The sequence below is a fragment of the Notechis scutatus genome, chromosome 1, assembly GCF_049901735.1.
Source record: "Notechis scutatus isolate UNSWTSFEM ecotype Mainland chromosome 1, rNotScu1.2, whole genome shotgun sequence".
NCBI lineage: Eukaryota > Metazoa > Chordata > Lepidosauria > Squamata > Elapidae > Notechis > Notechis scutatus.
In genome coordinates, this window is record NC_142009.1 from 34,871,363 (window position 1) to 34,943,451 (window position 72,089).

Here is a 72,089-nt window from a genome sequence, read left to right on the forward strand (position 1 = left end):
TTTTAAAATGTAATAAATATACACATCGATATAGATAGTTCTCCATTTACAATAAGGACCAGAACTTCTGTTGCTAAGCAAGGCAGTTGTTGAGTCATTCCAATTTTATGACCTTTTGATCTGGTCATTAAGTAAATCAGGCTTCCTCTTGACATGGATTGTCAGGAGCCCATTAGAAAGGTCACAAATGACAATCATGGTTTGCCAAGAGCCTGAATTTTGATCATGTAACCCAGAGGTGGTATTCAGCAGGTTCTGACCAGTTCTGGAGAACCAGTAGCATGTGAATTTAAGCTTCCTTCTTATAAAATTCATTCAGAAAACAAAGGAGCGGATATGATTTAATTCTGCTTCAGTCCAGATTGCTGCGAGAGAAAGTAGTTTAAAAGTATTATTTAATTGACTAGTTCATTGGCTTCCCAGCATTTCTTGTAGCACTGAATAGCTGCTTGCATTTTAAAATCCAGCTCTGAAGCCCAAGAGTGCTGGATTTCAAAATAAAAGCCAAGGAGCTCAGTGCTACAAGGAGAAGTTCCAGGAAATGTTGTTGGAGCTGAACCGGGCTTTGAAGCATTTTAAAGTAGCCTGGAGCAAGTATCCCTTGGGTGGGGGGGGAATTTAATATCTTTAAAGCTGTGTCCTTGTGATGAAAGGGCAGTTTATATTACATTTTATAGATTAATCCACCAGTAGAAAATAGGTAACATCCATTTGAGGTCAATCCATGCATTTAGTGAGGAGGCAATATTAAATCAGAGCCTTGGTACAAGGGGCAATCCAGTAAAAGTGCCTTGATGGTTCTGTCCAAGCAGAGACAGGAGCGTGGTAAGCATGGGATCTTACTAAATCAATTCAGACAGAGATACAATGCTCAGTATCTTTAAAGTTGGTAATTCTTTCATGTTACTGACTTGGGAGTAATCAAATGATCAGGTCTCATGCTGCCTGGGGAATTCTGGGAATTGAAGTCCACATGTCTTAAAGTTTCTAAGCTTGAAAACACGCAGAAGTGCAACTTCTTGTGAGCCTGGGTTATTTTCCTGCATTTTGGGAATAAGAAAATTATCCTATGTGCTTGGTGCAGAGATGCAGCTGAAATTTAGTTAGATGCTAATTGGAAGGTTAAAGGCGCAGATACAGATAGTCTTTGACTTACAACTATTTATTTAGCCTCCATTTAAAGTTACAACAGTACTGAAAAAAGTGACATATTTCCTTCCCCATGGGACGGACAGAGAGAGAAACAGAGGGAGGAAGGGAAAGAGAGAGACAAGAGACACATACAGATAGAAAGAAAAAAAGAGAGGGAGGGAGGGAAAGAGAGAGAAAAGACACACAGAGAGAGAAGACAGAAAGAGAGAGAGACAGGGAGGGAGGGAAAGAGAAAGAGAGACAAGAGACAGAGAGATGAAAGAGAGAGAAAGAAAGAAAAAGGGAGAAAGAAAAAGAGATGAAAAAGAGAGAGAGAGAGAGAAAGAGAGAGAGAGAGAGAGAGAGAGACCTGTTTAAAAGAAAATAGAAAAATGGCTCTTTGAGTGTTTAAGGTTGAGACCCTGGGTTAGGCAAACACCATGGTCATTAAGTGAACCTTGTGGTCATTAAGCAAACACTGTGGTTGTTAAACAAGTCCATTTTCCCCAATGGGCATTTTTAACCGGAAACCAGAAGGAATTGTTGGAAACTGGCAAAACTAGAAAAAATAGAAAACCTCAGTCACAAGACTGTGTAGGATGTTGTAACTGATCATAAGTGTGTGTGTGCATGCATGTGCGCATGGCTGTCAAAACACCAAAAACAGGTCAAGTAGCTCCAGGGAAGTCAGTCGTAAATTAGAACACTTGCTAAGCAACTGGCGATTAAGCGTACCCCAGTCACATGACCAATAAGCCACACCCACAAATTAGGCCATGCCCACAGAACCAATTGTTAAGAAATTTGAATCCCACCCCTGTGTAAGTCTAAGTGCTATTGCTATTGCTATTGCTATGGTAGAGTGCTAGGTGAAATAGTAGCTAAATGATGAATTAGAATCATGGAATTCTAGGTCCAAGTTTACTGACAGCCATAGGTGACTTTGGCCTAGTTTCTTTGCCTAACCTACCCCACAGAGTAGTTTGTTAAAGAGAAAGATTGAAGGAGTGCTAGGTAAAACACCTTAAACTGATTGAAGATAGGAATGAAACAAAACAAAACTTTGTGGGAAGGGGCAGGTCTGTAGAATTCTGTGCAGGTAGACTTTGGCATCTTACCACATCCATCCTGGAATCTCTCTGGAAAACCAGGCCATCTAGAATGAAATCTCATGTAAATAACAACATAGGCATTGCTATATTTCTTCAAACAGATACAAAAACACAAGCCACACCCCCGACAAGAATAGCAAGAATGTTCAAGAATAAATCTGAAAAATGCTGGAAATGTCATCAGATACCTGGCTCATATTACCATATGTGGTGGACTTGTGAGGACGCTAGAAAATATTGGACTAAAATTCACATGTGGTTGGAAAAAATGATAAAGAAACACATAGACTTGAAACCAGAGATTTTTTTATTGGGAATCTTACCTGATACATATAGTAAAGATTTGAAATACCTGATTGTAAATGTATTAACAGAAGCTAGGATTGTATTTGCTAAAAATTGAAAAAATGAGAAAATACCATCGCAGGAAGAAATCATTAAGAAAATATTGGAATGTGCTGAAATGAGTAGATTGACATTTGAAATTAGAGAACAAGAGGATAAACAATTTTATAAAATTTGGGACCTTTTCTATCAATGGTTAGATAATAAAACACAATAATAGAATATCTAGAATTCCAGAAAATAATGAATATATAAAGATATATTTCTTTTTTTTTTTTTTTTTATATCATATCTATAAAATGTTTTTAGGATAGATTTGGTAGGATTATATGAATTGTTATAAAATAAACTAAGTAAATTATACTTATCTCACAAAGTACGAATGAATAAAATTATAGTCAAATGATTGTTTAATAGTGATACTAGGGTATTTAATCTTTGATTGATAATATGAGTTATTATGTAATGTAACTGTAATTGAGACTACGAAATGGATGCACAAAAAATTGGTAAACCAACCGACACACTGCTTGTATATTTATGAAAGAAAGCTGGATGTTTTTATGTTTTGTTTGTTCTGTTTGTCTTTAAAAACCAATAAAATTGTTTTCAAAAAAAAAAAAAAAAAACAACAAGCCACGGTCATCCCCATCTTCAAAAAGGGAGACCCCAGCCTAGTTGAAAATTACAGACCAATCTCTTTATGCTGCATCACCTGTAAAGTCATGGAATCAATTATTAACCAATCAATCCATCATCCTCCACTTAGAAACAAACAACCTACTCTCTAATAAACAATTTGGTTTTAGGAAAAAACTATCATGTAATCTGCAACTCTTACACTGCAAAAACATATGGACTACACAACTCAACCAGGGCAAAGCAATAGACTACATAGACTTCTTACAGTATCTCTGGACACCTGCATTACTGGATAGAAGCATTCCTGTCAAACAGACAACAAATGGTCAAAACTGGGAGCGTCCTATCAAATTCTGTACCTGTCAATAGTGGTGTCCCCCAAGGCAATGTTCTAGGACCAACTCTTTTCATACTCTACATAAATGACCTCTGTAATCATACAAAGAGCAACTGCGTTCTCTTCACTGATGATGTAAAGCTATTCAACACCACAGACAATACTGCTACCCTTCAAAAAGACCTTGACTATGTATCAGAATGGTCAAACAAATGGCAACTTCAAATCTCAACAAATAAATACTCTGTCCTACATATTGGCAAAAAAATCAGAAAATAAAATACAGGCTGAATAATCAAAACCTTTTTGATGATCCAAACTCTGTCAAGCATCTTGGAGTACTCATCTCAGATGACCGAAGTGCTAGAGCCCACTGTAACTACATAGCCAAAAAGACATTAAGAGTTGTTAACCCAATCTTACGTAGCTTGTTCTCTGGTAATATTACACTAATAACTAGAGCATACAAAACATTTGCTAGACCAGTACTTGAATATAGCTCATCAGTCTGGAACCCACATTATGTAGCTGATATTAACACAGTTGAGAAAGTCCAGAAATATTTCACAAGAAATATTCTCCACTCCTCTACTCATTGCAGAATACCTTATGCCACCAGTCTCAAAATTCTAGACCTAGAAAACCTACAACTACGCTGCCAAATCATACATTGCAATGTCCTACCTGTCAATGAATACTTCAGCTTCAACCATAACAACACAAGAGCAAACAATAGATACAAACTCAAGGTTAATCACACCAAACTTGATTGCAGGAAATACGACTTCAGCAACAGAGTGGCCAATGTCTGGAATACTTTACCTGACTCTAAAGTTTTTCCCCCAAAAACTTTAACCTTAGACTGTCTACTATTGACCTCACCCCTTTCCTAAAAGGTCTGTAGGGGGCGTGCATAAGCACACCAATGTGCCTACCGTCCCTGTCCTATTGTTTCTTTTATATATTTTTTATTTTTCTTATATGTATCCATGTATTCAATGTTAGGGATAACATTGATTACCCTAACTGGTTTGGGTAAAAATAATAAATAAGGTATCATGGTTTGTTGGTTAAAGTGTGTGTAACTTTAACTGCAAGAATGTAATTAAGGGTGTGGTTGTAAAAGCACTATATAAGAAGCAAGGCAATAGCAGCTCGCTCTCTCTGGCTTACTGATCCCTAATTACTGGATGGATTGATGACTGCGTTCTTGCTGGAACGGGGAGAGAAAAAGGAGTGTTGATTTTCTCAACGGAGAGAAGATAAAGATTGGACTGATTTATTGTAAGTGTACTGACATTGGCTATTCAACACGAACTTTGCAAATAGAGTATCCCTGACAAGACTTGACTGAAATTGATATATGACTAATGGACCGTTTATTATGACTATGCTATAATTCTTAAATGGAATAAACAATATTTTTGATAGCACAAGCGTATCTGTATTTTACTGCGTGTTAACTAGAAAAACTTATCTCACACATTTACCTGTCTTCCTATCTGACTTCGCTGCACGTTCTGTTTAGTTTGTTTTCCTTAACACCCGTTGGGGAATCCAGGCTCAACATTCATAACTATGTTTTTACTTATACCTATTATCTTGTAAGCAATTGACAAATAAAAAATAAATAAAAATAAAAATAAATACAACTAAATTGTACACTGTTAAAGGAACATATTGCAGTTCCTTTTCATACAAAAAGTTCAAATTTCAGTCCTTGCCATTGCTTCTTTAAAAAAAGTAATGTAGGACATAAAGCAAAAAATAACTGCTTAAGATCCTTGGCTGCTTCTGATCACAATAGATAGTGATGGTTTTGCTGAGCTATCAGATTGATCTGGAATAAGACAACTGTCCACCATTTTTAGAGCTTATCAAAAGCAATTGCAATTGAATAGCCATGTTCTGAGTTACTTTAATTATGCAGGAGGGAGGATGTGCTATCTTTGTATCAATGTTATGAAATATATGGAAGAAATAAAAAAGATATTTGCATAACTTAATAGTTCAGTAAAATCCAGCATGGATTTATGAGAATAATTATTACTGAAGATCTCCCAGGTACTGGAAATCAAAATTCAGTCCAAGGGTATCTATATAAAATTTGCAAGATATTTCTCCTTCATCTTTTACAGAATGGACAGGGATGAATAATTTGCTGTAAAGATACTCAGTGGGAAAACCATTAACCCTTTATAAGGATGAATTATAAATGCACATTTCAAATAGAGATAATTTAATATTAGTGCAGGAGTCCACTCATCAAATTAGCCAGAAAATGGTTTTTTTAATGTGCTTTTTCATCCAACACCCATGAATCAGATTATGATAGAATATAGCCAGTAAAATAATTCTGTTTAATAAAAGGTTAGACAAATAACACCGAGGCGGGACATATTTAGTAAATCATGTCATTTGTCAAATAAGGCCATTTTATGACCAACTACAATTGCTGTTAATAATAGGAAAGGGAGATACCAGATACCATGTAGTTTCTTGGGAGTCAATTGATACTGGCTGCTACTTGGGAGCTAAATCTAATGCGTGAGAAAGATAATCTGCTACATTAGTTTATTTAGATGAACAATGTCCAAATTTAAATGTACAATAACTACCATTATTCCTAAGTATATAATTTAGTTCTGTTTTGGGCACTGCCCTAGGTCAATTTAAAGAAATGCCAACAAAAATATCCAGACCCCAATATTCTAATTTCTCTGGACATTATTTAAAAATGCAAGTCATAACATAATGGAGGAGAAATGCTTTCTTTTTTAATTGTACTAATACAAACTATATATCTTGAATTTATATCTAAACTAGAGTATACTTGGGCATCTGCCTTTTCAGAATTTTGTCAAGTAATTTGTGTCTTTGTCACTGAGAAAATCTATCTATGTGGTTACTAGGTGTCAACAGTGACTTGCTGGCACATAATCCATCATTTGTGACTGAAAAGCATAACAACAACCACAACCAGGAGTGCCAGGACTGCAATCGTTAAGCAACTATGCTCAATTGTGTTCATAAATTGAGAGTTACCCTCACACACACACTGCACCACCCTCACTATTTGGAGGAATCATAAGTGTTTATGATCTTAGATGCCCCATAAGTATTCAAACTTCATAAACAGCAATCTATATGAAAAGGCAAAAAAAAAAAAAACATTATTCCAGACCAGTGTTTCATGAAAAATGGCAATAATGGTGTTCTATACCATTGGGTTACTTGAAAGCAAAAACCCAAGCCTCCTGCATAATGCTTTCTCTAAATTGGCATGCCATCACATCTACCTTAACACTTCATTTGGTCATATCATACTTTCAAACACAGTTGTGGATTCCTTGTATGTCATATAATCTTATTCTTTTTTAGAAAGAGAAGGGGTTTCTTTAATATACATGGAACATATTTCCCGAAATCACAGTTTCATTTTTGACATCACTAGAAGCCTTAATATATATTTGGCAATCTATGGTGTTATTTGAAAGGTTTGTGATAGATTTGTATGACAGAGCCATTGGATTGTACAAAATTAATGAGACAAAACAGCATCTGTTTATAAAAAAGAAATCATTAATATGTTCTACCAGATGGTTCTCAAATAATAAATCTTCCATGTAATATATCAAGGGAGCTGTATATCAAAAGGTATTACAAGACAATCCAAAGTGTCCACATCAAGAGTGGGAGAGAAAGATATTCTAATACAGGGGTGTCAAACTCAAGGCCCATGGGGTGCTTAGATCTGGCCCACAGGGCCACCCTGGAAACAATGAAGGATCAGCCCATAGTGCCTCTGCCAGCAAAAATGGAGCTTGGGAGGGCAACCCTCATGAGCTCCATTTTTGCTGACAGGTTACAGGAGGCTGTCACAGATGAAAACGGAGCTTGGGAGCCCATTTTCTCTGGTAGAGCCCTTGGTCCACCACAGGCGCCCCTGACATGAGTGACATCATGTTGGCATTGTCATCCTGGCCATGCCCATCCCAGCCCCCCCCCCCCCAAAGATCAAACACAACCCTGGTGTGGCCCTCAATGAAATTGAGTTTGACACCCTGTTCTAATAGCAGTTTTGACCAAAAAATTATATGAATTGATACACTGGATTAAAAATATAACAAGTGATACAAGGGGTGGAGGATATAAATATTGTAATCCCATCCTTAAATGAACTAATTTTGTGGCATAAAGCCCTGATTCATTTGTTTAAAGTTAATCCTTCCTTCAGACATGCTTCAGACCTTGAGCAAAATGCTAATATACCATCTCTCTGCTATTCTTTTAATGCACCTGGCCTTGCACAGCCCTAATAGAGGTGCAATGTGAAAGAGATCAAAATACTTTTTTTAAAAGCCACTTGGTGTGCTGGTCATCATAGTCATGTCCTATTTTTTAAACTGTCTTCTAAATCAGGCAGGTAAATTTTCTGTCAGCTAAAGCATCAGATCAGATGTTGATAGTCTGTTGAAAGCAACTGTCGCAAAATGTACCACAAGAGGGTATAAAAAGTATTAGGATTTTGAGAGCTGAAAGTTTATCTTAAGCAACTGGTGAAGCATCAGGCATCATTCTGCCTCTCAGATTTGCAAAAATGGGCTTGCTCCAATGTAAACAATGAGTATACTCCCACTGTAAAGCAATGAGTATTTCATTTTGAGAAACAAAATTTTCCTCTACACCTAATATGAAATGTCTGTCAGGATGATCTATTTTTAGATGTGCAATGTACTATATAAATACAATAGTCTGAATTAGTTCTTTATAAAGTATGGAGACTTTCAGTGAAATAACGCTTATTTGTTCAATAGAAGAAAAAATATGATTTATTTTCTGGTTTCCTTTAACAGCCAGTTTTTCCAAAGGTAACTTTTATTCTGAGAACTTGATGTCGCAGGTACAAGCCCTTCTTCTTGATCATTGCTCAGGATTATGTTTTAGTACATTCTAGAAAGGTCTATGTCCATGGGCTCTTAAGTCCTTGTCCCTTGTTAGGTCATAAAGGTTGGGAACAAATGTTTCATTATGTTTGCAAAACTCAACTGATCATGGCATATAAGATAGCACATATTTCCTTAGTGGCTAAGTCAGGCCATATGAAGTCAGCTGTTGCTATGGTAACATGAAAATCAGGGAGAAAAATATGGCTGAATGAGAAAAATTGATCGCAGGTAGATTAGCTGCTATCTGTTTAGAAGATGATGGGGTGTGCTTTCTTGGGGAGATAAAACACTTGGATTCTACTGCAAAATAATGTGTTAATATACACAAGAAAAATTCATTAACAGTGAACATTTCTTCGGACAAATGCAACTTAGAGTGGCTTTAAAAAATTTGCTCCCCTGTTGCCCATAAGGTGGTTCTGGACAGAAGAAATATGCCTCATTATGTATTCATACAGGTGGAATATACAGCATGTGATTCCTGAGATATATTGCCATGAACTGTTTATTTGTTATTCAAATAGCTGGTTTTCTCCATTCAAGAATGCCTTGAGTGGCTTATAATAAAAAATAAAATGTTAGGAATATAAGCCATAAGTACAAAACAAAAGCAAAATCTGAGGACCAGCATACAATCTAAACAAAAAAGCAAACTTAAAACACTAGATCTAAAATATATATTTAAAAAGGTAAACTTTAAATAAAACAACATTGTAGTATCTGGCTCCCCAGAGAAGGTACCCTAAAGTGAACTCATTGTCTAAAGGGAAGGCCATATTGCTAGTCACTAACTACAGACATAAGCACTAGCGCAATAAAAGGATATTGTGGTAGACCTGAATGCATGGCCAGATTCAAGTCCCAAATCTCACTTGGTAGAGCTCACTTGGATTGTCAGTTCAAATCACCTTACTTCATAAGCTTGTTGGGGTATAAAATGATGGGATCCACATCATGTACACAGCTTTGATCTGCTAAAAAGAAGGCAGGATGTAAATAGAAAATAGTGGCTGGGGGATGATAAAAATCACATTTGATACCTAGACTTTTTGAAACTTTACAGATTAATTTAATTCAAATTCCTAACCACTGGGAAACTCAATGGGGTGTCCAACTCCTGAAGATCAAAAGAAAGAGTAAATGTCTGACAGCAAGTTTTTAGCAGAATATCTTCCAAAATCTTTCAACTCTATTTCAAAATCTTTAAGGAGTGTGGAGCTCAACTCCAACAATCCTCAGCCAGATTTGAAATCCATACATTTTAAAGTTGTCAAGACTAAGAAACACTGACTTAGAATACCATAGGCCATAGAGTTTACAAACAAAAATTGAGGGAAGGCATTTATATTTTGCCATTCTGTAAATAATAAATGTTGTTCAGTCCCAATATTCTTCTGCTTGAGAAATTTTTTAATTATTTTCTCGCTTTTCACCTCATGAGAATGGCACTGAAAAATCAGATAGGCAGCCCTTATTAATATTTTAATTGTGCCTGGAAGTGAATCATAAAACAGTAGCATATGTCCCATTCACTCAGTCCCAGTTAGTTTTCTCTTACATTTTTGAAACAATTGTAGTTTTTCTAGCAGTATGCCAAACAGCCAAGCAATATTTAAATTTAAAAAAAAGAGGTGGGGTTTTTTTTTTAATTGTAATCATACTTTTTTTTTATTTCTTCCAGGGCTAAACAGATGATTCCACTAGCCTTCCAAAGAAATGACAATCATAGACATGCCAAAACATAAGAGGACAAATATCTTAGTCTCTTTGCAATTATGTACTAATGTACATGATCTAAGCAGATGTTACCAGATATTATTTAACAAGATCTGCAGGTAGCATGAAAATGATGGCTTTACCCATGGAAGCTGCATAGACAGATTGAACTTCATCCCTAATTTATCTGTGACCATATAAAGTGCAATGCCTGTGCATTAAAAAATACACAGAGAAATAAGAAAATATAAATTACTAGACCAAAACTGATTCTATGTTAGGCACAAAAAACAGGTGCACATACAAAGGGTTCAAAATTACTGATTTATTGCTCAAGCCTATTGAACAGAATCTTTTCAAACTAATTGTTTGCACTTAGAACAAGCTAGCTAAGATTCAAGGGCATTCAAAGGGGATTGGACTTCATTCTTTTGTGACTGTGTAGAAGCTAAACTGATTCCTCTCTTGAGACTTCCTCCCTGTCTCTGCCAATGACTCTTCTACATCATAGGAAGGAGATGCATGAGTCCATTATTGCCAGCCTCGAAACAAAATGTATCTATGAATCAATCAACAGTGTCCTCTGGGATTACCCAAATATAACAAGCTATGTTTTGGGCCACTCCCAGAGTACAAGTTTCTCTTTTGCTTCAGCAAGTGGCAGTACCTTCCTAATCTTGTCTAGACTGATTGAGGGGAGAAGATTCAATCTAGTTAATGCTTGGATTGGAGTGGACTAGGAATCATAAAAACATCTCAGAGAAAGCAATGGTAAACAATTTTTATCCTGTTGCTATAGAAATTATGACTATACCCTTTAGTTCCCAAGATTCAAGCTCAACTCAATGGTGTCCTTACTTTTACCCTTGTGTGCCAGCATTCATGAGTGCCTGATTCAGTCTAAGGAACTAATAAGCATAGTTTTTTGTATTTCAGTGTAGCAGAGAAAACTCAGTTTTCATTATATATGATACTAACAAATACAAAATTACAAATTTATGAGAGCAATTATATCAGCATGTATTATTGTAGTAAATCTTATACACACTTAATAAATGATGTGAGCTAAAATGTAAGGCAAAGTAAGGTTTTAATTGAACAAATATGATAGGGATTCTCAGACAATGTTCATATTGAGTTTATTTATAGGTGACATTCTGCTTGTTCATAACCGCAAGTGTCTATACAGAGTTAGTCTCAGCCTGGTGATTCCATTGCTGGTTGGAAATGGTGGTAGTTATACTTCAACATACCTGATGTATTCCAAGTTGGAATGGCAGCAAAAGGCAATAACACTATATAAATCAAATATTGGAATCCAACATTTGAATTTCAGTGTGGATATTTAACTTCAACTTCTGGATGCTATTTGAAAAGGATATTTCCCAATTGTTTGAATAAATAAGAATGAAGTTATCCACAAAATTGAATAATGATTATTTTTCCAATTTCGTTGTCAGATATTGGGTTTTTGTCATTTGTCAAAGACTTGTCATGCAAACAGATATCAATTAGTCCTGAAAAATCAGTAGATATAAATGTGAATATTAAAATCAATCTATGCTGCCTATCACATAACAGGCTTTCCAAAACCATCTCTTTTGAACATTTAAATGAACATTTAAATGATTAGAAATATAGAAGAAATAGATTTTTAGTTTGACACAATAGGGTTTCCTTTGTAGCTGAATATTCAAAATGTTACAGAATATTTGTTTACAGAATTTGAAGAGAAGAATTTGGGGAAGAGAAATCCATTTCTACCCTAAAGTTACATCAATGTAATCACTGTTTCTTTCATGTTACCAGCCTTAAAGCCTAGATTTGTCTAGCTCCCAGTCATCTCTTTTGGGGCTTTCTAAAAGGTTTCAAACACTTTTGACTAAAAATCACAGGAAAGAATTGAACTTAAGACCTACTTTATGCAGAGCATGAGCTCCCCCGCTCCTCAGATCCTCTGCATTTAGGATTAGGTTGCTGATGGAAACTGATTAGCTGACATCTCCCCGACAGGATAATGTAGTATGTGGCATGGCCTACTTGGTGAGGAACTAATTGAATTTCTTTCCAATTCCTCAACTTTCCATGGCCAAATTGTGGTTCACCTTATCACTTACAAAATGATTAACAAACTAAAGATTTATTACTGTACTTGGACCACTTTACAACTTGGAAAGAATGCCTGTACCTTGTTCCGGAAACCTTCTTTTCTTATTTATTGCAGCTACCTCATAAATATTGTGCATTAATCTTATTTGGAACTGTCAGGTGACAGTTAGCTTTTTCCCCATCTCAGTTTGTGTGACTGTAATTAGGTTCCAGGAACAGCTGATAATGGAAGGAGAAATGCTATTAATTGTAGGCTATTTTCTTTCTGCCAGAGAGATGGTCATAGGAGGTTAGGTAACTTTATCACCTTTCAGTCCTAGTTAGGATCAATAAATAATTATTACAGTCAGTAGGCAGCTGTAATGTACTGAGATGTTAAAGCCTTACAATAATGCATACATGCATCAAGATACTATTTCAATTAATAAAAATGCAATTATTTTTCTATAATCATAACCTATTGCTTAAGCTTTATTTAATTCTTATTCCCCAATATGAAATATGGGATTGTACTTAAGAAGCTATTTCCTGTGACATACCATTAAAATGTATGGCCATTGGGATAATCAAAGTGCAATAAGTTCACAAAACAACTATCGGTTGACAAAATAAGCATGTGCATTGTTTATGCATCTATAACATTTCAGAATGAAATTCAATTAATCCATCCTTCTTTCATTATTTTTATGGTTGGTTGCACAATTAGCCAGATATTTAGACAGGACTTGGCATTTTTAAAGATGCCCACTTTTGTATTGCTACATTCAAAAGCTGACAAGGATAGCAATTGAATCATACTGGCCATAGGTCAGTATCTTATTCTACATTTCTGAACAGTAGATGTTCTTGAGAAATATAAGAGAGACTGTGTTGTTCTAATTCCTTTAGGAGGCCTGCCTGATTCTTTCTAATGGTGGACTGATATATCTTGGGTTCTATCTTCTAATGGAAGATATCTATACCTATCTATGTTAGTAACCACTCTGAAGGCCAATCAATATTGAACGGGACTACCCTCCCCATTCTTTCTTTCTCTTTTCTTTCTTTTTCTTTTTCTTTTTTGCTGTGAATCAGTAACTATTCTTTGAACAGCTCCTAGCAAGAGAATCGGTGCTTGGAACAAAGAATGCAGTTAGTGCCAAAGTACAATAGCATAAAATAATAAATGTCAGAACTTCACAGAACCCATTGTGAAATTTTGAAATGTTACAACTCCTTTGCTGTCTATGAAACACTTCATTTTCTTTGCCTTCTAAAACATCATTATGTTTCAGTAGAGCATTGCAGACCTGAAAGTAATGAAATTAGAACCACATTGATGTTTTTTTCAGCCAAGCTGTTTTTAGTTTTGAGAAATTAATATAAGTTTAAGGGGATGTTTTGCTTTGCTTTGCTTTGCTTTGCTTTGCTTTGCTTTGCTTTGCTTTGCTTTGCTTTGCTTTGCTTTGCTTTGCTTTGCTTTGTTTTTAATGAAAAACTGCTTTAAGTGTTCATCTTGCGATTACATATAATTTTACATTTAATACTATACCCTCATTTTTCTATGCTCTGATCATTTAATTGTTCCTGTATCCCTTCTTCTGACCTTCAGACTGCTTATTTACCATTCTCACCCATACACAAATATTTCTCTCCAGAATGTTATCATTCATTTATCTTTGTGCCTACATTCTTTTTAAATTACAGCTGTTCCAATAAATCCTTGAACAGTTCCAATAACTATTATGTACCTATCAATCTAGCTTTTAAATTATTTTGAGATCTGGAGTGCTTATAGAATCCATCCCACCCTAAAAAGACCTAACAGTAAAGACTGTAATGATGAAACCATTAAAGCCAATCTCTTTAACACATTCTTCGGCTCAGTGTTTGTAAACAGCAATGGCTCATGCCCAATATTTCATAGTAAACAGCAGACAATTACAACAATCTTATACATGTTGATTTTTCAGAAGAAAATGTCAAAAAAGCACAATGCAGTCTAAAACCATCTCTATCTATTGGCCCTGATGGATTATGTGCCTTCTTCTTAAAAAAGCTTTCCACTGCCATAGTTGAACCACTAAGCACAATCTATGAGATATCTTTTAGAATCAGCTCTTTGCCCAACCTATGGTCACTAGCCACGGTCATTCCCATCTTCAAAAAGTGAGGCCCCACCCTAGTTGAAAATTACAGATCAATCACTTTATGTTGCATCACCTGCAAAGTCATGGAATCAATTATTAACCGATCCATTACCCTCTACTTAAAGACAAACAACCTACTTTCTAACAAACAATTTGGTTTCAGGAAAAAAAAAATCCTGTAATCTGCAAAACACTGCAAAAACATATGGACTACACAACTCGATCAGGACAAAGCAATAGATGCTATTTACATAGACTTCTGTACAGCCTTTGATTCAGTGATACACGACAAACTACTTCTAAAATTAAAATCTTATGGCATCTCCAGATACCTGCATAATTGGATAGCTGCATTCCTGTCAAAAAGGCAACAAATGGTCAAAATAGGGAGCACCCTATCAAGTCCCATACCTGTCAACAGCAGTGTCCCCAAGGCAACGTTCTAGGACCTACTCTCTTTATACTTTACCCAAATGAGCTTTGTGATCATATTAAAATGCATTCTTTTCTCTGATGATGTAAAACTTTTCAACACCACTGACAATACTACTTTCCTACAAAAAGACCTTGACTATGTGTTAGAATGGTCAAACAAGGGGCAACTTCAAATCTCAACAAACAAATGCTCTGTCTTACATTTTGGCAAAAAAAAAAATCAGAAAATAAAATACAAGCTGAACCTTGTAGATGACCCCCACTCTGTCAAGGACCTCTGGAGTACTCATCTCTAATGATTTAAGTACTAGAGCTCATTGTAACAACATAGACAAAAAAGCATTAAGAGTTGTAAACCTAATCCTGCATAGCTTTTTCTCTGGTAATATTGTACTACTAACTAGAGCATACAAAACATTTGCTAGACCAATTCTTGAATACAGCTCATCTGTCTGGAACCCACATTGCATATCGGACATTAACACAATCGAGAGAGTCCAGAGATATTTCACGAGAAGAGTCCTCCACTCCTCTACTCGTAACAGAATACAAATCACCAGACTTGAAATTTTAGGCTTAGACAACTTAGAACTATGCCGACTTCGGTCCGACCTAAGTGTAATACACAAAATTATCCATTGCAATGTCCTACCCATCAATGACTACTTCAACTTCAACCACAACAATACAAGAGCACATAATAGATACAAACTCAAGGTAAACCACACCAAACTCAATTGCAGGAAATACGACTTCAGCAACAGAGTGTTCCATGCCTGGAATACTGTATCTGATACACCTCCTAAGAGGTCTTTAAAGGGCGTGCATAAGTCCATCAACATGTCTACTGTCCCTGTCCTCATTCTCCCTTTTATTCTTCTCAATTTCATGTATTAATAATCATATTAATACTTACATCTATTATCTAATATATGCTTGAAAAATAAATAAATAAATAAATAAAACAAATATATTCTGTTTGGAGTTAGGCTTGGTCCCAATGACCTAATTATCAAAAAGCATTTAAACTGATTTCTGAAATGTTAATATTATTTTTGATATTTTAATTTTTACATGTGGTTCTAGTATTGTATGCTAATTCTCTTTTCAGTTTAATCTGTCATTTTTTTGTACTGCATTTTTCATTAACAAAAATATTTTAATATCCTTTATTAGTAGCTGCCTTGGAAATTTTATTTTTGTGGAAAGTTAGATATAAATATAATGATGATGATAATGATGATGATGATGGTGGTGATGATGTAATACAGTCCCAATGTCCAAAACCAGTAGATTCAAAGATCTTTTCAAATATATGATTGATAACTGCTAAATTGTAAGCCCATTTCTCATGGGAAAGAAAAAAACGGTATGATAAGTTCATATTCCAAAAGACTGTAAAAAGAACTGTGGAAAAGAGTAGGAAATGAAGGATGAGACCATATTTGTGATTTTTTTTCAAGTTCTTACCCTTTGGGTGATAGTAAAATAATTTTATTATTCACACTAGTGAATGAGCAAGCAAATTCCCACCTCACATTCACTGACAGCCAGCAGCTTCAATACACATTCAGGCTAAATGAGATATGGTTGGAGATCAGAAACACCTCTGGGTTACTTTAGAAACCCTCCATTTTTACAAGAGACAAAAGCTATTTTTCTTTTTAAAATAAAGAGTCAAAAATTGAGATTTAAATTTAGGAGAGAAGTCTTAAAATTAACTAAACTCTTCAGTGATCTGGAGGAGAAGTCCTGGATAAACTGACACAAAGGAAATCTATTCTAGAAAAATGGATTCAAAAATGTTTAGCTAGAAACAATCAGTAATATTAATTTTATCTAGTTTTTCTATATTTAAAGTCTAATATTTTGTCTCTAATATTTACATTTTGTATACAAAATTACAAGTGCTATTTTTTCTTGAAATTTCTTTTCAGCCAGCTGGCCTCTTTATTAAAAAACAACATCATCTCACTGTCTACCCAGAATGATATATGTTCCTTAACATTTTTCAATGGGACATGTTTTTACTTTGTGGCCTGTAATTTTAACAAGTCTATATTCTAGCCCAATGTGTCACTGAATGCTTTTCTTGTGACTATTTAAAACAGGGTTTACATCCCCCCAAAAAGGGAAGAGGAGGAAGCAACTGTTTTTCTTAGCCAGATACGTCTATAGAATAAGAGATGGTGTTATAGAGTTTAATTCATTCTCTATCTTTCACTCCGCTCACCTAAATAAATTAATGTAGCAGATTATCTTTCTCACGCATTAGATTTAGCTGGGAAGATGCCAGGTAAAGCACCTGTTAGGTAGTAGGTAGTATCAGCAGTAATTACCAAGTCACATCTCTAAGGCAAAAGACAGATCTTGACTATGTGAACTCAGGAGACATTTGGAAAGGATATTAATTACATTATTGCTACTATGATGCCAGTGGTAAAATAAAGTGGGCATCAGGGCAACCCAGGGCAATAAGAAATTGTATTTCTGTTAGAGAAGAAAATTCAAAGGCATGATGTTTGTTATATATGAAAGACTATTCAGGATGGAGAAATGATCATTATCTCCAGTACCTCTTCTTCACCTTAATTTTTTTTAACAGAGACAGAAAGTCCTTCAAACACAAAGTTTTGGGTTCCACAAGATAGCTAGATTTTTGCAAAGTCAGTACTCTCCTGAAGAAAATATTTCAGGGAACAACAGAGATTGAGCCCAAGGCCAGGGCAACCAGTGCAATGGGATCAATTGCCTCACTTGACTTAAAGGGAAATTCAAGTCAAATAAAGAGTTTAAAAGAATGGAGATGGAAACTCAGAAATAGAAGAGAAAGGGGGAACTGGAGCAAATGGAAAGAGTAAAAATGTAGAGCTGGAGAAAAAAGTAAACAGTCACAGCTGGAAAAAGAACAAAAGCAACTTACTTCTCAGGAAATAAAAAGCTGAAAACTGAATGGGTTTTACTGCAAGCAATCCAACACTCCCAGCCACTGTTGTAGACAAGTAGACATTTCTAGAATACAAGAAAGGGGGAAACTCTGAGGGGGAAATTCTTGGACAAGTTATGAAAGAAATTGCCACACCTACAAAATGGTGGGGGGGAGTAGTTTCAGAAGCCACATTTAACAATTTCCTTTTTGTCCTTGGTCTAAACAATGGCTCAGAGTGAAACGGACTGCTATGCATATTCAAGGTCCTGATGAAATTCAGGCTTGGACAAACATCTGAAAGTGCCTCAGAATTCTAAGGCACCAGAATCATATAAGAAGTCAACACAAAACAAAACAAAAGATATTTGATGTGAAAATTTTATGATACCCAATCTCATTAGGTAAAGTAGGAATCATAATGAAGACATTGATCAGTCTATTTATTCAGTCTGCTTATTTTAATGTTTCCTAATGTTTCACCAAAATATACTTATTTGCCTTTCCATTCACTAGTTTCATCTAGAGCATTGACAAACTAGGTATATGAGAACCATTCAGTAATTCAATGCAGATATATATCTTCATTTTCTCTCATTATGAAGATTCTTGCAACGCATACAATGTGGATCAGAGCAATAAGTTATTATCAGGATAAATTTCATACTATCTAGAACAGTATCATCTGTGATGTACCAGTGTGCATTTCAATGATTTTGTTAAACTGAAAACTGTATGACAAAATTACAAATGTATGAAAACCAAGGTTAATTGTAGTCCTCCATATATTGAATTGGGAAATTAGTATCAGGTACTGATACTAAAAAACAAAATTCTCAAGCATCATTTCTTGTATCAAAGAATATGAAAATCACATTTGAACACAACTCACTGTGTGTTTCCATTGTAGTTTGAACATGAACCTGAAGCTACATAAGCAGGACAAGTCAGTGATGAAGAGACTTTGCATCAGGGATTTCTCTATCCATCTTCTATCCACCTTCAGGTATCATAGAGCACTTTCCCCAGATTTGCAAATCTCTATTATATTCACTGTTTTCCATATGTATTAGGAGCGAAAAATTACTCTCACAGATATTTAAGATGTTTACTTTCAGATTGTGCATATGTAAGCAATTTTGCTTGATGCTTAGTATCCAAAGATCTTTCTTGTGATCATGCTTTGTATCTCATCCCTGTATATTAAAAAAGTGCTGAATATGCTATTAAATAGACCTAAGCAGAACAACTTACAAAAGGAAGGAATGGAAAGCTAAAGCAAAAATATAGAGAACACCCAGCTATTATGAATTAAGTATGTACAATCAGAATAAGTACAACATAGAATCTTGAAGACATTTACAGATATCATCTCAGAACTCATTTCTGTGATTTTTGAGAAAGTATGGAGCACAAACATAACACTAGAGTGTGGAGAAGGAAAAATGAAAATGAAACATCTTAACTATAGGCCAGTTGGGTTGACATTGTTACTAGGCAAAACACTGGAACAACTTATTAAACAATTGGTACTTAGAAAAGAAAGCATTTTTGGCAGGAAGCAACACGTTCATTAAAAAATAAACCCAGTTAAATCAACCTGAATTTTTTTTTTTTTTTTGGTAGCATAGTCAGTTTAATTGACCATAGGAATGTGGTGGACTTCTTGATTTCAACAAAGTGGTTGACAGTGCTGCTGCGATTTGTACAGAATGTGGGGGAGATTATAATACCATTAGATAAAAATAGATTTAATTGAACAATCATTTTCAATGTACATCAATGCTTTCAAATCAAGCTGCAGTGAAGTGTTGAATGGCAACCACAAAGGTCCATTGTAGATTCTGTTCTGTATTTATAAATGATTTGGATGAGAAAAGATAAGAAAATATGGTTATAAAATTTGAAAAATGACAAAGGACAATAGCAAACATCTTAGAAAATGGTATTAAGATTGAGGAGATTTTTGACAAGCCGGAATAATGAGCAGAAATTAACAATATTTCAACAAGCGTATATACAAAGAATTGCAACTGCATAAGAAAAATAGAAGGAATGAATATTGGTTTATCATTGGGATAGTAGAGATCATATATGTGAAGAAGATATAAGTGTCTTATTGGATCATTAATTAGATGTACCTTACAGATGCAAAAAAAGCAATCGTGGGATTTATAAACAAAAGTATAATATCAGGATAAGGGAAGCCATCATTTCTCTCTATTCTGCATTGATCACAGTGAACTGAAAATATTGTATTCAGTTCTAGCTATTGCATTTAGGAAAGACTGATACATATCCACAAAAGAACAACCAAGTTTGTTTGATTGATTGATTGGCTGCCCAACTTACCTCAAAGTAACTCTGAGTGGCTTAGAGTCATAAAAGATAAAAACTCTATAAATTAAAAACATAAATAAGTTAATACAAAATCTAAACACTATGGCCCAATTAAAAGATGGAGAAAGTGGAAACAGGAACAGGGGGAAGTGGGATTTGTTATTAATCAATCAACCATCTCCACTATGATACTCTGCCATTGCAGTCCCAACTGGAAGAACCAGGTCTTTAGGCTCGTACAAAAGGTCAGGAGGATTGGATGGACCCAATCTCACACCTGGGGGCAACATGTTCCACTGGATAGGTGCAATGGCAGAGAAGACCCTTCGCCTGGACCCCGCCAGCCAGAATAATTGGGATAATGAAGCCCATAGCATGTCTCCTCTGCCAGCACGGGTGAAGTGGGCCAATCCAAGATGATTGGAATCCATGGTTGGTTGCATATGAAGAACAGTTAGATATTTTTGGGGATTAGACTAGATGATTTCCAACATTCCTTTTGCGATGCTGCAATTCAATGGTTCTAATTTTACTGAACATTTTAAAAAATACAAAGGAATTACAACTGTATTGAAATCTGAGCTAAAACTCATGGTGTCCAAAGGGAAAGATAGAAGCATTTCTGGAGTAGGCTCAGAATATGCTGCTTTCTAGTAGTTTGTGGGATACAAACATCCAAAACCAAGCCTTCTTCGCCAGGAGAGGAATTTGTAGTCATGTAAAATTTGATTATAGAGTTCTAATATATCTCAAAATATATATTAATTTACTTACAATGCTTTCAGTATCATGGCTGGATAATGTTTTCTGCCACCTTTCTTTCAGGATTCATATCTTGATGATATTCTCAAATAAGTCATTTTTGCTCCGGACACACTGGTAATCAAAACATTGACTTAATGTAAATCTTTATATCTATTAGGGTCCTTTGGATTCATTTCTTCCCTACAAAGAAAAGGAAAAATGGTAAAATAATAAAAAAGATGTTTTTTATTGGGCATTTTCAAATAACCATTCAAATGCTTATTGACAGATTAGATTTTATGTTAAAAAGGATACTATTTCTAATGAAATGCCAGCTGCAGAAATAATTGTGATTCCAGCCTTTTCTATGTTAACAATACAGTTAATTCATAAAGTGCCAAGGAGCTGAGAGGTTCAGTGCCAACTGAAAAAGCAACAGCTGCAACAATCAAATGCTGCCTTGTCCACTAAATGGTGACGTTAATAAAGAGTGTACATGTTTCCAGGTTGCCTTAAAGGACGGAAAGCCCTCCAAATCCTTGTGGGCCTAAGTATAGTAAAATGATTTTTGGTTTATTCTCCAAATTCCCATGTGAATATCAAACAAACTGTTCTATCAAGAGAAAAGGCATGATAACACTTCTACGTTAAGCCAAGGCAAGCATATATGAGGAATATTTTAGCTAACTATATATTCACTAAATTTATTCAACTTAATTTATGCCCATGTAGAAGAAATAAATTTTGCATAATCAAGTGAAGAAGTACCTATTACATGGTGACATGGTGAATAAAGTATGATTATGCCTCAGTTCCCACAAATGGTGAGACATGATATCGAACAGTAATGAAGTATGTCTCCAAGCAATTGCCATAATCTCAGAGTCAGCATACTACATTTGTGAATCTTGGTTCAGAGTTATTTGTATGCCACTCTTAAACAGAAGGCAGGAATCAGAAGTCGACTCTCAAGTTAGAACCATACAAAAGTATCCAAATAATAGGCCAATAATTAATAAGGACTATTAAAACCCAAGTAAAATCTCAGACTGGAAGAGAAGCCTTTGCTGTCCAACCTCTTGGAAGCTACTGTAGTAGCAATTCTGTTTAGGTAGCTTTTAACATGATAGTTTGGTACTTGGCATTCTTAGAGTTTTCTTTTCTTCTTAGAGATGATTCACTACTAGGCTAAGTAACATAATCAATGCAAGGGAAGTAACGTTTGCTTGATGTTTTTATGGTAGCTTGTCCATTTATCCTTGACTGGATCATTATTTCTTCCTCAATTGCCCTTTGAATGGGTTTTGGCTTCTTCCTTGATTATTCCTTCTTCATCATAAGCCTATTAACCAACACCCAGGAAAGTAAGAACCAGAACTAGATAAACAAGAATAATTAAGGCCTGGAAAACAAACTACCATAAATTGTATAATCCGCAAGCAATGAACTTATAAACAATTGTATATGAATATTATGCACTGTTGATGTTATCCAGCTTCTTATGGAAATGTCTGCAAAAAAAGAAGCAAGCTCAGGGACAAGAATCCAACAAGTCAATCCTGAGCTACATATATTCCCCACTTTAAGAAGATCAGATGTTCCAAGAATCAAATGGTGTTCTGAAATTATAATTGTGGTCTAAGAGCTCCTGTAGAAATTTATGCAGGGAGCAGTATCTTGATGAGGTGTTATGAATCACACTTTGTGTATAATCGATTTATTTGTAAATATATGCAAACATTATAAAGTGTCATTAATTTCCAGTGATTACATTAAACACTCTGAGTGAACACTTGTACATCTAAATGAAAACTTTTCAAAGAATTCCCAGCTGCTCAGAGGATATAATTCTACATATAAGAAAGGGAAGGGACCTATAAATTAATTTTCTATCATATTGTTTTAAATAGTTTTGCCTGCTCCAATATCAGCCTGCTGTGTATTTAGATCATCTGCCTTCTCCAGATGCCCCTTCTATTTGAAAAGTAGTTGTACAAACTAGCTCAAATATATGCATTCTGTATTGTATAACATGATTACAGATACAGATTACAGAAAATTTCTAGAACCCCTGTCTTCCAAAAATGCTATCACTTTCAGATTTAGCTCCTATTTGTCTTCAGTGGGAGATAATAAACAGTGGGAGTCTTTTTCAGTAGAGAGCTGAAGCTGTTTTGAAAGATCTTAATGTTTTTGATTCCATATCTAACATTTAATTGTATAGGAAATATTTATATGTAAGAATGAAAATCCACATTTAAAAAAAATCAAACAGAAGCAAACCTGAGATAAGAGAATGAGAGAATAACATGATGAACAAGCAATTTATTTAGCTCACAACTATTTCCTGAAAATGTTTCACAACTCCTTGTGATGAAAAGCAGTTTCATATTATGCATCTAGTTTTCCAGGTTCCTCAGACTCTACATTCAGATGTGAATATTAAGTTTATTACATCATTTTCAGCATCCATGGAAACAGCACATGATTATTTGAAAGCTTAATCAATGAACAAGGCATACCTCCATAACTAGCAAGAGTTTAAAATTGTATTATTCCTACTGAAGCTTATTCATACTTCAGATCATTTTCATTTTTCATTTTTTCCTTCTATCCTGATCTATCTTTCAGATGGAGGAGATAAGCAAAACAACTCAATTAATATATAGTATCTGACTTTAGAAAACCATAGACCAGAATACATGAAAAACAAATAGCAAGATATTTCAAAGAAATTCGGATAATAGATCTAATCACTTTATAAACATTAAGAACAATATGAATCCTTCTTCTGACCTGCATGTTTCAATATGTCCTCCTTCTGGAGCTTGAGCCTGCCTTCTAAATTGTTAGCTAGTCCATTCAGCTTGTGTTGTCTGCAAATTTGATGAGTTCCGTTTCTATCCACTCATCTAAATATTTTATGTAGGTGTTGAAGAATACTGGACCTAAGACTTGCATTTTGCAAGCCAGTTACAGATCCATTTGGTGGTGATGGAGCAGGCATAAGCACAGCCAACATTTCTGGATTGTTTCTCCTTTCAAAGCATCAATATTATCAAACTTTTTACAAAGGTCCTTGTATAAACTATTTATTTACCCAAACTTTGTCTAAAAATTTGATATTATGACAGAATCATACCATTCATATCATATAGCCCTCTATTGCTTTCTTTGCAAAATTCAATACTGGTTTACAGAAATGCTCCAGGATTTACAATAGAAGTTTCTCCCAATCCTGCCTAGAAGTTTTCCTATTTGAATTGCTTGGCAATATAAAGTCACTTTTTTCACAGAAGCAGGTTAGGAAAAATGGCTGAATAACACTTACTACACATTCCTGTCCACTCCTATCATATGTTAATTGCAATAACATTTTTTAGAAAACTTATAGCAAAGTGAAAATGAGTTAGAAAGGTGTGTTTTACAAGAGATAGAGAAAGGGGGTATTAAATTCAATTTTATGGACCAGATCCCTCAAAATGGGATACTATTATAGTACTAATATAATAATCAGTTATTATATATATGTGGTGGCTCAATAGCTAAGACGCTGAGCTTGTCGATCAGAAAGGTTGGCAGTTCGGCGGTTCAAATCCCTAGCACTGCATAACAGAGTGAGCTCCTGTTACTCAGAAGTTGTCCCAGCTTCTGCCAACCTAGCAGTTCGGAAGCATGTAAAAATTCAAGTAGAAAAATAGGGACCACTTTGGTGGGAAGATAACAGCATTCTGTGACCCTTCAGCATTTAGTCATGACAGCCACATGACCACGGAGATACGTTCAGATAGCTGGCTCTTTGGCTTTGTAATGGAGACGAGCACCACCCCCTAGAGCCGGAAACAACTAGAACATATGTGGCAAGGGGAACCTTTACCTTATATATTTTCTCTTTGAACTATCATACATCTCTTATGAACAAACAAAACAGCTCTTCTCTAGCCATGATGACTCCTTAGCTATACAACTGCTTTAATATCAACAATACTGCCAAATGCATATTCTGCCATATTAATAGCAATAGCACTTAGACTTATATACCACTTCACAGTGCTTTACAGCCCTCTCTAAGCCAGTGAGACAGTGAGACCCAAACTGCCAAACTGCTGGCAGCCAGTATCAACAATAGTAGCCTGAAGTACTGCATTCTAACCACTGAACCACTGAGGCTCTAATGAGTGGTTGGAAATTCCCAAACATGTGTGATGAGTTCTTGTGACACATGATAAAATGATAAGATAAAATATGAAAAATATACTTTTAACATATTCACTGTTTGGGGAAATAGAAGAAATTTTGCAGGAAGTGCATTGAATCAATACAATTTTGTCAGAGTATATTCATGCACTGAAACAGAGCTTGGTAACAAAGACAGCCAATGAGGACTGTTTTGGAAACTGAAACTAGAATTAGTCTAGGCTGGAAACTGAAACGAGAAGTAGCCTAGGCGTGGCTCTATATTAAGCTCTGCAACTGTGCAGCTATGTTAAGCTCTGCAACTATGTTGCAGCTCTGAGTTTGTCTATTGAAGATGAAACTGCTTCTCTCCTCTGCTGTGTATAATGCTTGCCTGCTGAACTAAAGTGAAACTGATGTATGTTCTGAGCTGCTGAAGTTTATTTTATTTATTTTTATTTATTTATTTGATTTACCAATTGTTTACAAGATAATAAGTATAAGTGTATACATAGTTGTGAATACATGAAATGGGTACATATAAGAAAAATAAAAGAATAAGAGAAACAATAGGACAGGGACGGTAGGCACGTTGGTGCGCTTATGCACGCCCCCTACAGACCTCTTAGGAAAGGGGTGAGGTCAATAGTAGACAGTCTAAGGTTAAAGTTTTTGGGGTTTGGGGAAGAGACTACAGAGTCGGGTAGAGTATTCCAGACATTGACCACTCTATTGCTGAAGTCGTATTTCCTGCAATCAAGTTTGGTGCGGTTTACTTTGAGTTTGTATCTATTGTGTGGTCTTGTGTTGTTATGGTTGAAGCTGAAGTATTCATTGACAGGTAGGACATTGCAATGTATGATTTTATATACCATGCTTAAGTCAGACCGAAGACGGCGTAATTCAAGGTTTTTCTAGTTCAAGAATTTCAAGTCTGGTGGCATAAGGTATTCTACAACGAGTAGAAGAGTGGAGAACTCTTCTTGTGAAATATTTCTGGACTTTCTCAATTGTGTTAATATCAGATACGTAATGAGGGTTCCAGACTGATGAACTGTATTCGAGTATTGGTCTAGCAAATGTTTTGTATGCTCTGGTTAGTAGTGTGATATTACCAGAGAAAAAGCTACGTAGGATTAGGTTAACAACTCTTAATGCCTTTTTGGCTATGTAGTTGCAGTGGGCTCTAGCACTTAGATCATTAGAGGTGAGTATTCCAAGGTCCTTTACAGAGCTTGGGTCATCAACAAGATCTTGGCTATTCAGCTTGTATTTTATTTTCTGATTTTTTTTTTGCCAATATGTAGGACAGAGCATTTATTTGTTGAGATTTGAAGAGATTTGAAGTTGCTGCTGAAGCTCTGAACTTGTAACATGGCTACTTCTGTCTGAGTTTGCTCCATGTTGGAGAAATCTACAACTGCTTTGTAAAATCTACTTATTATGTTTATAAAGATGTTAAATGAAGCATCAGCCATCTGTGTTTATTTTTCAGGTGCTGAATTAACGCTGAAAAATTCTGAATAAATTTATGCATGAGAATTTCAATTTGCAACAAATGCAAGGAGACAGATGTTATGTCAAAGGCTATATTATTTGCTGTACCACAAATATTAGTGAGCAATAGAAGTAGTGGGAAACAATGATACTGCAGTTCCAGTAAAGTTCCAGTTTTGCATTTCAGAAGTTCTGCATTCATTTCCCAGGATCTTCAGAGCAAAGCTGGCACCCTATAAAACCATTGTTGATCAAAACCAGATACATTAGTACTGACCTTAATGAATGAGTCAACAGAAGAACATGCCAAAAATAATTCACACATGATGAGGAGATCACATCATGAACGTTCCCAGTTATTCATTTTTTAAAAAAAAAAATGTCCATAATTATCCAGTGAGAAGATTTATCCAGTATCATTCTTCCATTTTATTTTCCTAGATACAACTGTTTTCTGAGAAAGGGGAAACCCAAATTCAAATCTACAATTTGAAATGCTATGCAGAAATAATGTTACCCCTTTAAAAAATTTAGATCAGGTTTAATGTTCACATATAGCATACTTCTCTAACCTCAGAAGTTTCCATAGTGTAAATTTGTCCATGTGACTGTGATTCATTACTAGAACACAGAAGAAAAATAACAAATTTATTCATTGCTTCTTAAGCCAATCTATAACATACTAAGCAATTCCTTTTTTTTTAATAGGATAGGACGATTTTATTATATATTACTCAGGAGAAAAAAACTGGGTTTTGTCCTAAAGATGGCATTATATTTATGCTTAACAGGTGCAGTTTTCCTTTTAAGTACATTTTAAATATCAAATATATAGTGTGAAATGGCCAATACAAAAAAAATTAGATGGGAAAGGACATCATGCACTCTTCCTGATGAACTATTATTCTTTTTTGACAGTCATCATGGATATTACCAATAAAGGAAGTAAAATGTTTTATTAACAGAATAAGAGAGTTGAAGGAATCTTAGAGGTCTTCTAGTCCCACCCCCTGCTCAAGCAGGACTCTCTATACTATTTCAGACAAATGGCTCTAATCTCTTCTTTAAAACTTCTAGTGATGGGCACCTACAACGTCTAAAGGCAAGCCATTAATTGTTCCCACTGTCAGGAAATTTCTCCTTATTTCCATTCTATTTCATAAATCATTACTCTGGCTCTCCAATATTCTTTAACTTACAGTTTTCCTCAAAACTATTAAGATAGATCAAGGTGTGCATATATACTCAACATGTGTAATTTCAGCTTACCATTAAATTATTATTTAAATTAAGCCACCCAGTCCTCATAGAATTTCAGATAATAATATTTTAAATGGAAAAGAGTCAAGATATTTCTAATCTATTTTATTTTCTTTCTCTTCTCTCATTGACATTTATATTGACACGCAAGATAATAGAGTCATTAATTATTATAATTTCCATGAAATCCATTATTGAGACGTTGCGGTACAGATTTTATATTCTTCCCCATGATATTATTTTGGTACCAATCTTAGAATAAAAACATTATTCTTTTTTTTTTTTTTTAATTTTAAAACATGTGTCTAAATTGCAATCCATACACTACTTTCCCTTAATAAAATAGATGAGCTGCAAAGATGTCATTCCAGTAACTGAAATCTATGTGAAAAATGCTTGAATATTCAAGTTGGTCTGTCTTTACCACTTTGGCTGAAATGACATTTTCAGAAATGTTATCAGGAATCCTATGACTTGTACTTTTGTGTAAAGAAGAACAAATAATGTAGCACTGAAAGCAGGAAGGGACTGTAATTCAATTTAAACAATGAAATACTTTCTCTTTGTGGTGGACAGATTAAAACTATATGTCCTGCTTACAAATGCATTTCTTACTGCAGCTTAGAAAACATTTTTGAAGATAGCTGTTAAGTTATAAATAAGTGATTGCTGGTGGATGAGTCATCCCATTTAGCTGACTTATGGATTTTATTGACCCATTTATTTCATTTCAATTTTTAAATTATCCAATCACAAACTGCTAGAGAATAGTGAAAGCCAAGGGGGCTTTAAAATCATGATCTATTAAATTAATCAACTGAAATTTTCCTTTAAATTATCAGTAAGATCAGGGTATTATTAAATGCTTCTCAGCTATGGCTATATCAGAATAAAGAAAAATATCCATTAGTACCAATAGGAATTTGTTTCTCTGTATTCGAAGCACATTGTAGAAGAACACATTTTGACTTAAGCCTCTTAGTCATATATGCTGCTCTTGTGATAAGCAACCTTTCCCACCATATGCCCACTTATAATTTAGTTAATCAAAATGGGATGTGCACACTATGTTTTATTATTAAATCTACTTTGCCCCACAAATTCTGCTCTAAAAGCCCTAAATAAGAATTAAGAATGGTCCAATTTTAATTTGCTATTTGAAGATGTTTAGATTGGGTTTATGCATAATAAGTTAAGTCGTTATGGATGGAAACATGAGGAGATCAAACATTGTGATACACGAATCATACTTTCTTTTGTTACTTGCCTTTCTTTATTTTTATATGCATTCTCTGCATCTTGTTTCCTCGTTGTATCTTGTTTTTATTTCCTATAAAATAAAAAATAAGTCTTGAAAATAGTACTGTAACTTGTTTGAAAAATATGTTTTAATATATTATATTTTTAAAGCAAACATTGGATTCAATATTCAGATTTGCAAAATTCTATGTTTCAAATCCACACATTATTCCAAGAGGCTGTCTATTCAGTTATTATGTAACCAAAGTGACAAGGTGGAATCTCTCAAACATCTAAACTGCATTATTCCTTTGTCCAATGTACTATTTCCTGTCCTAAAGTTGCCAGAATAAGAACTGTAATAAACTGCATTCAAAATCAGCCATCTCTCTGATTTGTCTTTATATTGACATCATATGATGTGATTGTAAAGACAGCTAAGAGTAAAAACAGGTCTCACTCAATGTCATCACTGAGGTTTTTTTCCAATAATCAGATAAGTTGATGTGCAACATCTGTTTCACTTCCAGTTCCAGATCCTAACAGTTCAGCAATGAACTTTAACACCACAATTTTCTTTCCAAGACTTATAATAGACAGATAATGAGGCGCATGCCCTTAACTTTTTCCTATGATTAAAAAGTGGACTATCCCTAAAACAATGACTCATAATAATGAACTATTTTATTCCTAATCTTGTTGAAGTGTTTCTCTTACTTTTATTTGAAGAAATATTCTATAGATAGACATCAAATTTATGTTCATTGATTTAAATAAAATTACAATGGTGTTAAACCAGAGATAGTTTTAAATATCAAAATTCATAATAATGCCATTTTGAATATAACTGCATTATATACCAACCAAATACACTGGAATATGGCTACTGATGGCTGATTGTAACATACAGTAAATTGTCACACAATCATATGGCAGCAAATCAAGGTTAGGGATAAGCAGTATATATATATATATTTTTTTAAAACAAATTTTTATTGATTTTAAAAACAAACAAAACATAAGACATCAAAGTATAAAACCTCCTTTCTCAAAAATTACTTATAAGTTTTAACAAGGCAAATAAAGCATTATTTTTTAAAGCATAGTTCCACATTATCACATTTCCATTTAAACACATATATATCTTTTCCAAATTTCTCATTGTTTCTCCCTTCACTTTTATTCAATTATATTTCTTTCTATCAAGGTTTTATTAATTCTCCATCAAGCATAAACACACAAAATACAGAACATAAAACAAAACATAAAAAGATAAAACCTTCTTAATTATTATTTATACATGTCTTTTCCAAATTTCTCTCCCTTTAGTTTTATTCCTCCAAGGTTTTATTAATTCACAATCAAAACATAGCTAACCAAAACACAAAACATAAAACATAAAACTTCTTTTGAAAAGTGGCTTAGCCCCAGGTTACATCTTTTTTACAGACCTAAATCAAGTTCATGCTCACCTTATATACCATTCATATCTTATTAACCACTCTATATTTTCTATGTAACTTCTCCCTTCTTTTCACTCTCTTAATTATATTTTGTTTATTTCATCTTATTTCAAAATCATTATGTTTGTATCTTTTGTCCGTTCTTTTCCAATCATCTATTTATCTCTTCTCTTTAGCAAAGAATTTCCCTGTAATCACTTTTAAGGTGTGACGCCTTTCCCTAAAGTAACACTTAAAATAATACGTAATTTCTATCCTGATTCTGCTTAGTACATTCTACATGTTGCATTTTGGGGAAAAAGAATAATAAACTTATAATATAGTTAAGTATATAATTTCCATTCTAATTCTAATTCTATTTAATAGTATAACTAAGCATTAATCATTTTATACATTCTCTTTAATATTTTATTAAATATTGAAATCTATCATTATAAAACATTTTAATATTTTAATATTTTGTTAAATCTTATAGTATTCAATAGACTATTTCAAATGCAAATACTACAATACTATCTTATGTACTCTTGCAGAATCTTTCTTAAATTATACACTATTCTTTATCCTTTATCTATAAAAAGGATATCTTGTTTCAGACCGTGGCTTTTTTTCCCTTTTTCCCTCCCTTTCTTCTCCAGTCTGATCCTTTTGCCCCCACTCTTCTAACCTCCACCTTTTAGCTTCCCCTCTCTGTTGTATTCCTCTTTTCAATTGCTTTCTAACATTGTACCTTTTTTTTCACCTTATTTTTCTTTTTCACGGTTATTTTATTGAATCTTAAATTCTCATTTTTCCTTCCTCTCTTCCTATTTTCTTTCTTAATCAAACTTTTTTGTCCATTAAAAATGGCTTCCTTTTCTTCTTCTTCTTCTTCTTCTTCTTCTTCTTCTTCTTCTTCTTCTTCTTCTTCTTCTTCTTCTTCTTCTTCTTCTTCTTCTTCTTCTTCTTCTTCTTCTTCTTCTAGTATTTGCTGGTAAGTAGAAACCACCATTTCTAAAAAGTGGAAGACAGCTCCCAATGAATTCTTGCCATTTTGTTCTCTTAATTTTTCATATTCCATTTTTAGTTGATCCACAGGTGGTGCCGTTGTAAATTTTTAAGAACAACCCAGATGTTTTTAGTCTTAAAGTAATTTGCAAATGTCAAAGTTATCAAACAATCCAAACAGCCAGAGATTATTTCCTCTTCTTCTCTTTGCAACTTTTCCTCCTGGGGCAAAATCCCAAATATATTTTAAAGCCGTATTGCAATTAGTTGTTGGTCTTATAATCTTCAAAGCGTCTCCTCCACTCAGTTTTTAAAGATTTTTTTTTTAGTCTTCTCCTTCCCACTTATAACAAAGAGCTTGTTTTTACCTCAAAGCAGCAGGTTTTTCTGTGCTCATTTGCTTTCTCCGTAAGGAAGGGGGGTGAACTTTCCTTCAGCACTTTCGCCACTGTAGCAACTTCTTTTGGAAACAAATGTATCAATCCAAACGTCAGGTTTCCAGGGTGTTTTAAAAGTAACTTAATGTCCCGGTTCAGCCAAGAAAACTTCTCCTTCTGTCTTCCTCCTTCACAGTCTTATCCGGTTGAAGATTCCTTTATGGCTGCCATTTCTGACAGCCGCTCCACCGCCTCAGGAAAAAGGAGTCTAGCCGGCTGGGGAAGAGGGGTGCGGTATCCCCAGACCCCTGCCCAGATCTCCTCTGTCTTCCGCTGCCTCTTTGGGGCAGCGACAACCCCCAAATCCAGTTGGATCGGGGGTACCTCAGCGGTGAGCGCAGCGGATTCCTGCCGCCGCCGAAGCCTTGCAACCGGAAGTCCAGCAGTATATTTTTTAAAGGATTAAATATGAGAACTTTGAGTTTGCGAGCATTGTTCATTAAATCAAAAAGCCATACCATTTTGGTGCTACTTTTGAACCATAGCAGCAAAAATTAGACAATTAAATATATTCTGAGTAGGAACTGAGTGATTAGGCTAATGAATTAATAGAAACTCTGTATTAAGCTTGCTTTTCTCCACTAGAATCTAGTATCTAAAATATGGTAACTCTCTACATAGGTCAACAAGATAGAGATTTTCTGCCAGAAAAACTAGCATTTTGAGAAAATATGTATATAAGGCTAGACTTTTAGCATTCAATGTGAATACTATGGTTTCCTATTATATTGTGAAGCAGCAGGACTATTTCCTTTGTAATTATGTGAACATCAAAGTGATTGACAGGGGAAACCGGCTGAGCTTTGTGGCAGCACACCTGCCTGCTTGGTCTTCTGTAGAATGAAGATCTGTCACCAGGTGGACACTGGTTCTCAATCCTTAACTCTCTAAAAGGTGGTTGCTATGGATACCACCTAAAGGCTGCCTTTGTTCAATACAAGGCAGACTTGATGCTTTAGAATCAGAATTAGGATGACATTGCATTCAGTTGAGAGAAATCTTTATTATGCAATCTGCCAATCCAGACATATTTGCTGGGTTGTTAAGGATGTGTCAGTACAGGCTTCTTGTTATTGAGAGCTTTAGTTCCATGGCAGGCAATGAGCAATGCAAATTGTGTTCCACTCTGGTTTCAATCTCCTTGAAGTCCTGAGCAAAATCTGGACACCTAGTGGCATGTCTTGAGGAGCCACTGAGTTCACTTCACCTAATCCAAAAATCATGTTCCTTTTCCAATTATTTTATTGCCTTGTAAGGTATTGTTCTGTCATATTTACTTTTAGTCTGCAATTACAATCCTGCTTTAATACTGAGGTGAGCTGAAGTCTTTTTATTGGTTGCAAGTCATGTTGAGCACAAGTTAAGATATTGAGGGCCGTAACAGACAGGATAATGATGTATACTTAGTGAGATTACATCACAAAATTGAACATAACTTAGATTCGGCTAGGGGTTGGGAAATAGTGGTGGCCTACTTTTAGCATTTCTAAAATGATCCCATCTACCAAAAACACTCATCCTGAATATCAGTTTTTAACAAATAATTGGAGAAAAATCCAGGGTCCAAAGAAAGGGCACTCAAGCTAAGTTTGCCACTGAGGCCTCAGGTTATGGAACCAGCTGCTTTGGCAGCTGCTGTGAATGAAGGCCTAGCAGGTTTGATTTTATTACATTTTAATTTAAATAAACACATTTAATCTTGGAGATAGGAAAGGGAACAATAACCCTAAAATTAAATTAACAAAATATTGTAATTCATTCTGTGCAGAGAGCTATAGAGATAGTCTTGAGGGGAATATTCAGAAGCTGTTGGGAAGCCAAAGAGGACAGAAACATTCTTGAACCCCAAGAAAGGAGATAGTTTACAGATAATCAGAGTTGGGAGGGACCTTGTAGGTTATCTAGTCCAACCCCCCACCCAAGTGGGAGACCCTACACCATTTCTGACAAATGGCAGTCCAATCTCTGCCAGTTTAAGGAAGAAGCTCAAATTGGCTCCTTCCTGACTCTTGGATTATAAGAGGAAAGGATGGAAAAACACAACCATACTTGCAAGATTGTGTTAATGTGACTTATCTCAATATAGTTTAGTTTTAACATTCTTATGGAGTCTATTCCCTAATCTGAACAACCTCGAAGGACTGACATTCTACCAAACATAAATGTAAGGACAAGAAATAATTCAAGCAAAACATTTGAAATGTATAAAATACTGTATTTTAATTTTTTTAATAAATATTCTATTAGATAGAATATTTATACAAACAGGATTGGCCTTTTTTCCTAAGCCCCTTAATAGAAGTGCCAGAGTCAAATAAGAATGAAGGGGGAAACAGTTCTGAGATCATTTTCCTGAAAATAGATTGCAGTGTCACTTGCTACAATGCTACATTAATTGATAAACTGGAAATTGATAAACTGGTCCAGTTTGGTATTTTAACCGATAAAAAGAGCCTTTTTTTAAAGATGCATTAGAGGGGAAAAATATTGCTATGAATTCTGAGACTATTATATTTACTCCTACTTTTCCACATTTATAACATTTTTGACCAAGAGCAATACATGTTTCTATTGATATTTATACTGATACTAACTGTATTGGCTATTTCTTTGGGACAACCAACACATTGGCCAATCCTATACCAGCACTGGCTAAAAAAAAATTTCAATGCTGGATTGCTTCCTTAAAATGCACATTTTTTAAAAAAATCTGGCAGCTGAAAACAAAGCAGAGATCCCCTGTTTATTTCTCCCCATCACAACCACCTTGAATGTTTTGCTTCCCAGAGGACAACTGCCTCCAATTCATATGGCAACAGCTGCCACTGGAAGAAAAACATGACAAGTTTCAAAACACTTCTCTTCCTTCAGATTTTTCAAATTATGAAGGGCTATCTGAAATTGAAAGTCATCTTCATTCAGGTAAATACAGGACAAAAAGAAAGAAAGTGATGCTGTGCAGAAACAGATTGATGAATATTACACAATAATTTATGCACACAGAATGTTTCAGAGGTGCAGAAAGGACCATCCTCATGTATTTCAAAAGTTGTCTATCTTATGCCACAGAGCCTTAATTGCATAGGGTTTTCCAATTATTTTTCTAAGTTTCAAAGGAAGTGAGTTTGGGAATGTATGAATAGTTACACAACACTCACAAATACATACTAATAGCTAGATTGGATTCGTGTTTTTCCTCTTCAACCTTTCCAGACACATATTGATAATTGAAAAGACTTTAGATTAAGCCACCAGAAGAATATCCAACAAATGACATATATCAAGACTGAATAATGTTTTGTGAGTGATGAAACTGCAAACTAGAAATCTCAGCACTAAGCTTTGGGGTATAATGCTGAAAACCACAGGGATGGCTGGACTTAGATGATCAGAAGTTCCAAAAAACTCTTAGAGGCATGGCAAAATTGGGGGGAAAGTTCTCACTGAAATTCATGATGTGCTCAGTGTATTTCAAGTAATATTGCTCTGGAAGAAGATTTGAAAAGAAGGTTTCCTAGAACATTATTTTTGTTCTGACCAGAGGGGCAAGATTTCACCAGACATACAATTTGGGTTCATGAAAGTTTGAGCACGACTAAATGACAAAATACCCTGCTTCTTTTGATTCTGCTATGTTTGGTTTGCAGTGAAGGGAAAGGCATTTTATTGCAGAAAAACTGCCCATGAATAGTCCTGTCCACAAAGCTAAATCTTACTTGAATTGGCAAGCACAGCTGTGGAAGCCTCCAGAGCATCTAAAGCACTGTTTTTCAAACTTGGCGTCATTAAGATGTGTGGACTTCAACTCCCAGAATTCCCTAAGCACACATCTTGAAGCTGCCAAGTTTGAGAAACACTGATCCAAAGTTTCCCTAAAGCAACTCCACCCTAGATTTCACATTTCTCAGTGTCTTACTCTATCAGGCACAGATGGTGTTAGAGTCACCTTGGGAGTTTTCTCTTCCACAACAGTAGTCTAACCACAGAAATTCTACTTTTAATTTTTTTTCCCTTACTATTCAGTACAAAGAAAAAGAACATTTTGCATAATAAGGAGTAAGGTTTACTTGCATTTAGTTATAAGGTGGAACAGAATGGATATGATGACTATTCTTTTTAATTGCCCAATTCTATCTCCAGTAGTTTGCAACTTCCCTGGCTTCCAATAGTGCTATTAAATCCCAAGGGAAGACATAAAGAAGAAACACTTCTGTTTTGCTTTGCTTTTAACTAACTGTGTTACTGCCAGTGACAAAGAGGAATCCCTTCCTTTGAGAACTTATTAAAGGTTTTCTCCTTTCTTTGGAAAATTTTAACACATTATTCATTTGATATTTTTTTTCTGTCCATAAATGTTGTGAAGGGGTTTGGGGGCGGGGCAAATTATTTTTAACCTTATTTTATGTTAAACTATATTGAAATCATGGAATCAAAGTCTTTTAAAGAACAGCTTATGTGGGAAAGGCCAGCTGAAAGAATGTGGAATGGGAGTATTATAGCGAATCGGCAAATTGGAAGAAGAATTATCACTTTGAGAAAGTATTTGTGAATAACCACTGAAAGAAAGAAAGTGGTGCATAGTATTTGATTTGATCTATATGTCTGCCCATCTCAACAAATGACTAACTGGTGAACAGACTTAAAATAAAATAAAAACAATTGCAAACATTACAAAAGTTAAAATACACAGTGGTCAAGCAACATAAATCCAAATTAGTAGCCTAATTAGCTATATGACAGTTACAGTATGTCTGCTCCTTAGATGGCGCACATTAAATCTCTGTTTTGTGAGCTGCATTGGCTGTCAATTTGCTTTCAGGTACAATTTAAGGTACTGATTTTGACCTTTAAAACCCTACAGGGCATGGTCCAGGCTATTTCATGCTTTCATTCAGTGGTCTTCAAACTTGACAGCTTTAAGACTTGTGGACTTCAACTCCCAGAATTCTTCCTCCAGTCATGTTAGCTCAGGAATTCTGGGAGTTGAAGTCCACAAGTCTTAAACTTTCCAAGTTTGAAGACCCTTGATGTACATGTTCCATTAGAGACAATCCCTCAAGTAAATTGGTTCTTTAATGTGCCAACCAAAACCTTGAATTTCACTCAGAAGCTGCCACATTCTCCATCAGTTAAAGTGTCTGAATGCTCTTCAGTTCATTGCCACAATCCAATTCAGTTCATTGCAAAGATCATGGGGCATAAGTGCCAATGAGCAAGGCCCTCCCATCCAGGAACAGTCACTGCTAGATTGGAGTTTTGAAAATGGTTCCCATGAATTTTCATGCTTTTTCCCTTAACTAGTAAGTACATCCAATTTTGGAAAGAATAGTTTATTTGTTTCCTTTTCTTTTTACTAATAGTTGATTATATCTCTTCCAACCTGTCCCCTCCCCATAGAGCCCAGTTTCATAGCTTAGACCCGTGGCTGTTTCCTTCAAGTGACATGGATACTTTTAGTGTCTCTGCAGCATTTTGTGGGTAATTTCTTATTCAGTGGCTCAGGGTGACTCCAATCTATATGAGCAGTTACTGAAGGGTTTTCACAATGTGACAGCCGAGGCAGCTAGCTGAATAACAAAAGCATAGCCTTGCATGATGTGGGATGCTGAAGTAGATTCACAGGCTGTAAGAGAAAGCTGTTTTTTATTAAGCCATGGGTGATGAGGTGGTATGTACTAAAATAGGCTAGGTAAGACATTGCGTTCTCTGAACACAGTAAGAAAATACAAGTGTCTGTATTCTAAGAAGCTGATATGCAGGCCTTCTGTGTAGGACTTTGAAATGATTGAGATATATTTGGGGTACCAGTAGGGATCAGTAAAGCTGTTTTTAGTCCATGTCATTTTATAGGCATTTACTATCAATCCAAGAAGGCTATTCCATTTCTACATTCATCTGTATTTTTAAAAAACTTTTCTCTATATATGTTGAAATGTGTACTCTAATATCTATTTAAATGTGAGGAAGAGTATTCTCAATATCACCGAGAACTGTGTTACATTACCAGAAATATTAAAGTGTGTAGTTGATCAAGTTTCTGAACATTTCATGTAGCAACTTACAAGGAGTGAATTCAGTAAGCATTTTAGATAATCATTGATTCAATTAACATTCATGTTTTGATTGACTAGTGAATATTCTCTTCCCCGAAATGATGAATGACCTTCCTATAAAAATAGCCTTTTAATTGCATTATACTGTATTTAAACCTATATCTTGCATTGGCCCTGCTAGTGGTAACATTTCTATCAAATCTGTGTAGTTCTTGAAAATTCTGGAGACATATCATTCTCTCAAACTTTCCAAACAATACGATTTTTCTCATGAATTAATATTTTAAAATATTGGTACATTTTTAAAGCCATTATGGCATAGTGGTTAGAATGCAGTACTGCAGAACTAACTCACTGTTCACTCCAGGAGTTCAATTCTGAGAGGCTCAAGGTTGAACTCAGCCTTCCATCCTTCCATGGTCGGTAAAATGAGGGTCCAAATTATTGCAGACAATAAGCTGACTCTGCAAACTGCTTAGAGATGGCTGTAAAGCACTGTGAAGCAGTATAGAAATCTAAGCGCTATTGCTATTTATATTTATACTGCTAAAATAAGTAAGAATTCTAACATTTGGAAATATTTATCACACCAAAACAAGCTAAGGCTTACCGAAACTCATTAAGGTGACCTCATAACCTCAGACACAGTTTGGTATGATCTTCTCTTTTATTTTCATTTCACTATAGCTGAAAACAGCATAAAATTCCAAAATAAACTCTTATTCGTACAACCTATCTAACAATGTTTCAAGGAAACATTCTGCCTCCTAATTGCTGATGGGCATTTAATAATTTTTCCATTCCCAGATTGTTGGGGCAATATACTGGTTCTGTAAACCACTTAGTGTTGTAAAGCACTATGAAGTGATATACAAATCTAAGTGTTAATTGTTATTGCTATTTATTCCAATCCATTTGTTAGTGTTGTATGTGTCTAAAAAAGCCTTTCCATAATTGTAATTAAAAATGTGAGTCTTTTGTATCTTTTTTCTTCATTGTCTACAAAACAATTATACTTAGGGCAACTAGATTATTTTCTAAATTTGGATTAATTCAGTAAACATTTAATTCTCTTTATGTTTTTATGCAAACACCATTTTTTCAAGAGTAAAATAAAGAATTGTTTACTTGCTTCTTTCCACATGTTTGTATATAGGATATTTTTATCTATACAATAGTGACATTCCTGTGCATGGTACTTTGAAAAAGGCTAAGTCCCTGCCCTAAGGAGTTTACATTCTCAGGAATGATAAATTGTGGGAAGACATGGGTGTCTGTCAAATACAATGCATATTTAAGGGGCAGGGCTACATGGTCATGGCCACTATCTTGATTTTTTTGACCCAATTATAGACATTCCAGAGGAGGGGCCATAATTTTCATGAAGTCTCAAAGCCTCAAAGGTTCTCTCAGACCAGCATTTTTCCCCATTCTCTTGCAGACATAAGAATTAATAGTAACTCTGGAGGGGAAAGATTTATCATACAGTAAGGACATGATATGCACCTGATCGATATTTCCCTGATCTTCATTGCTGATTACCAAAACTCAGTGGAAGATTCTAATATTTAATTTTGCTACCACACAGTCATGCTCTAAATAGCAACAGCACTTAGACATATATACTGCTTCCTAGTGCTTTACAGCACTCTCTAAACAGTTTACAGAGTCAGCTTATTGCTCCTAACAATCTGGGTCCTCATTCTACCCACCCTGGAAGGACGGAAGGCTGAGTCAACCATGAGCCATTCAGAATCAAACTTCTAGAGTGAGCAGTGAGCTAGACTGCAGTACTGCATTCTAACCACTGCACCACCACAGCTCTAAAAAAAATAAGAAAAAATAAAATAAAAGAGAAGAGTTCTAAATCAGTGAACATTTGTAAATTGCTTTTTTTTTAAGCAAAAATATAAATCAGGAATGATTATTTCCCAAGGTAATTATAGATCAGGAAACTGGAGGAATATAGGTGCTGTAAGTGAGTAAATTTTGCACAGTGGTTTGAAGTAAGCAACCAACTCTCTTGTTATAGGTATTGAATACATAGACTTTCAGCACTAAAGAAAAATACTAAATAAAGTTTAAATTGTATTAAAATTAATGTTGGGGAGCACTAGAGACATTAAAAGCTATAAAAAGAGATTTATCAGGAAGCTTAAATTGAACTATATGGATTCATCAATAGTACATTATAAGTTAGGATGGCACCTCCTCCCACATTTATGTGATGCAATAAATCAAAGAATGCATAAAAGAACAGACTTTTTAAAAAATACTATTTACATAGTACAAGAGATGCAGCAAAATCTTACTTTAAGTTAATAGCAAATGTTGCATTAGTTCAAGTCCTAAATTAGTTGTCAACTGTTCTTTTTTTTTTTTCAGAGGTGATCTTTCTAATCAAAACTCTGCTTTCACATTTTTCTTCTAGGAAAGAAAATGAATCAGATTTAGTTTTCCACAAATTCTGCAAATACTTTAGAACTTATTAACTTGGCTTCTTAGATAAGTTAATTCATAGAAATAAATAAAAGGAAAATTTTACATCTCCATTTTGGTGAAAGTTTTTTTTTTAATGTTTGAGATGTGCTGTTTAAATACAGATATTTAAATCTTCAGAATTCAAGCATGTGAAACCATGTGAAATTCATGGAATGTTCAGATATTATTTCACTGAATGTGAATTTGCAGTGTGATTTGGCTATGGAAACAGCTGCATCAACAGAAGTATCATTTACAAATCATTAAAGGTGTTGATTCTATTTTATTCTCCATAGCCTATATCCTACTACATGTTTTATGTCCAGTTCCTGAAATTCTTCTTAAATCCTCTAAATAGGTTCACAGCAGGGCAATAAGAATTATCAAGAAAGTAGAAACTAAGTCTTCTTTCTAAGTATCTTAAGATACAGATATCTTAAGATACCAAGCACCTGATTATGACATCGAACATGTAAACAAGCTAAATACACTACTAACATGGGCAGTATCCTGCCCACACGCTTTTATCTTTCTTGGTGACTTCAATCTACCTCATATTGACTGGACCCTAAATGAAGGTACAACTGAACCCATACACGCAACCTTCTACAATGCTGTTACAAATCTGGGACTGGAACAACTAGTAACCAACAACACTAGACTAAACAACTGCCTCAATCTCATCTTCTGCAATAGTTTGAATTTAATTTACGGAATACAAACTAAAGAACCCTTTTCCAACAGTGACCACAATATGATTGACTTTTGTCTCAACATACGCCCACACAAAAATCATCACAATGACGTAATCCCCAATTATAACGTCAAAAAAGGCAACTATGATCTTATAGACAACGATCTCTCATCCCTTGATTGGCAATCTCTATTCACTGGTTGCAATACTGTTGAAGACCATTACAACATATTTTTACTTGAAGTCAAAAGAGTCATCAAATTATATGTACCAACAACAACTCCCAAAACAAAAAACAAACAGATTACCCATAACAATAAGGAAACTTCAATCCAAAAAGAGATCAGTCTGGCGGAAAAACAAATCTGGTAACGTTGCCAATTTCAAAAGCCGATACAAAAATTTATGCCACCAGATAAAAACTGAATGCACTAATTATCACATTAAACAAGAGGAAAACCTTCTATGCACCAATTCCACCTGTGCTTTTTACAATTTTGTAAACAACAAACTAAAAGACTGAATAGGACCTAATGGTAAAGACTGCAACAACGACACCATTAAAACCAACATCTTTAACACATTCTTCGGCTCAGTATTTGTAAACAGCAATGGATCATGCCTGGTATTTCCTAGCCAAACCACAGACAACGACAATGATCTAATACATATCGATTTTACAGAAGACAATGTTGAAAAAGCACTACACAATCTAAAACCATATCTATCTATTGGACCAGATGGAATATGTGCCTACTTCTTAAAAAAGCTATCCACTGCCATAGCCGAACCTCTAAGCATAATCTTTGAAAAATCTTTCAGGAGAAGCTCCTTGCCTAACCTATGGTCACAACCCACGGTCATCCCCATCTTCAAAAAGGGAGACCCCAGCCTAGTTGAAAATTACAGACCAATCTCCTTATGCTGCATCACCTGTAAAGTCATGGAATCAATTATTAACCAATCCATTATCCTCCACTTAAAGACAAACAACCTCCTCTCCAATAAACAATTTGGTTTTAGGAAAAAACTATCCTGTAATCTGCAACTCTTACACTGCAAAAACATATGGACTACACAACTCGATCAGGGCAAAGCAATAGACGCAATCTACCTAGACTTCTATAAAGCCTTTGATTCAGTGGTACACAACAAACTACTCCTAAAACTAAAAACTTATGGTATCTCTGGACAATTGCATAACTGGAAAGAAGCATTCCTGTCAACCAGACAACAAATGGTCAAAATTGGGAGTGTCCTATCAAATACCATACCTGTCAACAGTGGTGTCCCCCAAGGCAGTGTTCTCGGACCAACTCTCTTCATACTCTACATAAATGACCTCTGTGATCATATTAAGAGCAACTGCGTCTTTTCGCTGATGATGTAAAGCTGTTCAATACCACAGACAATGCTGCTACCCTTCAAAAAGATCTTGACTAAAAGATCTGACTCTAAAGTTTTCCCCCAAAAAACTTTAACCTTAGACTGTCTACTATTGACCTCACCCCTTTCCTAAGAGGTCTGTAGGGGGCGAGCATAAGCGCACCAACGTGCCTACCGTCCCTGCCCTATTGTTTCTTTTATTTTTCTTATATGTACCCATTTCATGTATTCATAACTATGTATATACTTATACCTATTATCTTGTAAGCGATTGACAAATCAAAATAAATAAAAAAATAAAAATAAAAATAAGCTTTCTAAAGACTAAGGAGGAGCAGGAACTGGGACAAGCATGACAGCACTGTTTAAATCCTTGCAAATATGTCATAGCTGACCTTCTTTTCTTTTAGAGTCCAGATCATGGACTAGTACATGTAAGTCACAGCTGACTCTGCAATAACTTTCATTCCTAAATTCAATAATAAATTAAAATGTATAACAATAAAATATAATCAATTACTTCTGACACTGAGGAACAATCAGTAACCCCCAGATAACACTTCCACTGCAGAACGAATCGATACAATTCCCCCAGATCCAAATCTCAGAAGAAATATTGTTCCAGAAAAAGGAGTTACTCATTCCTAATATTTCCTAGGAGCTGGGACCCAGAAGGTCATTTCATTGGATAGACAGAACTAGAGGTGGTATTCAGCAAGTTCTGACCAGTTGTGGAGAACCAGTAGTGGAAATTTTGAGTAGTTCAGAGAACAGGCAAATACCACCTCGCCCCGTCCCCATTTATTCTCTGCCTCCTGAGTCCCAGCTGATCAGTTGGGTCTTCTTTTGTTGCCCTGAACAGGAGAATGGAGCTGGAAAGCAGGTTAGTGGAGTGGGAAAGGAATGGGATTTTGCAGTAACCTTCCCCCTGGAGTGGGGAGGGGATGGAGATTTTGCAGTATTCTTCCCTTGCCATGCCCACCAAGCCACACCACACCCACAGAACTGGAAGTAAAAAAAATGTTAATCCCACCACTGGATGGAACCCATTGGGCATAAGCAGTGATACAGAGACAATGATACAGTCAAGTCCCAAGGTACGTAAGACTTTAAAGATGACAACCAGTACATTGAATTGCATCTGAAGATCAGCTGGTAATCAGTGCAGCTCTCAAAGTAGGAATGTTAAAAGAGCTTTATGAATTACCTATGGGTTATCTATGATCTTATCATGTCTATTCCAAATAAAAATTACCTGTTCTGCTACAGTGTCTAAAGAAAAAGCAAAGTAAAAGTTAATGGGTGCAAGACCTCTTCTTCTGCATCCAATTATGCCACCACTTAGTTTCCAGTGAAGCCCCTGTATCCTTGAAATACAGTAACACTAGGTTTAATTCCTGTTTGGGGGTTATTCTAAGCCTATTTTGCTAACTGGATCTCTATATAACTTTATGCAAGTGTTTAGTGTGGGGGTTGAACAAAAAGCTATTTTGAACACTGATCGCTAAGCAAGCCTCTGTCCTATTTTGCTGATCCTTGCATTTCTGCAAAATCCTAACATAAGCCAAGCATGACGGACAAGCTCCTATGCTTACTTATATAATATTATACACCTCCATGGTGATAATTAATCTTATATAATAAGATTATATAATAATAAGATTAATTAACAGCATGAAGATGTATAATAGTGTGTTAATTTACACTGATTTATTAATTAGTGTATGTATGTTCAAGGTACTACAGATGTATATTTATCATGAAAAGGGAAAGTGCTGATGCCCCCCCCCCTCTCTCTCTCTCCTCTCCCTCTCCCTCCCCCTCTCTCTCTCCCTCTCTCTTCATCTCCCTCTCCCTCTCTCTCTCCTTCCCTCCCTCCCTCTCTCTCTTATTACATTATATAATAAGTAATAGGCATGAATATGTCAATGTACGACAAAAGCATTTGTACCTTTATCCCTGTGAAAGAAGACATAACAGTGATAAAATTTTGATAGACATTTTAGAATTGCTGTTATCACTTAGGTATTTACAAAAAATAATAGATCAGCCTGAACACATAAAAATCCAAAGTAAATGGTTGCATTAGTAAAAAAATAATAATAATAATGATCGACTCCTTCTGCAGAGCTTTCTTTTTTTAAGTAGTAAATAAATAAATAAATATTCCCAGTAGGTATGGTAATGCATACAATAGGAAAGACGACTTCTCATGCTAAGCCAAAAGACTCAACCTTAACTTCAGAATATTTATTAATTAATCCTGCCTTTTTTAATGAGTCTGTAGGTCTAAAATAGCAGTTGTGTTTAAAATAAATCAGTTTTCAATTCATAGGAAAATCAGCCTACTACCATAGGTGAATTCGTGGTAGTCCAGGTTTCTTTTTTAGAGGAATGATTTAGTAAATGGGGAAAGAAAGTCCAAATCTATCAAACAGTGTAACATTTCACATATGGAGTTAAAAGTTTGGAATCAATAATGCTTATAGACCTATTATCTGAAAACAAGGACCCTGCATGTCAGTTTCATAAAAAAATAATATAACATGTAATGATTTATAACAATAAATATGCTTATGAATTCTTAAGATGCTAGTATGTAATCATTATCATTCTTTATTTGGAAATAAAATAACTGCAACCATATAAATAGTGGGAAAGAAACTCTAACATTGAGTTTGCAGACATACAGGTATACACAGAGAGAATTATTGGAATACACCAAATGGAACATTTTTCCAAATATATTTTTATCATGGCTTAAAGAAATGTTGAAATGTGTGCAGATAAGGGAATACATTGCAGAAAGATCTTTGGTACATAGATTACAAGCATATCTATACAATCTGGCAGGTCTGTCTAGAGAAGCATGTCATCACTATAGAGTATAGATTGCAAAATAATATGTGGCTAGTAAACAATATGCATCACAGAACTATGTTGCACACACATGACAGAAATACATTAGTTAAGGCATCAGAAACCAGTACATAACTCTTTTAGGAAAGGCAATAGGTAACAAAATGGTCAAAGTCTAGTCTAGAATTCAAGGCTAAGGATTTAAGTATATGTAGGAATGTTCAGAAGGTTAAGCAGAAAATACTAGTATAAAGTTCTGGCAAAGATAAAAGAATCACAAAATCAGAAAAGATCGTATAAAAGGAATTGAATCCAAATCTCTGAAGATTTGAAGTCACTCATGGGCAATAGGTAATCCCTTTTTTCCCCTCAAACTTTCTCAAATACTGTATATTTTTCTCAAACTTAGAGTCCTACTTCTTCATCATGTTCATCAGAATTGCTTAGTAAAAATATATCTGTTTTCAGAGAAGATTGGAATAATGAAACACAATGTTTGGGGAAAATATTTCATTGTTCTTTCTTCTACCACAATTGAACATGTGAAGTTTGTCAAATAATAATGCCCATCACTTTATTTTATCCCATCCTCCAAACTTACTTTTAAAAAAATATGGGCCAAATACTTTGACAGAACATTCTTTCTATAATGTATTTATCATCCATCTATCTATCATCTATCGATCATCTATCTATCCATCTGTCTCTACCTTTAGATTTCTTTTCTTCGTTTCTTTCTTCATTCTTTCTTTCTTATCCAGAACATATATATTACTCAAAAAAAATCCAATTAACAAAAACATATTTGTTATCCCACAGACCTTTGCATCTCATCATTCCCTGAGACTTCAGCAAAAGTATAAGTTGTAACTTATATTTTGTCTCCTTATTAATTTATATAGCTCACAAAAACTAAAATTTTCTTATATGGAACTATAATCTTCTTACATAAAATCTCATGAGCAACACATATATTTTATTCAAAGCTACGAATTCAAATTTATGTTCTATTTCTTTATATTTTCCATCCCTATGCCATGTCTTCACAACAACAGACAGGCCTATTAGACACCTTTTTTCCAAAAAGTCAAAAACAAGAGCCAATTTGGTCTAGATCAGAGGTCTCCAAACTTGGCAACTTTAAGATTTGTGGACTTCAACTCCCAGAATTCCTCAGCCAGAATTCTGGGAGTTGAAGTCACAAGTCTTAAAGTTGCCAAGTTTGGAAACCTCTGGTCTAGAAGTAAGGAAGCAGGCGAGAAAGCAGGAGACCATGAATTAACCAGCTGGGTGACCTTGGGCCAATTACTCTGTCTCAGCCCAACTCACCTCACAAGGTTGTTGTGGGAAAAATAGGAGGAGGAACATTGTGTTGGAGATGTTTGCCACTTTGAATTATTTATAAAAATAATAAAGGCAAGATACAAATCAATAAATCAATAATTCCAGACACAATAACCCTGGAAAAGGATCTGTATACATAATTTGGTCTCCAGTATAGCTCATTTTTTAGCTTTTAGCTAAAATGTTTTCAGATAGAATTTTGCACATCCCAGTCTATTCATTTTGCACAATATGATGCTTTTGTTATACAATTGTTTTATCAGTTGAAAATACATATTTTAAAGCTTGAGCACTATCTCATGTAATTTAGATTGCTCTGGCAGAGAAAAATGTACTGTGAGAACATTATTTAATCCAGGGTGAGTAAAGGAAATGGAAGTCATACTTCTATTGAGAGTAGTTAATGATCAATACTGACAGGCAACTATAAACACAATAATAACAGTCACCCTCATTTCCTCTTTCTTTCTGTCTGCTATATAGCCCTATCATAGCTACCTTCATAGAAAATTAATTTGTCTGACTCTCACTTTGGTAAGCTATTGTAAATGCAACACAATAGAAAAAATGGTGCAAGGCAACAACCCAGTTGTAGATTAAACAAGTCACAAAGATATCTCGGGGTGATGGGGGTGGAGACATACCAGCATATTTACCTTTGTGGAGTAATTGGTGTTCTCTGAGTTTGGTTGTTGGTTGGTAACAATAATAAAACCCAGTTGCTACCAGATTATCTTCAATGGTAAAAGGGAATAATGTTTGCTCTCTGTTTATGAACTTAGTATAGAAACTCTCTTCTAGCATTGAAAATGTCTGGTCTGGTAACTAAATGTCTGCAAGTCTTCAACCAAGCTCATAAAGTACCATGGATTCCACAGTTCAGCCCTGAGCTACCAACCGAGAAGTCAGTTAAGCAAAGTGATGTCTGCAGCAGTCTTGTTCCTTGTCCAGGTAGAAGCAATAGCAATGGTGGCTAGGTAGTCATTCCAAATTGGCTGTGAAAGAACTGTGGAATAAGGCGATCACAGGACATCCAATCTTGGTGTGCCAGAGGACACTGCTGGTCAGAAATCAAAAAGGGACAGCAGGAACTGAACGGAGGGATGAAGGGATGACTGATCTTTGTCCTGAAGCTGCCATAGGCTTAACCATGCTACACAGCAGCCATTTTTCTTGCTCTTTCTATTTTACTGAACTCTGGTGGAATTCCGGGTGATGAAAAGACATGAGAGATGCATGAAGTACCACTGGAGAAAAGCTAAGAGTAAACCTATGTGAGCATGGGTAAGAGTCTTAATGATTACTTTCTGGTGATAAGGAAACAAAATGTAAATATATTTCTGTTTTCACATCCATTGAGAGAGCTAGCTAGAGGTCATGTTAAAAGTGACCAATCCCTCCCAGGTAAGGAGGAACTGGTGAATTTTACAGAGGTATTATGAGAATTATTCTAGGCAACTGTCAGATAAAATCACTCAGACTCCAACTGTTCCAGTTCTATGAAGTTCACTGAGGCATGATCTAGCTTACTTGTCTGGAAACAGATGAGACTGTTAGTCCTGATGAAGAGGACAAGGTCCTCCAGATTGTGAGTTCAGCCATCTGTGTCTTAGATTCAGTGTTTCTTTGAGGGAAGGGCTGTTTTCCCTAGCTCTGTGTCCCCTCTTCATGAAGCCATCACTGGATCCAGCAGATTGGCACAATGTTTATTTTGTCTCCAAACTTCTCTTTTTAGGGGAGGTTGTTGAAAGTGGTTAGCCTGAAGCTAACCTCAGAGGTCCTTGAAAGAAACTGAATTTTTAAGCTTGATTGTAAAACCGAGATAACACTGGTCACACTTATAAATAGTTTTTGTGGCACTAGGTAGGGGTTGATACATGCAATTTGATCCTGCTTAGTGTCTCAGCAGCTATAAAAGAACTTAGAATCATAGGGCTGGAAAGAACCAAGCTCCAAACTCTGCCCATGGTAGGAGACATTATAGCATCCTGGACAAATGGCTGTCCAATCTTTTCTTGAAATCCTCCAGTGATGGAGAGATTACCTTAATAAGAATGAATCATTAAAGAGGGGCTTGGAGAAGTGATTACATAATCCAAAAGTTGAAAGAAGTTTAAGAAGAAAATTCAGAATAACCCTGTCTTTATTTTGTTAAAATAAGAGAGATAGAGAGAAGCCTGGAGAGATTTTCAAAACTGGTATTAGCCCTTCAAGACAAGCCACTTCAAGAGACAATGCAGTGATTACAGAAAAGCTGCTTTATTATAGTAATATAAAATAGCAGAAGCTTGAAAGCCTGTTGATCAAAGTATGATCCTATCCACTCCTTGTCATTGATTCAATGTATTTTAAAGTAAAATGTGGTAAGTAATATGAACAGATGTCCTTCATAATTGATACAATGTGCAAAGATTTGTGCTCAGGTGCCCCATTTGCAAGAGAAGACACCACCTGTCAAATCATTGCAGATTTGCGTATTGCCAAACTCCTTTTCAGCTCTAGCAGGCTGTGATCACAAGAATGCTTAGAGATGACAGCTTAGAAAATGACCTTCCCATGGGAACAGGAATGTCTCCTGAACTGTTGAGACAATTCAAAAACAGATTGAAATTGAGCAAGAAGCACACAGGTTTCTAGCAGAGTTAGCTGAAATAGATACTCCATTTGCTCAGGAAATAAAATATTTTCTTGGTCTCATTTGGACTGAAACCAAGATGGCTGGGGGTGGGAGTAAAGGAATGTCTTCTTGATTTTTTTTTTAGCACTATTACTATTTCTATTACTGTTATTGCTTTTATTATTGTTATTACTGTTACTGTTATTTATTACTTTTCAACAAATTTAATCAAAGAAGGGAGGGAAAGAGAGAGACACAGAATGAATGGCTATATTTTTCCCAATACTCCCTTTCACAATTTAGCCAAACCTAGCTTCTTACAGCTACGTTTCACTTCTAAATGCAGTTGCACACTGGAATTCTGGCAAAACTGCAACTCTGTGGAATGAAAATGGCCAAGCACAGTCAAACAATTACTCTTTTTGGAAGCGCCTTCTACAACTGGGTTCCCCAATGTAAATGTACCTTTTGTATCTCTTAATGTCCATTAGACAAGGAAATGGACAATAGTCAACAGATACGAAATGAAGCATCTGGGCATCCTTAAGTTCAGTTCTTATATCAATCATCACCAAATGGGTAACCTTCAACATTATGGGACACAACCAGAGGTGGTATTCAGCAGGTTCTGACCAGTTCTGGAGAACCAGTAGCGGAAATTTTGAGTAGTTCAGAGAATCGGCAAATACTACCTCTTACTGGCCCCGCCCCCATCTATTCTCTTCCTCCCAAGTCCCAGCTGATCGTCTGGGTCTTCTTTTGTTGCCCTGCACAGGAGAATGGAGCTGGAAAGCAGGTTAGTGGGGTGAGGAGGGAATAGGATTTTGCAGTAATCTTCCCCCAGGAGTGGGGAGGGAGTAGGGATTTTGCAGTATCCTTCCCCTGCCACACCCACCAAGCCATGCCTTGCCCACCAAGCCATGCCATGCCCACCAAGCCACACCCACAGAACCACTAGTAAAAAAAATTTGAATCCCACCACTGGCAATTCCCAATCTTCATGACACAGAAGGTAGTGGTAATTATAGTCTAATGCAGGGGTGTCAAACTCAATTTCATTGAGAGCCACATCAGGGTTATGTTTGACCTCTGGGGGGGCATGGCCAGGGTGGATGTAGCCAGAATGGGCATGGCTAGCTCAATGTCACTTGTGTTGCGGGCACCTGTGATGGTTCGAGTGCTCTGCCAGTGAAAGCAGAGCTCCGTTTTCACTGGCAGAGGGTTGCAGGAGATCATCACAGCCAAAAATGAAGCTCAGGTGGGCCGCATGTGGCCCTCTCAAGCTCCATTTTCACTGGCAGAGGCACTGTGGGCTGGTCCTTCATGGTTTTTAGGACAGCCCTGTGGTCCAGATCTAAGTACCCATGGGCCAGATCCAGCCTGCGGGCCTTGAGTTTGACACTCCTAGTCTAATGTGTTAAGAGGATCCTAGGTTGAAGAAGCTATCTGAAGATATTCATGCAAATATTTCTTTAGACTCATAGAAACCTTTCCATTTGGAACTATGTATACCAGGAATTGTATTAGTGTATACTAGAGCAAAGAAAAAGCAGGAAATACTAGATAACCTACTTTTGGAAAACAGCCATACATAAAGTTCTTTAATGGAAATTCATATGGAAGCCAATGTCAATCCCTAAGGAGAGTGACTTAGACAAAAAGCAATTTAACTGACCCAGTAGCAAATGTGCAGGAAGTACCATTCCTGGGAGACTGGTATTTCCTAGTAGTTGGCTAAAAATAACCAGAGTTTAGAAAGGCCAGAAAAGTAGAAGTTCATAATACACTCAGGTAGCTGGTAGACTTTGATATCTCACAACAGTGCAAAACTGCCATTTACCCCAGCAGTCTCATCACAACAACATAAAGGAGATAATATCAAGATGACCTTAGTTTATCTCAAAAAGACTAATCAGGGTCAGGCCTGGTTAGTACTTGTAAAAAAAAAATGCCCTCAGAAAATCCCAAAGCTATAGACTAAATTTGAGCCAATTAAGGAAAGCAAGCAGAGCATAAATTCTGGAATTCAGAAAGAATGCCCTTATCAGGAAAGGCTATAGTGGTGGCTAAAAGAAAGATTTGCAATTTCTTTTTCACTAAAAAGTGCAAAATAGATTTTCTCTGCTCTGCTCTGCTCTGCCATCCATCATGTGACCAGGAGGGAGAAAGAAGTGGAGTTTAAAATGAAAGAGTTGACAGCATGTTGCACTATGGCACATTTGCCTCTCCCAACTATATTTTTACCCTTCCCACAAATGTTGTTCCTCAGATCTCCAAACTAGATCCCATTTTCATACTTGATCTTTTCTTTTTGAAGTTTCTGTCATCATTTCAAATGTTTATTTGAAGAGTTATGCTGCTGACTGACAAATAATCCCACTATGTAATTTCTTCTGTTGGGTTGTTAAAAAAGAGAGAAATCTTCCCAAAAGAGGATAGTGGCAGATTACTACCATATTGTTGCCAAGAAAATAGGCTTCTAGATCTAGTTGCAAAAATCCAGACAGAGCAGCAAAAAGGGAGTCTTCTATAGCTCTGCTCCCAACTCAGATTTTTGCATCCCAGATCTACTAAGTCTACAAGAAACTACATGCCCTCAATGTCACCAAGAAGTCAAACTCAATTCAAGGGAAACTTTTCCCACTCAGTATCAGTGATGACTAGAATGCCATACAGCACAGGTGTCAAACTCGATTGCGTCACGTGATGTATCCTGATGTATCGCAACATTCTTTGGCTTTGCAGAGCTGGGATGGGTATGGCCTACATGTGATGCATCCAGCCTGCAGGCCACCAGTTTGACACCCCTGCCATACAGGGTTGGTCGAACAAACAGAGCAATAAAAAGTAACATTATCAAAGTGACCAAGTGCTGTCACTTCAATTACTCACAATGGGCACAAAACAGTTTTATGTTGAGAACACGATAGGAAATTAAAATAGCTATCACAGAACTGCTCAGGATATCTTACTGCTACTGTCCACCATCGACAGGTCAAAGCAGGAGGCCACTCACTGTCTGAGGGCTCAAATATAAAGGCCCTTCAATGTATTTCAGAATTTAAAGTTAACTAGCCCTTTCCCAGGTGGAAGAAACTGTTAAAACTACTGTAAGCCAGAAATATTGAATTGTCCTTAAATCTTTTCTAGTTTTACCCAAAGAGAAGAATATAATAATAACTGTTTGGTATATTTCCTCTTTGGTCTCATACTAGAATAACTGGTTGTTTTCCAACAAAAGCATTATAAGACAGAGACTGATCAAACTATGGACAGTTCCTGGCAAGAATTACACAGTGAAAAAAAGAAAGCACAGAGCAGGTTTCCTTCACTCCTGTTTCATTACCAGTTTGCCTAGGGGATAATGATCCAAAAGGTTACTGCAGTGGAAGCAAATGGTTCACTCATTCAATTCAGAATAAGCATATAGCTCAGTCATTAAAAAAATAATAAAAAAGCTTAAGGCAAACGTGCAGACTAATCCCACAGGCACTAGAGTTGTTGGGATTTTTTTAACCCTTCATCCTATTTTTAAAATATCAGCAACAAAGGTAGAGTGAGGGGCCAAATCAGCATCCAATAGGACCAGAAAGAACTGGGTTCAAATGACCACTCGGCCATGAAGTTCTCTGTAGTGTCAGTGTGTGGTAGTTCTTCACTTCACACATTTCACAAGGTTGCAATGAGGGTAAAAGGGAGAGTCTTCAGGCCTGATAGCAACTCTGTCTATGCTGCAGGGCATATATTAAAAATTTAATTCCTTTCAAGGCAATTTCTATTCAAGATGACTGGAATTCTGCACAGACATGCCCAGAAGCAAGCCCTGTTTAACATGAAACATGCTAAATTTCTAAACTCAGGATAGCAAAATACAACTAGTGTGTTCATATGGTGTTCCAGTCCCCAAAAAACTAGCCATATTATGATTTAATTCAATGGTTTAGTTCACACAACGTCTTTAGATTATAACAAGGTTTCTACAATATGCAGGCCAGATTTCAAATAATACAATTACTTTTTAGCCTAATATTATAGGTAGGGCATACAAAGCAGGTTGGGATTGAGTGTAGAGGTATAGTTCTTTCATTTTAGTGAGGAAAATGATGGTGGTGGTGGTGGTGATGATGGTCATGATCATGCAAGAAAGTTAGTATTGAGGGAGTTTCCTTTAGCTTGGGTCATAATTATTTTACAAAGTACATATACCTCATTGGCAAGAATGTATTAAAAGGTCACTCCCACTTCCTATTCCAAGAATTCTAAATTGGCTTCTAATACTTTCAAATTGTATGTTTTCAGAGAAATTTTAATCAGAATGAAAGAAAAGGAGAAAAACATGTTTCCTACACCACGATCAGGCTGTTGCATTTTGTAAAGCTGCTGGATGTACTTCAGCAATCAAAATTCTAAGTTAGCATACATTTTGGCAAAAGTCTAAGAATGGCAGTCCAACAGATCTCAGGCACTAGATCAGTAAAGCTTACCTGAAGCCATGCATGGTGGTTGCCTGAACCCTTGAACTGCAGGAATTATTTTTCTCAATGAATTACCCTAAGATCCAAAACCAAGACACTCAGCTACTTTAGAAATATAAGCAATACAGAAAGTGTGTGCTTTCAAAGATCTTGTGATCAACTATCTTTTAAAAACAAACCAAAAAAGTGTGGCCATGTTTTAATCTCATAAGCAATCTAATGAGGGAGAGGGAGCTTTAACACTGTATCTCCCTCTGCTGGCCCAATCTGAGTAGGACCCCTTTATCTGTAATTTACATCCCCCAAAAAGTTTGATGTTTTTGTTCAGATTTTGTGTGAATATCCAAGACTTCAGAACTCTAATTTTTTAAAATCACATTTATATGCAGTAGCTGCCCATCTCACAGAACATGACTCTGGGTGGCATACAATAAAAACATATCATAAAAACCTAACAATTACAAAAAGCAGTTTACAATTTAAAAAAAACATCAAAGACTTGTTCTTGTCATCTAGTTAGAAGAGTGGCCACATTACCAGCTTCTGATATACAGTCTGAGGTCTGTTCAATAAGCAGATGCAAAATCAATACAAAATCCATTTCAATTTAATTATATGACTGATTTTAATTAAAAAGTTTGTGGCAAAATGAGATTACTCATATTATAAATGAATATTGCAAATAGGAGAAATTTGCATTTATGTTTCTGAGGTTTCAGCAACATTTGCCAAGAACTATGAGTGGATGATGCCAGTTTAAGATATATTGCCAGTTGAACACGTAAGAGGGGAAATGTGTAAAGTATGTGTGTGCATCTCTTTGCAATAATGCTGCTTTTTTTTCCCCCATACATATTTTCTTTTAATCAAATGCATATAATATGCTTAAATAATTGACTTATCTCATTCAGTTCACATTTTTGGAATGTGGCGTTGATAAGCATTTCTTTTCCTATAGTAAAGTGGTATAGAAATATATAAAAATCAATCTGTAGATGGTTTTTGGGAGCACCCAAGAGGATGACTGAGACACCAAGTTATTTATCTTTGTTTTATTGTGAGTCACCCAGAGTTGTGCTCCAAGGGGGAAAGGAGGGAGGGAGGGAGGGAGGGAGGGAGGGAGGAAGTTTATAAATAAAGAAATAAGGAAATGTGCGAGCATTTCTTGTTTTTCCCTTTTTAAAAATGTGGCAATGGGTAGGAAAGTTTTTTTTTTCCCAGCTTTGAAAATGTTTTGGATGGTTGGGGACATATTATGCAGTGATGAGCATTTGAACCACGACTGCCAAAATGAATTATTTTATTCTTATATTGTCCTACGAAATTTACTATTGTAAATTGAAGTGATCTGTAAATCAAGAGGATCTCCATTCCCTATTTATGACTAAAAACTTGCTTTTCAGCCCTGGAAAAAACATAATCCTAAATATTCAGTGATCATCAGAGTTAATGATATTAGCAATTTAGGAACAAATCCACTTATTAACAGATCAGCAATAGATGTTTATAATGAATATAGCTACTATTCATTATTTATGAAATGCTTATGTAAAATTTTATGTAAAATATGTGTACATGAATATATGTCCAATATGCTTGTAGTTTTCTTCCTTGTGGATTTTTCCATCATTATGGTTTTTGTTTGTTTATTTTTCTTTCTCTTTGTTTTTTGTGTTCAGGTAATAAAAGGAAACAAAAATTATTGCGAGATTAAAGCATTTTAAAAGATCAGTTCAGTATATCTGCTTCTATTAACAACTATAATGACTTGATGAATCCTCAAAGTAGAAATGCTCTGAACACCAATAGCTGGAACAAAGAACAGAGAAGAAATCTTATCTTAAAATCTGCCTGGAATACCTATAGATGAAGAGGCTGTTTTGGATACCAGGTTAGACTGCTGTCCTAATCTCACAATGATTAGATCATCAGGTATCCAAAAAGAATAAGTAGAAAGTAAAAACTTCCTCAAAAATAATGTTGGGTTGGAGCAGCATATAAATCTGAGTAAATCTGTAAGTAAGTGAGTGCATTTCACAATATTATTTCAACATAGTGGATTTCAAGGATCATTTCACTGACTCAATGCCATAGTGTTTCCATGAATGACATATAATTTACTTTAATGTAATGGTAGTTTTGCTTATCAGTTCTAGAGCATTGTTATATGAAAAGGAATAGTAACATGTGTAAAATTATACTGTAAATAAATAAAAAATAAATCTTAATGATTTGATAATGGAGGATGGTTAGTGAATGTATGTTTACCCAGTTGTCCTATGTAGTATGAAGCATTAATCACTTTTATATGCAAGCTAAACCACCCTAAGATATTTAAAATCCTTTCCCCTCAGCTCCTAGATTTAAATAAATATTATAAAACTTGTATTTTACTTTCACGACACATGCCAGCATCATAAAAGAAAGAAATGTATGTTTTATTTTTAGCTTATAGGCCAAGGTGCAAAGGGAATCACCTAAAATATACAGATTTAGTCCCATCTTTAAAACTGAACAATGCTCTACATGGATGAAGAATGTCTGGAAAGAATTTGGGGAAGGAAATATGGTACAATCTAATAAGCCTTCTAGAGGTGAGGGAAATACTATAGAGAAACTTCATAAACTTTTATTTTTCTAACTTACCTGGGAAGCACACTGACACTACTTCAAAACTTCCCTGTTGTGTGTATGTATGCATGTATGAATGAAAGTGTGTGTGTATGTTTTCCCCTGTATTCAAGCCTCAGTATGATTTTATATTTAGACCATTATGGGGAAAAAACCAAATGGTGAGGAAAAGATGTTGTTCCTTCCTTCCTTCTTAAATTGATTGTGTATTTCTTGACTTAGATGTAGGCTGGAAACTGTTTTTACAGGAAGAAGAAGACCAATACCTGAATTTTGCAGTAGTCTACCAATGTATATTTGTTTGATTTGGTTGGAAAGACTAAAAATGTTGTTTACTCAAATAGGTACGTTCACCAGCTATAGAAGAGCAGGAGCAGAGATAGAATAGAATAGAATGGAATAGAATGGAATGGAATGGAATGGAATAGAATAGAATAGAATAGAATAGAATAGAATAGAATAGAATAGAATAGAATAGAATAGAATAGAATAGAATAGAATAGAATACTTTATTGGCCAAGGGTGATTGGACACACAAGGAATTTGTCTTGGTGTAAATACCCTCAGTATACATAAAAGAAAAGATACATTCATTAAGAATCAAGAATCATAACATACAACACTTAATGATAGTCATAGGGTACAATCAGCAATCAAATCATACTAGGAAACAGTTAATATAAATCATACGGATACAAGTGACAAAGTTACAGTCCTAAAATCACAAGTGGGAGGGGATTGGTGATAAGGAGTGATGAGAAGATTATAGTAATAGTAGTGCAGACTTTGTAAATAGTTGGACAGTGTTGAGGAAATTATTTGTTTAGCAGAGTGATGGCTTTCAGGGAAAAACTGTTCTTGTGTCTATAGTATCGTTTTGAGGGTAGGAGTTGAAACAGTTTATGTCTGGGATGTGAGGGGTCTGTAAATATTTTCACAGCCCTCTTTTTGACTCGTGCAGTATACATATCCTCGATTGAAGGCAGGTTGGTAGTAATTGTTTTTTCTGCAATCCTAACTGAAGTCTGTGTCTGTCCTGTTGGGTTGCAGAATCAAACCAGACAGTTATAGAGGTGCAGATGATAGACTCAATAATTCCTCTGTAGAACTGTATCAGCAGCTCCTTGGGCAGTTTGAGCTTTCTGAGTTGGTGCAGAAAGAACATTCTTTGTTGTGCTTTTTGGATGATGTTTTTGATGTTAGGTGTCAATTTTAGGTCATGTGATATGATAGAACCTAGAAATTTGAAGGTCTCTACTGTTGATACTGTGTTGTCTAGTATTGTAAGAGGTGGTAGTATGGGAGGGTTTCTTCTAAAGTCTACCACCATTTCTACAGTTTTGAGTATGTTCAGTTCCAGATTATTCCAGTTACATCACGAGGCAAGTTGTATAACCTTCTGTCTGTATGCAGATTCGTCGTTGTCTCAAATGAGACCAATCACTGTTGTCTCAATAGCAAACTTCAGTATTTTAACAAATGGATCATTTGAGATGCAGTCATTGGTATATAGGGAGAAGAGAAGTGGAGAAAGCACACAGACTTGAGGGGCACCTGTGCTGATTTGTACAGGTATCGGATGTAATATCATAAGGATTCACTCAGTCATGTTCACATGTAGTCCTTAAAGAACATTCCTATTATTTTTACCAGAAGACAAAGAGGAGCAAATACAGAGTGATTCATTAGGACAGTTTTAAGAAATAAAAGACTATAATTTTTCAACTAAATTTACCATTTAAAGGCTGACCTATGCTCTTGCTTTGAGGTAGAGTTTTGCTTAATGAGGTAATGAACTTTGTCTGTACAATTCTAGTTTGACAATGCTCTATTAACATATTTATAGGTTATTCCTTAGCTTTGCCAATGAGGAATTAATGAGTGTTGAAAGCATAGTTTTTACAAATGAAGAACTACATCAATGACCGACAGATTCCCCAGAGAATAGTTGAGTGTGATGCTTTTCTAGTTTTAACAGTCATTACTTGATTCAAGTTTTGATACCAAGATGTTATATGCTGTCATATCATATTCCAGTAACCCCTCATATGTGAACCTGTTATCTGGATATCTCCCATCAGAATGGAGGGACTACCTCCTCCACTCACAAAAATTCCTCCTTCACTTTAGAAGAAGGCATATTTCTTTACCCATGCAACCACTCAATGAGTGGTTTCATGCTGAGATGTAGCCAAGATTGGTTGGTGACCCAATAAATTGAATCCAAGATTCCCTTGTCCAAGTTTTATGCTAAAACCCAGATAAGCTTTCCTTGTTAAGATCTGCATTGTTCAAACCTTGTTGGAAGCAGAGGAATCATCTAGAACCCAAGTTGGTAATACTGAGGCAAAATGGGCAGCAAATACATCTTATTATACATGCCAATTTTTCCACATCACTTAAAATCTTAAGCATGGAGATGCATTTTTTTTTTTAGCCTGAGGTTACACTTGGGTCTTAAATGGCTTACTGACAGCCATACTCCAAGTTGTGATCAATGCCAGAAAGAGAAATAGATGGGGCAAGGGCAAAAACTAAATTTAATTTAATCTTCATCTAACAACTCATGTATTTTCTTCTACTGTCACAAATTAGGTGCCAACATTTGAAAAATCTCTATCTTGTATTCTAAGATATCTGACATAGGTTCCATAAGTGAAAAGATGTCTGTTCTATCATGTATTGTCAGCTGTGTAAGATCTCTTAAATGCTCAGAAAAAAAATTAGTTGTTTGAACCCACAAGAAAGGATATTTTAGTAAGTGGCAAAAAGATGAAAAGAAAACTTTAATTGAGGATCCCGCAAAGTAAAAAGTTGGTCAAAGAACAATTTGAATTTTTCATTCTAGTGGCCAGTTCCTTGAACCTTTCTCTGCATGAGGCATGAAAAACCTGTGATCTTCCAGAAGTTGTTGCATTCTTCCATTTTCACAGCCTTTGCCAAAAGAAGGGGAGAAATCTCCTGATTTTGCCAGCTACTCTTCACTTATTTTTGAAATGTATTCACTTGTATTTTTAAAAAGTGGCAGTCCACAATCTGTAAGGCTCTGAAACCCAACAGTATTAAATGAAGGTCTTTTCCATGCATCTCACTGTGTAACCCACCTCAAGGTGAATGCTGGAAGGTGATTCCAATTCTCTGTCCTTCTGAATCTAGAGGGATTTATTATGTAGTCAATCTGCTTAAGGCTTCAATATTGGTTATTATTCTAAGCACAATATTCATGAAGTGACTCTGACAATTCATTAATGGAGATTTATGTTAAAAGTTGGGAATGTTGTATATTATGTGGCTTTTCTAGAACATGAGGGGCTATTTCTTAAGATACATAAAAGCATATAGGGTCTTTAAAAAGATGTTTATTCCATAGTCTGCCATCTTCAGAAATTAAATGCAAGATCTCAGTTTTGAACTACAGTTAAGTACAAATTATCTCTTGAATTCTCCACTGTGCCAAAAAATTGAAATGATATTTTTACCAAGTTTTCCTAGAGTCTTTTCTAATACACCAACAGAGTATCAGAGCCCACCATCAACAGTGGCAACGATGTGTTATCTTTCTTTCCTAATATGCTAGCTTTGGAGATACTGGCCCATCTGGCTGCTGACAGCTATAATTGTTGTATGCAGCACTTTGTTGGAAAAAAAGAGCTACTATTAATTCTTAATTCTGCAAGAGAATGGGGAAGAATGCTGATCTGAGAGAACCAATGCTTTGGGACTTCATGAAACTATGGTCCCTCCTCTGAGGTAAAAAAAAAATCAAGTGATATAAAGCGCTATGAAGCAGTATATAAGTCTAAGTGCTATTACTATTAGTCATTTTGTCAAAGAATGAAATAAGATTTATTTGGCATTATCTGTTTTTGACAGTTTCAGTTGCAGTACAACTGAATCAGAAAGACCTTGTAACAGTAAATCATACTATTGTCACCTCTTGATTGGAAGACTACAATGTAGAATTACCATTAAGGACCATTTACAAACTGCAACACATTCAAAATGCAACTGCCTGTATTTAAGTAGAACTAGATGCCATCAATAGATTACATATGTGCTGCAAACCCAGCACTGACTATAAGTAAGGTATCAATTTAAGATGCAATTTAAAAGTACTATTTTTGACTTATAAATCCATATGGGATTTGATGCCAAAGTCAGCTCAGCATAACTGTTTCAAGTAGAATTGGTTTGCTCAATAGTAGCATCTTGAGAAAAATTGCTTGTAATTCACTGTTACCATGAAATCAGAGGGACTGAAGGCAGATGAAAGTTGACTCTGTGATGAATTCCCAGAATTCAGGAACAACTTTCCTGGGAAGCTAGATTAACTATTGGTCTTCGGTCAATAAGTTAAGGTAGTGCTATTCCACAGTGTTTTTTGAGTTTGTTAACAGAATGCCATGCAGTGGCAATATTTACAGTATATTGTTGTAATTATGCTGATGGATTTTTTATTATATTTGTTACTATTATAGTGTAGATAATTTATGTTTATATTTATAATTATGTGTCTATGCTCCAGCAAGTGTTATATGTTTCAGCAGCTTCAAAACCTAATCAATGGCAATAACAATTATTTTGGTTTTTTTAAACTTCATTTAATCAATTACCACCTCTGCTGGTCTAACTTTGGGCTTTTCTATGAATAATTTAAAATTTCCAGCCTTCTGAAGACTGAACCCTCTGAAACTTTTAACCTGCAGCATTCTATGGGAAATCAGCTGTACAGTATCAGAGGAAACAATGGCAAAAGAGAATATCTCTTACTATATTTTCTGTGTCTGGTCATCCTTCTCATTCTACTGACTTTCAAAGACCTGCCACAGGAGGAAGCAGTATGATCCATCCATTCATCCATCCATCCATTAAGTCATCCAACCAACCAGCCCAATAGCCACTGAATTAATAGAATTAAGAATTCTATGAAACTTTTCAAGGGTCTTCTGGCAATTAAGGTGCACACAAAAATCCACAAGCTTGTGTAGCCTGTACTACTCATCTCCCTGTAAAACATCTCCCTGTAAAACATGTCCAGGCTGAATCAAAAGAACCTGAAAGAGGTCTATATTCCTGGCCTACAACCTCCAAATATTAAGTTACTTTCAAGCTTTTTCTTTCCAGCTATTCAAGTGTCATGGAAAACAATGTGATTTCTGGCATTTCTTCCAAAAATGCCATCATCAATTGTTATGAGCTGGGTGAAAATAACGTGCCACCATTTCTTTTCCCTGGTTGCTACTTTAGATTGGTAGAGGGGGAAAAATAGGCCATCACTGTGGGGGTGACTTTAAACATCAAGCAGAGCTGTGATACTGCCATAGATTATTGTTTGATGTGTTTACCTTCCTACCATGAGAATTACTCCATTTTATACAGTAGCCTGCCACCTGAGATGGGGAGTTATCTCTTCTATTACCTCTGCCTTTTCACTGTAATGTTTCTCCATCAGCTAAGAAGTTGCTCTCGACAGCAGCAAAAGAAGCCTGTGAATCAGGAGACTGAGGAAAGAAATGCTGGAATCTCTGCTGCATTTTGCAAAGAAAGCATTAAGATGATCAGAGGGAAAGTTAAAGTCAAGGTAGGCATAAATTAGAAAAGATACACCTTTACTCATTACCAAAGTTTGGCTTTTTTAAAATTTTTGGTGTGGTAGCGTCAATAGAAAGGAGCAGTCAGAACCATTAATTTTCTTTCATCCACATTTCTTTTCTTTTTAAAAAAACTAAATTAGCTGGAGTTACTTATTACTTCCAGAGTAGCAGTAATATACTATACTTGGCTGCCATGAAGCTATTAAAGATACTGAGAGTGCCATGAAAGAGTAAATGGAAGTTTAATTCATCCCACAAGCATGGCTAAATGTCCAAAAATTAAAAACTAGAGTTGTGAAACCCAGCACTCAGAGCCATCTAACTAAATTGGCAAACCTTTCCATATTTTTTTTCTTCCCAATCTGATATTTAAATTTTTAAATTCTTTGCCATCTTATTTACAAAGATATGAATTTGGTAAGTGCTTACAACAATAACGAGGAGGACATTTTCATTTTCTCCTACCAGTACCAGCTAAAGATGGCTTGTTAGCTAAATTAGAAGTGATTCCTATTTCATCTAAGGCAAAGGTGATGAAAATGCTAGTTTTCCACTATTGCCTTCCCCTATGATGCACTGTTTGCTTCATCTTTCTTTAAGAGAGAGCTGGCCTTGAAAATTGTTTTGCCAGCTAGACAAGTCTTTGTTTATTTATTAAATGCTCAGCCTCCATTTTCCAGGAAAGGTAGACCTACCCCAAATACACAGGAACAAAATGTCTCTGCCACCTGAAATACTGATATATTTGTAGTTGTCATATCTCCTATGAGCAGCAACCTGAACACTCAGATATAAAGATAGTCTATAGAAAATCAGGAATATAGAGGGTGGAAGCAATGAAACATTAAAACATAGAAAATTGATGGCAAAAAGCTAGTAGTCTATCAAGTCTGCCCTTTGAGGGTTTTTGTTGTTGTTGTTTTCTTTTTAATTTCTGTATTTATTAATGTTTAATTAATAAATATTTTCATTTATAAATTATTATTATTATTTTGTTGGATCATGGACATGTGTTTATTCCAAGCATGTTTAAACTCAGTTACTGATAATTGATCCACTATCTCCACTGGAAGTTGGCTTCAAGCTTCCACTATTCTTTCTACAAAATAATACTTTTAAATATTAACTTTTGAACTTCCCTCCTGTTTAAGGTTATGCCCAAAGTTCTTGTTTTTTATTTAATATTAAAAACACTGCCTTCTAGAAAATGTGTATGGCTACCAAAAACACAAGCAATGGGTCTTTGCATCATAAACAAAAGCTGGATCAAAGCCATGGCAGCTCTGGCATCAATTTGCAACAGAGATGTGAGCATTTTCACATCTTAGTATTTCATGCAGGACCTACAATAGCTGCCAATATAAACAGGATGCATTATGAGAAATGGGATGGGGGGAACCACAGATGTTGCATTGTTACTAAATAGTATCTAGTTCTGCTTATTTAAATCAGAAATAGATAATATTTGAATCCAAAGGACCACAATTTGGGGTGAAGGGAACAGGGTGTCACATCCTGCCAGAAAATGGAGTTTCTTTTTATTTGATAAAGGAGGTGGGTTAAGTTCACCAAACTTATCTGAAGGTTTGATGCACCTTCATTAACTTCTTGCTTGACACTGTGTTGAGGTAATTCCCCGTTAGGAGAATGAATGCACACAGGGAGACATAGTGAGAGTGGTGAAGAATAACACACAACCAGCACACAGATATACTGTATAGTAAAATGTAGGTTTTTTACTTCCAGTAAACGGTTAAGCAAAGTTTAACAAACAGTCCAAGTCATTCACGGTTAAAGCAGTCAGTTTTCAGTCCAGGGATAATCCAATAACAAAGTCCAGTGTCATAAACAATTCAGTAACAGACTTACATCAAATCCAAGAAGAACTATGATCAGTAGCAGTCAATAGGGAAAATTTCAGGAACCAAAAACAGCAACACTCTCAGCAACAGGACTGAACAACCCAGGTTTCTAGCTCCATCTTATGGCCGTTTGAGGAACCCCACCCAATTACAATTTTAGCATTCCCTTAAAGAGACAGTATTAAAATGTCTATCCTGGTTTATATATTTTCCAACCCAACTGTTAGGTGACTTACATTCTTAACACACTGGAAATATTTCAGCCTTTCCAAACCTCAGTTCTTTTCCCCAATCCTCTACATCAGGCATGCCAAACTCGATTTCATTGAAGACCACATCAGGGTTGTGTTTGACCTAGGAGGACTGGGGGGCATGGCCATGGTGGGCATGAGAGAGGACTCAAGTCGGGGGCACCTGTGGTGGCCAAGTGCTAATGCAGGACTTCCCTGAGCCCCTCCCTCAGTCTCATTATAATTTCCTTCCTTCCTTCCTACCCACCTACCTTCCTTCCTTTTCTTCTTTTTTCTTACCTCTTCATTCTTCTTTCTTCTTCCTTCCCTTCTTTCCTTATTTTCCTTCTTTGCTCTCTTCTCAGCTTTCCTTATTTTTCTTTGTCTTTCCTCTTTCCCTTTCTTGAGACTTTCTTGAGACTTTCAAGAAGAGATTGGACTCCAGTCAGAAACGGTTTAGGGTCTCCTGCTTGGGCAGGGGGTTGGACTAGATGACCTACAAGGTCCCTTCCAACTCTGATTGTCTCTTATCTGTTAATGTCCTTTCTCCATTTTTTTCTGGTAGAGGGCTACTGAGGCTGTCACAGCTGAAAATGGGGCACCCCTACATCCATTGGATCACTATTCACTACAGTAGCTGGAATTGTTATATTGGTAGTTCTATTTACTTGGAACAATGTGTTCCAAGACCTTGTCCAAGATGCTGAAATATATTTTTTTTCTCTGCAGCATGCTGGCTGGAAAATTCTGGAGGTTGAAGTCCATGCATCTTCAAACTATCAAGGTTGATGAACACTGCTCTGGAATCTTGATACTGCTTCTTTGTTCTAGTTCTATCAGATTAGTCTGTAACCATAGAGAGGTACTACATTTGATTTTTTTTTATGCTATCCATTCTTCAGAAAATATTTTTTCCACTAAAAAAATCATTTGCTCGCTCAGCAAGGTAGGAAACTTTTCATTCCTAGGCTATAATTGTAGAAATCATAGAGAAGCCAGGAAGTTAAACATAAACAACAGGTTTAATGTCCCCAAAATGGAACATTACCTTCTTCCCTGGTGTCTTTTTAATTGTTAAATTTAAAGTCTTTTAGAGTAAGTCTCCATAAAATTTAATGAGCTCCTCAGCTGGGCTTCAGTAATGTTCCAGGCCATCTAAAGGAATGTGTATATATCTATATCTATATTAAAAAGAGCTACTTTTGTTTGTTTGTTTGTTTTTCTTACCTCCTGAGTTTCAAGTCAAAAAGTTCTTGTTATATTATTCTTGCACTTATTTAAGCAGGGAAAAATGGCTTACAGAAATAGTCAAACTTGCTGTTACTTCTGAGGCACCATTAGCAATTTGCCAATAACTTCATTTAATTATTGCTTCTGCCCAAATTCATTCTTGCCTTAAAATGAACACCAGTTCTTTCAAAGCTTGCTAACGCCATTGCTGTGAACAGAGGAGAAAATGGGCTTAAGAAACTAGAGATTGTCTTAGCATATTCTATGAACCGGGCTATCAGGTTCAGCTATAATAAACATTTGTTTAATCACAGTTACATATTTGTGTTTTCTTGTCCTAGGTTTAGCATGTTGGGCAATACAGCCAAAATTTGGGGTGGGGCTAAAGAGAAACTTATATATTCCCAAAAGCAACTAAAGCAGATAGAGAGATGCTAGAGATACAGATACATATCTATTTCTGTTTGAAGTTACACTTCTTTAATGTGTGTTTGATGTACATACTACATAAATGAAGTATCTGTTAAATACGTGATTGACATAGACACATCATTATAGTTTCCTGGCAACAATTTTTACTTATTTAATTTTATTGTGGTCATTAACTAGCACACTTGGCAACAATATGAAAACAGTTTGGCATTGTTTCTTCCAAGATGTCAAGCTTGGCTAAGTGCTACAACCTTCTGTGACTCAATGTATTTGGGAAATATTAATTATTATTTTACAAAAATGTATAATTGCACCTAGACAGAATTTGGTGTGACTGATTCCTGGTATCTATCTACTACTCCAAACCCTTGGCTATGTCCCTTGTGTAAATAAGGCAGAATAAAATGCTCGCAGCCTTCTTGGACAAATTGACTACATTAATGGATAAGAGAATCTGTGGAGATAGTTTACTTAGATATCAGTAAGGTATTTGACAAAATCTACTTTTTAGTAAGATAGAGCAGTGTGGGATAGACTAGAAGATGGATTTGCAATTGGCTGACCAACCACATACAGTGATAATCCTCAATGAAACTACATCTAGGGGGTTGTCCTGTCAGTGTTAATGGCAGTGGTCTTGGAGGTTCTACATCTACACTGCAACAGTGGTGGGATTCAATTTTTTTTTACTACCAGCTCTGTGGGCATGGCTTGGTGGACATGGCAGGGGAAGGATACTGAAAATCTCCAATCAGAGGTGGTATTTGCCAATTCTCCGAACTACTCAAAATTTCCACTACTGGTTCCCCAGAACTGGTCAGAACCTTCTGAATACCACCTCTGCACTGCAACTATATCTACATGGAGAGAATGCAATGGGATATATCAACATTCTGTCCCATCTTCATAATTGATCTAGAGGAGGGGATAGAAAGGGAACTCATAAAATTTTAGATGAAACCAAGCTGGGATGAATAGCTAACACTTTAGAAGATAGATTCAAGATTTTTGAACACTGGGTCCTATCCAACAAAGTTGTGAGAAAAGTAATGTCCTGCACTCAGGCAAGAAAAACCAAATGCACAAATATAGAATAAATGATACCTGGCTCAATAGTAGCAACACCGAAAGATCTAGGTGATCCCAGTAGACCACCCTGAAGTATCAATCAGCAGTGTGCTACAGCTGTCAAAAAAAATCTAATGCAGTCCTAGGTTGCTTCAACAGATGGATAGTTTCATGATCAAATGAAGTGACAGTACTGCTTTATATTGCATTTATGAAACCACACTTGGAATACTGCAGCCAATTCTGATCACCATACTACAAAAATATGTTGCGACCTTAGAAAGAGTGCAGAGAAGAGCGACAAAGATGATAAGGGGTCTGGAGGCTGAATTATATGATGAATAAATTATCTATTCTAACAAAGGAAAGGACTAGGAGTGATATTATAGCAGTCTTCCAGTACTTGAGGAGCTGTCATAAAGAACAGCAAACCAACTTATTCTCCAAAGCACCTGAGGGCAGAATTAAAAGGAATGGGTGAAGATCATTAAAGAGAGATCCAACCTACAACTAAGGAGAAATTTCCTGAGAGTGAAAAAAAATTAATCAGTGGAATAGGTTGCCTCCACAAATTGTGGGTGCTCCATCACTGGAAGTTTTTAAGAATAGACTGGACTTCTATTTGTTCAGAATGGTATAGGATCTCCCGCCATGGGCAGGGGTTTGGACTAGATCTCCAAGGTCTCTTCCAACTTTATTTTTCTATGTTCTATGCTCTGTCCTATTACAACAGAGTAGAACATTGTGTTAGTTACCTTCCTCACCCTTCCTCATGCCCATCTCACTGCCACCATGCTGAGATGGAGGGCCTTGGTAGAAGCCTCTTAATCCCAATAGAATAGGATGGTAAAGACTCTTTCACTGTATAAACTGAGTTTCACAACCTGCCAGTCAACTGATTCATTTTAAAAGCCATGTTTTTTAAAGTAACACTGTAAAAAAAGTACTTTGTTGAGGAATGTGAATCCCAAATGAAAAATCAAAACATATTCAGTAAAGTATTGTGTAATGAGCTTCAACTCCTTTATTGTGTTTATCTTTTTATTTGCAGTTTAGATTAATATCCCTAATCTTTTGATTTTTCTCTTCTGCACCCTTATATCTAAAGTTACTGCTATTGACAATTTGTATATGTAAATAAATTTAAATTCACAAGCTGCTACCATCTGGTGTGTATAGAAGAGACTCATATTTTTTATCAAATAGGAAATAGAAAAGCATTTTTAAAAAGGCAAGGCTTGACTCACACATCAATATACATTAGTTATTATCAAAACTTACTCAGTTGATGATAAATAGTTGAAAAGAACTGCCTCTCTTGCTGATATAATGGATTATAAAATCCTGTTCTGTAGGATTTGACCTGGAAAAGGCTGTTTTTAAAAAGTGGTGTGCATGAGGTACCATATGTGTTCACAGAGCACATCCATGAGTCAGGGAGCTGTGTTTCTTGGCCATGCCTCAAGATAACCAGCAGCCACTGTAACCAGCTGCCATGACCCTATCCTTCAAAAGGACTGGACGTGCATACATTATGCACACTGCATTAATTTTATTAACATTTATCATCAGTTGCTTGAATTCACTTTCCATTAAAATGTAGCGATCCTAGGTAAAGGGGATTCGATCTGATGTTTAATTATTAAATTTATATGCTGCCCATCTCACAATTGAACAATTTTTAAATATAATAGTATAAGCCTTTTAAAAACAATGTGCCAACTATTTCCCTTTTGCATAAAAGAGCTTGTAATGCAATCCAAGGAGATATTTCACAGAACATATTAATGCATGTAAAGCCTCCTTTCCTGAAACAGGCAAGTTCTGTCAAAAGCTTGGCATGATGATTTTGCTCTTTCCCCAGTTGTCTGCATCATTGTGTGCATGCATTGATGCCTCACATCACTAACAATCCAAGCAGAAGTATATGCTTTTTGATGGGTGTGCACACACATTTAGGTGATAAGGAACGCCTGCAAAGCAGCTTACCAAGGTGTCCAGATGATGTAACTGCAGTAACACTTCATGGGGATGTTAGCTTGTATTAAAATGCTTTCTAAAGCACTCTTTGGAATATTTTGTACAACTGCATTCACAATCTTCAAGAGTAAACAAACTTTCGAGTGTCTAACCAAATCAGAAAGTTATATTTGGAATATTGCATGTAATTCTTTTTGCTTCAACTCAAGGAAGTTATGGAATAATTGAAAAACACAGTTGGGAAGCAAACATTATAGAGTTCTGAAATACCACCACTATGCGGAAAGGATACGAGGATCAAATCTGAGGCGGAAAGAGTCAATGGAAGACATGGTAAGAGTTGTGGCAGTATGTGGGGGGGAAAACAACCCAAGAATATTTTTTCTATCTCTCTTATGGCTAAAATGCTCCAATTATGATTGACAGAGGACAGACAAAAGCAAAAGGGGAAGGTGGAGGGATCCAAATCTGAAAACACAAACTGTAGAAAAGGAATTACTTCCAGCCTAGATGGTTTTAAAAGGGCATTTGACACATACAAGGATGAGAAATCTGCCAATACAAGAGATGCTGTAGAAAGTATTTATTTATCCATTCATGTGTTACAATACTTTCTACATTGGTCATAATTCAAACACAGACAAGGGCAAAACATCTACAACTGATTATATTAAATGAAATATATAAGGACAAGAAATTCAAACAGTAAAATACACCATAAAACTATGAATCAAGCAGAGGAAAATGAAAATTTATTGCCTTGGCACTGAAAAAAAGTGTAACACTAGAACAGATTTCCTTAAGGACTTTATTTTCATAATTAAATACTTTGTATTTAAAGGGTCTCATCCTAAGGATAATGCACATTACAAATTGATGTTAGATGACAGAAAATAATCTGTCCTGAGCAATTTTTGGTAAACTTCTAACTAGTTTCTCTTGTATTCTCCTCCTACCTTCTCATTTGCTTTGTGCTATTTCCTATTTCATCTTTTCTCTATTATGAGCTCCAGCCTACAAAATCTTTTAATCCTCAACTGGATTGCAACTAGGCATAAAGTAGACTCTTCCTATTGGAATTGCTGCTGGCTGCATTTTAAAACTTATCTTTTAAAAATAGCCTATTTTATCAGTAAGGAAAAGAAGTGTGTTAAGATGGAAGAGAATCGTTCGGTATGCCATCTGCAGAGTGCTAATTATACATACTGTTGTTATTTGTCAGGATAAGATATTTCAGAATAATATCTGGAAGCCATCTGCCGACAGCCTTATTCTCATTCCACAGATCATAGGCAAATACACACACACAAACCCAATCACCAGCACCACCTTAAGTAACCATCTGCATTTTGTGGAAGTGGCTAAATAGAAAGCAGCTTTCACAAAATGCATTGTAGATGCACAATGCAACGAGGTTCTCTCTTAATGAGTTATTTTGAAATGTTTATATCTATCACTTTCTAAACAGGCCTTTAAATAGTTGAATATTGGGTATCACTTAGCTAAAATTCCCCCCAGATTGCAAAAACTATCCCCACCTCACCTCTCTTACACAGTTTTTCCAGGCTTTGAAGAAACAAAACTCCAAAGGATCTACATGTCGAAAATTGAACTAAGTTGAGTTATTTCTGTTGATTAAAAAGCATGCTGTCAATCCATAGAGATCCTGAAAGTATTTTTAAAAGAGGAGGGATGCTCCAGGCAATGGAATATTAAATTAAAACTTAAATTCCAGAGCAATCCCAACTGTACACAAAAGACATAGTTCATAAATGTTACAGAATGGCACAAGAATTAGAAGTAGAGCTCTCAAGATGTAATTGCCAAATTTTCAGTTCTGTTGCCTTTGCTCTTACAGCAGGGATGGGTAAGTTTTTGTCTGGAGCGGCCTATCTTATAACTTAGAGATGGGCAAATCTCTACTTCCTTTTTTGTCTTTTTTTTTTTTTTTTGCAGCCCAAGATGGTCTGTGTAACTATCATTGCTAAAATGAACAAAATAGTTTCCTGCAAGAAATGCATAAACATAATAACATAAGCCTTACAAATAGGTTTAACTTTTAAAAGAAACAAACAAACACCCTCTAAAACTATATGCTGCTTAAAGTTCACCTTGACTAAACATATAAATATAATAAAGAAAATTTATACCCCTTAATGTTTTTTTTTTATCTGCTAAGGAATCTTACATTCCTTTGTCAATATTGTCTCACTTTCCTCTACATAGATGCACAGAAATGCAGCATATAAGCACTTACTCTGATTAGGGATCTCATATAGAGAAATATGCAACATACATATTGCTCCATTACTCAGAAAATTCCAACAGTGACTTTCTAACATCACTATTAATAAAAGTGTTAGAAATCAACCTTTATCAATATTTTTATCAGTTAAGTATGATTGTAACCTTAATTACCACAGCAGTCCCTTTTCAATTATTCTCAGGAATAGATTTATTCCTTCTTGCCAATATGCCAGAAATAGATTCATTCCTTCTTGCCAATAGATTCATTCCTTCATGCTAGTTGTTCTGAACTAATAAAAAACTATTTAATAAAGGCTTGTCCACTATGCATGAAAAGCAGGCTCATAATCCTGCACTTTTGATTGGCCTATGGATAGCTAGCTGGGATTGGTCCATACGGAGCAACCGGATTGGCTATTAGTGTAACATCTCTCATTGGGTACAATTTAAACGTTTGAACGCTAGTCATTGGTTAACGGGTCAGCAGCTAGCTCTATAAAAGAGCTGCTGCTGCCCAGGGTTTTTGCTCTGTTCTTAATCGTTAATAAAGGGTTGAAGTTCACTAGTTCTCTGCCTCGTCTCCGTTCCTTGCGCCCATGCTCAGAACTTAACACTGGCGACGAGGATGGGATGCGGAGACAACAGAGCTGACTGAACACTACAGAGCATCAAACAGAGCACGTGGCTGAAGGCGCACCAACAACGGCAATATGGCCAGCGGTGCTATACCACCCGCTCCATTTGACCCAGCAAATGAAGACTGGGACTCGTATATGGACAGGTTCCAGATGTTCCTGGAAACCAATAACTTAAAGGACGCTACGACCAGCAAAAAACGAGCAATATTCCTGACCCATTGCGGGCCTGCCGTTTTTAAGATGGCGAAATCACTTGCAAAACCGGCTGAGGTGAAAACGATGGACTGGGACACC